The sequence below is a fragment of the Propithecus coquereli genome, unplaced genomic scaffold (genome assembly GCF_000956105.1).
Source record: "Propithecus coquereli isolate 6110/MARCELLA unplaced genomic scaffold, Pcoq_1.0 Scaffold518, whole genome shotgun sequence".
NCBI lineage: Eukaryota > Metazoa > Chordata > Mammalia > Primates > Indriidae > Propithecus > Propithecus coquereli.
The window spans coordinates 777,061-829,720 of record NW_012151041.1 but is presented as its reverse complement, the minus strand read 5'-3'; the positions used below and the strand labels follow the sequence as shown (position 1 = coordinate 829,720).

General features: G+C 47.2%; 1 protein-coding gene across 2 annotated transcripts; it reads left to right on the top strand.

The window, feature by feature from the left end:
• The first annotated feature begins 7,694 nt into the window (after positions 1-7,694).
• On the top strand, positions 7,695-46,162 carry PIGG (phosphatidylinositol glycan anchor biosynthesis, class G). Of its 2 annotated transcripts, XM_012656750.1 has the most exons (13): positions 7,695-7,880; positions 8,753-8,958; positions 14,626-14,835; positions 16,071-16,259; positions 17,314-17,455; positions 24,547-24,759; positions 28,716-28,933; positions 29,253-29,534; positions 31,012-31,466; positions 34,211-34,402; positions 38,211-38,520; positions 42,042-42,205; positions 45,735-46,162. In XM_012656750.1, exons 1-13 carry the CDS (start codon positions 7,727-7,729, stop codon positions 45,949-45,951), a joined length of 2,952 nt encoding a protein of 983 aa, XP_012512204.1. In that variant the 5' UTR covers positions 7,695-7,726; the 3' UTR covers positions 45,952-46,162. The 2 variants fall into 2 exon arrangements, 1 of the variants encoding a protein (XP_012512204.1); XR_001138006.1 differs by lacking the exon at positions 38,211-38,520 and having other exon boundaries at positions 45,735-46,116.
• Positions 46,163-52,660: the final 6,498 nt, after the last annotated feature.

Below are 52,660 nucleotides of genomic sequence, written 5' to 3'. Positions count from 1 at the left end.
GAGGGATTATGTGCCTGGCCCACCGTCACACAGCAGGTAGAGCCTGAACCTCAGAGCCCAGCATGCTGACCACCACACCACTCTGCCAGCCTGCTGCTGGGGATATGCCACCCATCAGGACCCAGGGCAGCTCCTGTACCTCTCTGACCCTCGTCTGTGCCAGAGGAGCCACAGGCCAGGGAGGGAGGCCCAGGTGCCCCCGTGGAATGTCCTCTCGTCCCAGACATGGCTGGGCCAAGCCTGGCCAGTCCCACCTCCAGCTGGTGGTCAGCCCTGCAGGAAGTGAGGTGCAGGCCCCACCTGTGTGGATGCTGCTGCAGTGTGTTTCAGGGCCCTGTCTGGGCCCCCCAGGTCACCCCTAACCCTAAGCCCCCGGATCCCCTTGCTGAAGATAGTCCAAGGTGAGGGACTTGGGCTTTAGCCCATCCACACATCCATAGCCACGAGGCCCTGCCCTGACCTGTGCAAGAGAGGGTCATGTAGCAACCTGGGGCTGGGCCATCACTGCCCGGAGAGGGGCCTGAGGCATCTGGAGGGTGTCCCCTCCTCCCACGCACCCCCTCACCCACACCTGGACCTGCATGGGGATCTGCCCTCGCCTGGACCGGCGCACCCCCAGCGCCCGCTGAACCGCAGCCTGCACATGTGGGGGCCCCTCCAGAGGGCAGAGGCACAGTTGCCAGCGTCCAGCTGCCAAGGAAAACAATGAGAAGCAGGAGCAGGGTTCGCCTCCTCCAGCTCTCCATCCCAGACCTCCCTCAAGGGCCAGGCATGTTCACATAACGCAGGAAGCACCGCATGGGATACCTGCCGGGCCTGCCCAACCCTCACCGAAACATGCCATCATCTCCTTAGGAAAGGCTGGACCACACCCCCTCTTTCCAGCCTTCTAAGTGGGAAGGGGGCTTAGCAGGAAGGGGCTCTGGGCAGCCGTGGGCCCTCCTCCAGCTTCCTCCGATCCCTCCAATTCCTCGGCTCCCAGGCCCATGGCACAGCCAGGAGAGTTGCCCACTGCCCTTTGCAGTGCAGTTTCCAGGAGCCGTGACCCCAAGATGCTGGGCTTGCACAAGTGCAATCAGGCTGTCCTGCTTTTCCCTTGGATTTGGTGGCAAATTCTGGTGCAAGTGGGTGTTCGTGGTAGCAGCCAGGAGCCCATGAGAAACCACGTCCCCTCCCTGAAGTCTGTGGGGTCAGAGGCCACGTAGACAGGTGTTCACTAAGGTTCATTAAGGATAGTTCCTCCATGGGCACAGAAGGGCCCTCGGCCCTGATGCATATGGGCCTTATCCCATCTCCTTTGGCAACAGCTGGCCTCCGGGTGTCCTCCACCCTGATGGGAAGGGTGGACTAGGAGCACAGGGATCCCCTGGAGCAGACGGCACCCTACTGAGGCCTCTGGAGCTCCTGGTTCTGGGTCTCCAGGAAGCACATGGCACGTTTGTGATGGTGAGGGCAGAGCCGTCTGCCAGCTCTGTCCAGCTGGCATCAGGGCCTGGGCACCCACGGTGCAGCCACCACCTGGTCTTGTCCCCACTTTCCAGGATGCTGGCTCCCCCACCCCAAGGGTCAGGAGCCAAGGTCACATCACACGCAGCCATCCTAGGCCCCTCAAGGAGACACACCCACTTCTGGCAAGGCCCCAGGAAGCATCCACCTGCTCATCTGAGCCCTCCCCTCAGTATCAGTGGCAGCAGCATCTGGGGTGGAATCCTCCACTCTCACGGCTTCTTGGTAAAGCAACGCTTCCTGCCCACAGTTCAGGTCGAGCCCCTGGGGCTTCAGGGATACCCCAAGCACATGCTAAGACTGGGTGGTACATCCATGTTCTCCCCATCCAAAGGACTCTCGCTGGTGGATGCCAGCCTGACCTCCCGTCCCTCCTGCCCAGGACTCACAGGGTCTGTCTGAGGTGGGCTTTGCACCAGGAAAATGGCTCCCCTCCAGCCTGAAGCTCTTCCTGCTGAACAGGTGCCAGGCCACAGGGGGTTCTCTGGATGAGATTCCCTAAATGCACCCCGATTGCGGCCCCGGGAGGCCCTGCTCTGCCGTTGGTGCCCTCAGCAAACACCACTAAGCCCACGTGCAGCAGCCATGGCCTGCCCTTCCCAACACTGCTGGGCCACAGCCTGGAGTAGACGCCCCACCCAAGCAGTGAGCATGGCCAAGGAGTGAGCCCCAGGAGACACAGACCATGGGGACAGCAGTCTGCTCCACCAGGAAGGCCACACGGGGTCTGGCTGGAATCAGGCTCAGGGTGGCAGGTGGCTATGGGCTGGCTGGGACAGTGGGGCCAGGCCCCCTAGAGGAGGGCTCGGGTCCCAGCAGGCAAGGATGATGTAACCCCCACCCCCACCAGCTCACCTCGCAGCTGGACAAGGTGCCCTCTCCCCAGCTCCTGGACAGGCCCCCATTTACCGAGCCATACGACCTCAGTTGGTCACTAGGCCACACTGCAGGGAGGGTCGTCATCAATTTTGGGGTGTTCTCCCACCCCAATTTTCAGGATGACAACAAACACCCTCTGCTCACCACTGACAGGTACCAGAAAACAGCAGTGCTCAGGGGTCTCACTGGAGACCACTCCAAAGCGTAGGCAGACGCGAGCACCAGCAATCCCAAGTGGGCAAGACTGGGGACTTGGGGGTCCAGACAAGACCCTCAGGGCAGAGAAGTCCAGTGCTGTGGTTGAGGCTGATGAGTAGCTAGGACCACGGGCCCTCCCCACCACGGGGCTCCCTTCAGGGTCAGACGCCCCTGGGAACTGCAGCCGCCCATGCAGAAGTCAGGACTTGTGTGGACGTGGGCCAGCCCCACTGGGTGGGGAACAGCAGAAGCCCCAACGGCTCTCACTTGGCCGCTATTAGAGCTGGGGATGGTTCTGGAGTGTGGCACAGCCCCATACTGGGTGGGACCAGGTGGACGAGGGGCCTGGAGACCCCTTGCAAGTGGAAGGGCAGGGAACGCAGCCCCTGTGGCATCTCCAGGCAGAGCCAGGCATGGTCAGGACAGAGGAAGCACCTGGTCTATGGCCAATGGCATCTCATTCTGTGTCCAGAGTGACATTGAGGAGGGCTGGGTGGAGGCTCCAGGTGGAAGAGACCAGTGGGTAGCGCCAACTGCATGGGGCTGCCCAGCAGAGCACCTACTGTGCACTTCATCAGCCTCCCACACACCTTCCGCACCCCCGCTGGGCGGCCACAGGGACCAGGGAGACCGGCAGACAAGCCAGTGCTGCCCACCAGCCGACTGAGGCCAGACACCCATTATCTACAATCAATATGCCCTTGGGCCAGGCGTGGTGGCTCACGTCTGTAATCCCAGCACTCTGGGAGGCTGAGGCGGGCCAATTGTTTGAGCTCAGGAGTTCATAACCAGCCTGAGCAAGAGGGAGACCCCGTCTCTACTAAAAATAGAAAGAAATTAGCCGGACAACTAAAAACATATACATGGTGGCACATGCCTGTACTCCCAGCTACTCGGGAGGCTGAGGCAGGAGGATCGCTTGAGCCCAGGAGTTTGAGGTTGCTGTGAGCTAAGCTGATGCCACGGCACTCTAGCCCAGGCAACAGAGTGAGACCATGTCTCAAAAAAAGAATATGCCCTTGACTATTTATTTCTATGCCAACTGTATTTTCTTCATTTCCCTCAGTTTTTAGTAAAGTTCCTCTTAGACATATTAGTCGAGCTCATCAGTGCTATAAGGGGAAAGAGGAGAGTTTGAGTCTTTCTGGGCTGGGGATGGCAGACAGCAGTGGGCAGGGTGGGGATGAGGGCCCACATGACTCCCTCACCCCACACTTCTCTATAGTGAGCACCCAGTTCCTTCCTGACCCTGACAATTGAAGTAAGAGCACCCCAGAAAGGGAGAATTAAAACCAAACCAGGCAGCACAAACCCTAACCCTAACCTTAAACCCAATCCTAACCCTAACCCTAACCCCTAACCCAAACCTAATCTTAACCCTAACCCCTACCCCTAACCCTATCCCTTAACCCTTCCTAACCCTCCCCCAGCCCCAGCCCTAGCCCTAGCCCCTAACTCTAACCCCTAACCCCTAAACCTAACCCTAACACCCTAACCCTAACCCTAACTGACACCCTCTCCTTTTGCTCCCCAGTCCAGGATGCAAACAGGGCCTGGCAAAATGCATCTCTGATGCCCCACTCTCCAGGAGACACTGAGGATCTCAGCAAAAACACTACTTCCCTAAGCTTCCAGGAGACTGTGGGATCCCATTTAGTTTCCCCTCACTGCCACTGTGCCCATCAGTAGAGTTGAGTGACATTAGAAAACTGTTCCCAACTGCCTATGTGACTCCCGCATCCATGAAATGTGGGTATTGCTGTCAGCAGCAGCCCTATATCACCAGCTCCCTATCGCCAATTCTCTCTTTTCAGGGGACTGCAAGGAACCTGGCCAGGCCACACCCACTGCCCTCCAATGAAGGCAGCACCCTTGACAGACTGCCCTCCCTCCTGCAGATGCTGAGAAACCCTGCAACCCCAGCCCCCCACCACTCTACACTGCCAGGATGTGATGGGGACACAGAAGATAGTGGGGACTCCAGCAAGCCAAGTGGAAAGGCTGTCAGACCCCTTGCTGCCAACATGATTCCTAAGAGACAGATTTCTAAGAGACAGAGTTGTTTGTTTGTTTGTTTTTTAATAACGCTGAGAGTCTTGCAAGAGACAGAGTTATTGAGCAAGCAGAAAGCTGCTGCTGCCCAGTCACTTTCCAGGTGATCACAGTGACCTTAACCCATATCAAACCCAATCCTAACCCCAACTAAACCACAAACACTACCCCAACTCCAACCTTTAAACCTAAATCTAACCAGGGGCCAAAAACCTGGAAAAACTTAAAAATTGTAAAAGTAGCTTGTAAAAGCAACCAGAAACAGTAATCTCTGTGAGGAAGTGGCTCTGCTAGAAGAATGCATGAAAAAGAGAATCAAAGGTTGCTGAAAAATCTACTTCTTAACTGGAGGCCAAGGAATTTTAAGTACATATCAGAGAGCCAGATTTCTCTGGAAACATTACACAATAATATGGGGAATTATGAACACGTTTCCAAGGGAAATGGGACCTGATGATGACCCTCGTGTGTACAGAGAAGCCCTTGGCTGAGCTGCCAGGTTAAGGAAGCTTTGAGATTAGAGGTGACAGACGGATTACAAAGGAAGCCAATCAAGGGTGTTAGAGACACACAGCTCTGTGAGCTGAGCCTGCCTCTGTAATCCTAAACCCCAACCTTAGCCTATAGTTAACCATTGGATCATCAATCCTAGCCTTAATCCTAAACCCCTAACCCTAACCTTGACCCTAAAATCCTAACCCTAGCACTGGCCCAAAATCCCAAACCCTAACCCTAAACCAAGCCCTAGCTCCAACTCCAGCCCAACTCCAACCCTAACCCCAAACCCTAACCCTCACCCCCTCCTCTCTTTAACCCCTCCCGTCCTCACCCCTCCCAGCCTCACACTTGCCCTCCCCCACCCAGCCCCTACCCACCAGGCCCAGACCCTCCTCTGAAGTGATGCCTGCACCCCCAATTGTCCCCACAGCCTGCACCCTCATTGAAGCCACACAGGCAGACCTGGCCTTTGGCAGCAGGAGCAGGGACAGCCACGCGGTGGGCACTGGCTGAGGACATCGTCCCCCAAGAAGTGGAGGCACTTTGTGAGCACAGGCAGGGCCAAGAGGCTGGGGGCTCTGGGAGGGACCGTGCCGATAGGAAGGATTCTCTCTCCAGTGGAAATTTTTTTTTTAATATGAAGGAAAAATAAAGACATTGTCAGATAGAAAAAAAAAAAACTGAGAAAATGTGTCACAAGACAACCCACAATATAATATCATTCTACTGGATAGAGAGCCCAGGAGGCTGGCAGCACTGACTGTGTCATGCCTGTGTCCTCCATGCCTTCATTTCCCCACCTGAGAAAGGAGGACAACAGTGTTAGCCTGAGCTGCCAGGTGGTTCTGAGGATGTGAAATAAGTCAAATAAAAGCCTTTTGACTGTGCCCCCCATCTAGCAAGTATCCAGTGAACGCATAAAGAAAAACAGGTGCCGCCTATGGTGATGAGGCAACAGAAATGCCTCCGCAGTGTGCCTGCAGGAAGTGCGACTGTGTAGGTTCACAGCATGGACACAGAGCACTTCAGATACATTACAGGCAGTATGTGAGAGTATTGGGAAGGTGAAGATTGGAGCAGTGTGCCTGCAGGAAGTCCCACCGTGTAGGTTCACAGCGTGGACACAGAGCACTTCAGATACATTACAGGCAGTATGCGAGAGTGTTGGGAGGGTGAAGACTGGAGCGGAGCCATAGGCAGCTTTCAGAGATCTGCCTATGGATTTGGGAATTATATTCCATTATCCACCTAACTCTGTCTGTGTACGGCCATTCTCACCACTGTTCTCTCATCTCTCCTCACCCAGATCATTCACGTAAAGCAACATTGGAAGAAGAAAATATTTGCACCTGACAAGAGGTTAATAACCAGAACATATAAAAAATTTAACAGCAAAAAACAAATAACTTGATTAAAAAATGGGCAAAAGACCTTAATAGACATTTCTTAAATAGTAACATACAAATGACCAAGAGGTATAGGAAAAAATGCTCAACATCCCTCATTATCAGGGAAATGCAAATCCAAAATGATATACCACCTCACCCCAGTTATTAGCAGAATAGATATTATCAAAAATACAAAATAAAACAAGTGTTGGTGAGGATATGGAGAAAAGGGAACACTTACACACTGTTGGTGGGACTGAAAGTCGGTACAGCCGTCATGGAAAACAGTATTGTAGTTCCACAAAAAATTAAAATTAGAACTACCATATCACCATCAATCTCACTACTGTGTATATATCCAAAGGAAAAGAAATCGGTTATGTTAAAGAGATAACTGCACTCCCGTGTTTATTGCAGCACTACTCACAATAGCCAAGATACGGAATCAACCTAAATGTCCAACAATGGGTGAATGGATAAAGAAAATATGATATACATACACAATGTAATATTATTTAGCCATAAAAAGAATGAAATCCTGTCATTTGCAACAACACGGATAAACCTGGAGGACGTCACATTAAGTGAAATAGTCCAGACACAGAAAGAAAAACACTGCATGATCTCACTCACATATGAAATCTAAAGTATCCCAAGGAGGTCTCCTGGAAGAAGAGAGTAGAACAGTGGTCACTAGAGATTGGAGAGGAGGGGAGAGGAGGATGAGGAGGGCTTGGTCAACGGGCGCAATATGTTCTGGGGTTTAGCGCACAGCAGGGTGACTTCGGCTGACAGTAAGGTACCTCACCAAATCGACGAGAGGCTTTTGCAAGTTCTCCCCGCAAAGGCATGACATGCATGAGGTGATGGACACGCTAACTACCCTGATGTGATCATTACCCAACATATATGTACAGAAATATCAAATCGTACTCCATAAATATGTACAATTACAACGTGTCAATTACAAATTAAAAACAACCTGACTCACAGGCGCACGGCTCCGAGGGCGGGGACTCGGGGGTAAGGCGGCCGTAGAGCGCCTGTGAGTCCCGTCCCTTTCGTATTTCCGGCGCGCCTGCGGAAGTGACGCAACGGAGGGAGCCGGCGCTCGTCAGACCTGTGAGTTCTCGCCGGAAGTGGCTGCGACTGGGCCAGGCGCGGAGTGGGTCTGGTTCCTGCATTCCGGCCCGGCGGTGTGCACGATGCGGCTGGGGTCCGGGACCTTCGCTGCCTGTTGCGTGGCGATCGAGGTGCTGGGGGTCGCAGTCTTCCTTCGGGGATTCTTCCCAGCTCCCGTTCGTTCCTCTGCCAGGGCGGAGCACCGAGCAGAGCCCCCAGCGCCCGAACCCTCGGCGGGTACGGACACTTCCCCGGGCGTCTCCGCTCCCAGGGCCCCACTTCCCCCAGAGGACCCTTTTTCTGAACCTCGGTGTTCCCTGGTGGTCTTTTCCATTGTGGTCCCCCTCCTCCCCTTTTTAAACCTCCCTAGCTTTTTTTTCTGTATCCTATAACTTTGTGGCAACCACCACTACTGGCCCCACCTCGACCTTCCTTCCTGATCACCACAAAGTAAGCTCTCCATACATGGTATCCCGCCCCTCTCTAGCTCTACCCGTTCAGTGACTCCTCCTCCTCTTTCCTGAGCAGCCCTTTGGGTCACTCTTTGTTGCGGGCACCCCGTTTGCCCAATAGGACACAACAGATAAGATGCCTGCTGATCCCCTTGCGTTTTCTTCTGTGACATTTCTCCAAGACCTTCCCCGCCCAGTGACTAAGGCCCCTGCATTAAGCCCCTGCTTAGCCCTCACCTACCCAGCAACAAACACCAGGTAAAGGCGCTCCAGTTCTGGACCAGATGCACACAATACCAGCCACTGACCATGTAAACAGTGTTTGTAAACGCTCACTAATCCCTTATCTGCAGCGCAGTGTTTTAGGTCAAGCTCCCTAAATGTCCTACCCATTCCAGTACCCTTATCTAGGGACTCCCCTGTCCCAGTACTCCTCACCATGCTAAGGGCAATTCACTACTTTCGACTAGGGCGCCCTAAGATTACTTGACATTAACACTCCCTCCTCCCAGTACTGCCTGCCAAATACAGGCCTCCTTCTTTTGGGTCCAGATATGGCAGACTATGTGCTGGAGAAGTAGGCAGAAGCTCGATTATGAAGGTGCTTGAACGCTAAGTTTAAACTTCAATTTCCTTTTTTTTCTTTCAAACCCTTAGGATCCAGTTCTAACTGGACCAAGCTTCCACCGCCTCTCTTCAGTAAAGTTGTTATTGTTCTGATAGATGCCTTGAGAGATGATTTTGTGTTTGGGTCAAAGGGTGTGAAATTTATGCCCTACACAACTTATCTTGTGGAAAAAGGAGCATCTCACAGTTTTGTGGCAGAAGCAAAGCCACCTACGGTTACTATGCCTCGTATCAAGGTAGGTTTGCATTAATGTTTTATGAATCATAGTTTGGCTCTTTTTAAGGTTTAGAGGGATTTTCTGTAATCTTTGACTTAGAGTCCCCAGTTTTAACTAAGTGGAAATTTGTTTGATGCTATCAAATTAGCTGGTACAATAGAATGCTAGAGGAGCCTCACAGATAGGGTTGAACTGAGACCCACTATTAGTGCCCCTTGTCAAGTAGTTCATGCTTCATGAGAATTATGGAGGACTTAGAGCTAGATTGCCCAGGCCAGCCTAACACCAGAGATATCCTTCTCGGTAACCTGTTTTCTTCTTTAATCATCAGTGGATCAGTTATAATCCTGGAAGGAGCCCTTAGAGTTATCAAGTTCAGTTTCTTGACTTTATAGATGAGGAAGCAAACTCAGATCAGTTTAAATGACTCATCCCAAATTGTAATATAGCACATAACGATCAAAACAGCTTGACCGTTGGTGCTATATAACCTTCAGGCGGTCAGAGATATCCTACTCGGTAACCTGTTTTCCTCTTTAATCGTCAGTGGGTCAGTTATAATCCTGGAAGGAGCCCTTAGAGTTATCAAGTTCAGTTTCTTGACTTTATAGATGAGGAAACAAACTCAAATCAGTTTAAATGACTCATCCCAAATTGTAATATAGCACATAACGATCAAAACAGCTTGACCGTTGGTGCTATATAACCTTCAGGCGGTCAGCCTAGTGAGCATGGCTTTGGAGTGTGTAGTGCTTTACCCAGGAACCACAGATAAAGAAAAAAGTAAAGCTTTGTTGATTGCCTCAAAAACTGTTTATTGAGCAAGTACTATGTGCTATTACTTTAATCGGTATACAGTTAGGGAAGAATTGTATCTGTGCCCTCATGGAGCTTTTAGTGTTTAGTGAGATACACAGCCATTAAACAAATGAGCATACAAATAAATCTGCAGTTATAAAGCATGGTTAGCACATGAGCAAACAGAACAGGATGTGATGCTCAGTGCTGGGTGGGAGGGTTCGGTTATGATTAGGGGGACGAAAAAGCCTGTCTGAGGAAATTACACTGAAGCTGAGACTGGAAGGATGAATAAAGAGGTGGGGACAGAAAGGAGCAGAGGAGTTTAAAAGTTTGTGGATATATTGCATGTTAAGGTGGCATAAAAGTCCCCGACTGAGCCTTGCATCTATGGTTGATCATGTGACACTTTAGTCTTTGGTCGGAAGGAGCCACTTACTGATTTAAGGCTTGAGGGCAGCATTTGTAAGTGCTCAGCAAATGTTCCCTGGATAAAAAGAGCAGTCTGGGATTGGAACAAGGCCAGTGCCAGATTGTTCACTGGCTTTTTTCTTGAGGCTCTTACTCTCTCTGCCACTTTTGGATGTGAGGTGTCCTTCATTCAGCAACATTTACTGAGCATCTGCTGTGTACCACACAGTGCTCTAGACAAGAAGCCTGTCAAAGGTTGCTGTTCTACTGAAACTAGTCCGGAGAAAGCTGGAAGAAAGGCATCCAGGCTCTGGATCGTCAGGGACTCCGGTTTCTTTATCTGCTGCACAGAAGTCTGGAAGGAGCCCTTTTCTCCTTTATTCTGTTACTAGGGCTCTGGGAAGATTTGAGAAAATGTATGAGTGGGTATGTAGGCTCCGGGTTCTGTTTAGACCAGCACATTGGCAGGGTGGTTCTTAGGGCTGCCTGTCTCCAGCCCATGTGCTTCATTTCACCTTTGCTGGGGAGCCTCACCCCAAAGCAAGTGTTTTGTTTTCAGTCCTCTGCAAATTTTTGCTCCTCGGTCCCCACCAAGGAGGAGTTAGAACAGGAAGTCCATAGCTGGAGTTAGGGCTACACAGCTCTGGATTTCTTGGGATTGGGTAGTGTTGGCTGAGGAACTTTCCCCTGCCCTGCCTCCAATCAGAGAAGGGGCTTAGTTAATCTCCTGGCGTGGATACCATTGGCACCAAATGCTGATCCCGATGTCTTAAGACTGAGTCCCCAGTGTGCTTTCACTTGCTAAGATCCTGCAGCAGCTTTGTTTTAGAAGTGTATAATTTTTGAATGCCGCCTTTTTTTTTCTTTTTAAGTGAAAGTGAGTTTTATTTGGAAAGTATAGAAATGTACTCCACAGACAGGGTAGAGGCTAGTTCTCCCTGCAGAGGAGAACCGGCCTGAATGCCTTCCTTTTCTTCCAGGACTTTGTAGTCATAATAATAGCTAGCATTTATTGACAGCCTCGAGCCCTCCGTTAGATTTCCTAGGACAGCGAGCTGCAACCCATTTGCGCCTGCATGCTTCCTGGAGTGAGAGGCTACCGTAGTCCCTGCCCTTTTTACAAATATCAGTGGGATCCCAAGCTAGTGTGAGGAGGAGGGAAGTGCCTTGTAAAAGCCACAAAGGAAAGAATTAACAGATTCAACTACATGAAAACAGAAATCTTTTATATGGCTAAGACATTACAAACAAAGTCAACTAACGATAAACTTAAAAAATTATTCGCAGTGTCCATGACAACAAGATGTTAAGTCTGTGCTATGTAAAGAGGTTCAAATCAAGGACAGACAATCCGATGGAAACTGGGCCAAGTATATAAAGAAATCCACAAAGGAAGAAAGTAAAATGGCCAGTAAACTGTGAAAAAATTCTTAACTTTACTATAATAGTAATCAGAACAGGGCAACTAAAGATTGCTAATATCTACTCCTCACAGCAAGGAGGCAAAAAGGTTCTCCTAATACTGTGGATGTGAATGTAAGTCGACTGAGCGCGTGTCACCACTGCCATCACCGCAGTCCAGGCTGCTGTGGTCTCTAGCCTGAACTCTAGAAGTCCCCAGGACCCCAGTCCCATCCAGACACAAAGCAGAGCATGCCACTCTATTTACAGCCCTTTGGTGGCTTATCCTCTGCCTGGCTTGAACACTGAACACCTTGACCCTGGCCCCAAGGCTCTGTGTGGTCTCGCTCCTGCTGACCCCTGCATCCTCAGTGGAGCCACTTTTCTTCTGCCGGTGCCTTTCACCCGTGAAGATCACACACAGCTCAGCTCCTCGGGTTCGCTGCTCCTTTCTGCCCGGGCCCTCTGCAGTTGCAGTGTTTTCCCCTGGAAAACCCAACCTCACCTCCAACACTTTTCAAACTTCAGGTCTCAGCTCAAATGGCACTTCCACGGAAGTTTTTAAAAATAAATGTCCACGGCCAGGCGTGGTGGCTCACGCCTGTAATCCTAGCACTCCGGGAGGCTGAGGCAGGAGGATCGTTTGAACTCAGGAGTTCAAGACCAGCTTGAGCAAGAGTAAGACCCTGTCTCTACTAAAAATAGAAAGAAATTAGCTGGACAACTAAAAATACATAGAAAAAATTAACCAGGCATGGTGGCACATGCCTGTAGTCCCAGCTACTTGGGAGGCTGAGGCAGGAGGATCGCTTGAGCCCAGGAGTTTGAGGTTGCTGTGAGCTAGCATGACTCCACGGCACTCTAGTCCTGGCAACAGAGTGAGACTCTGTATCAAAAAAAAAATGAAAAAACTGTCCATTAAAATGGTCTTGGTTAAATATGTTATTGTATATCTACATGCCGGAATACTTGTAGCTATTTAAAGAAAGATAAAGTAGTTGTATGTTTCCTGGAGAAAGAGATTTGTGATGTATTATTAATGGAAAAACAAAAGCAGGTTGCAGAATAGTTTGTATAGTTTGCTGCCATTTTGGTAAAAATGTGTAGCTTTGTATATTTGTATTTGTATATATACAGAAAAGAGTCTTAAAGGGTACTTACTAAAAGTAACTGGTTGCCTTTTAGGAGTAGAATTTTGGGCTGACGGAGGGTCATATTTAAAAAAAGTAACTTTACTGGGATATAATTTCCTACAGTAAAGTGCACATATTTTTGTGTTACTGTGACGAGGTTTAACAAATGTGCATGTCCCTGCAGCCCCCGCCTCAGCTCTGATTCCGATCCCCCACCCTAGTGATGGTGGTGGTTGTTGCTGTTACTTTGTTTGTGTGGTGACTTGCCTAAACTAATTCTGCAGAGTCTCCCCCAGAGTGCACAGCAACTGATGTCTCTGCTTAGGGTTTTGTTTGTTTATTTTTTGGTTTTGTAATTCTCGCTGGTCTTCCTGAGGGCTGCCCCTGGCTCAGCACAGCTTAGTGGTCAGCCAGTGCCTGGTCAGAGGTTGAGCTTAAGCACATCGTGCCGTAGGGAGTCCACCCTCTGTTGGGGGATCTATGTGAGTTGGGACACATGTGAAAAGACTCAAAGACTGTTCAGTTTTCAACCCTTCCCTGACTCGCTTTTTATTTCAGCAAGGCCTCCTGCTCAGCCAGAAGGAGTGGGTAACTGAGGCCCCCTCTGGTCTCCTCAGTGTGTCTTCCAGATTCCGGGATTGTGTGGTAGCTTACAAAAGCCTACTCTAGCTGCCTCAGTCCTCAGATCTGACCCTTTTTAAGTTTCAGCCTGGTTTCGTGATTGCTGCGGCCAGCATGGAAGACTCGGGCAGTGGGATGTCAGCGTTCCCTGTTGTGTTCTCACAGCCTCCCTGGGCGCGGGGCTTTTACCTAGAGTCCATGACAGGTCGGGCCCTCCGTGCTGCTGTGTCATGGAGCTGGGGGCGGGGGGGTGATGATGGTAGCTGCCCTGTGTGAAAACACCACAGGTACTTGCTGTTCTTACCGAGATTTAGTAGTTTTTTTGAATAAGCACTTCTCAATTGTATAATTTTGGTGATTTTCCAAAGTTCTGAAATGGTTGATTTTGACAGTTTCAAATGGTTTTGTTGTTGCTCTTGCGGGAGAGGATTTGCTGAGCTCCTCACTCTGGCATTTCAGAAGTCTGGTCATTTCATATTTGTATTCATTTGCTATTAATGAAGTTTTGGCAAAATCACTACACCTATTGGCGTTATCCAGATTCCTGTTGATTTTCATCACAGAGGCCCCTGATGCCAGCATGTGGGTGGTTGTATAACTTCAAGTCACAGAGATCCATTGCCCATCACTGTGGCCTCTGAGGTCCTATGCTCAACTCTATGTCAGAAAGTATGAGGACATGTCACCCTCCTCTGAAAATACATTGCAGCATTGAGGGTTGTGGCTAAAGGGATGGTCCCACTAACTTCCCTGGCCCAGTTTACTCTGCAAATTCCGGAGGTGCACACTTAGGAACTGCTTTCCTCCTGATTTTTCACTCAGAGGTGGGCATTGCAATTGCTAGATGGTTAGAGTTTAGAGTTTGTTAGAGTTAATGGAGTTTGCTTGTCACATGGAGCAGGTCTGAATCTTAAGGAGGTACCTGACAGAGTGTTTGAATGTGCAGGTTCGTGTTTTCACGCATACCATGTTCTGCCATGTGCTTCAGTCCTGTTATTACTCTGTAGCTTTGGCTGCTGCTGTTGTCTGGGTGTCCCTAGTCACCTCCTTTATCTTCTCAGCAGCCGAAAGGATTGTTCTGAGCCACAAATGTTCTCTAATATGGTTACGTCTTTATTACTGAGTTTGCCATTTTTGCCCAGAATCTGTGTAGCTTTTCCTTCTTTACCGTAATTGCTGTCCTAGTATTAACTCAGCTTCCAGTCCTGGGGATGCCCTAGTTTCATGCCCACCTGCTTCACCAGTAACATGATCTTCCATGCCCGCCTCATGCTGTGCTTTCGGACGCCATGGTCTAACCCTTGAATGTTTCCCACTGCAGGCATTGATGACAGGGAGCCTCCCTGGCTTCATTGACATCGTCAGGAACCTCAACTCTCCTGCGCTACTCGAAGACAATGTGATCAGACAGGCAAAAGCAGCTGGGAAAAGAATATTCTTTTATGGAGATGAAACATGGATTAAATTATTCCCAAAGCATTTTGTAGAATATGATGGAACAACCTCATTTTTTGTGTCAGATTACACAGAGGTCAGTTTTTAAAATAAGAGAAATCTGTCATACTAGATAGAACCTGGCACCACCATTACTTAGTGAGAGGCAATATTATTTTGTATGCAGCTTTTATTAATTTATCAGGAGTAGAATGGAGAGATTATAAAAATGATCTGTTCACATAATTGTTTCCAACCCAGAGATTGAAACCCTGTGTGCAAAGTTTTATGCAGCCCAAAGCATGGAACAGCTGAGCATCCTTTGAGGGGTACAGAGGATCAGGAAAGGTTGAGCTGAGTTTGATGGGTGAGTGGAGACTTCCCAAGTGGACAGGACAGGTGGCAGAGCTGCAGGACTCCACAGCCTGCAGCTGTGAAGCTGTTTGGTTCTGCAGATGGAGCATCGTTCTGCTCTGAGAACAGGTGGTCAGCTGGGCAGAGCCTGGTGCTAAGGGGCTTTGGCCCTGCTTTTCCAACGAGAGAATGAGATTAGACCCACACTTAAAGAGTTGACCCGGGAGCAGAGGCAGGAGCACACCCGCGTGTCTGCGCTTGGCATCCAGTCAGACAGCCTCGCCCCTTCATTTGCTGGGCCTGGCGGAGCATGTGCAGTCCAGCTTATGCTGACAGTCTGTGCCACAGTGGTTCTAGGTTGACCTCTGCAGACACAGCAGTTACTTGTCAGTGCTGTCTGAGTTCCCCATGCTGTATGTGGCATTACTCGGAAACACTACCCTTTGTTGTAGGTGTTTCAGTGGGAGGAAGGTGGGCTAGCTAAGGGATCCGGGCTTGACCAGGCCAGTCTCTCCATGATGTGTGCCTTGAGTGCCGCGTCCCTTTCCCTGCAAGAGCAGCTGCACCGTCCTGCTTACTTTAACTCTGGGTACCGTCCTGTCTTTAGTTAACTGCCCTTTGCCCTCAGTTACTTCATGACAACTTGGGGTCTGTTTAACTTGCTCATTTGCTCAGCTTTAGTTAAGACTAGCAGTGATCCCACAGGAAAAGTTTTGTCAGAACAACTCATTTAAATTGTCAGTGTAATATGTTTGATCCATAGCCTAGGGTCACAAAAACAGTATTAGTAAAAGTTTAATGCTAATGTTTATTTACTTATTTATTTTTAATGACAGCTTTTTTTTATCTTTCAACTCCCACAAGTCCTATTACCTAAAATAAACCCCCAGATTTTAAAATGACTTTTCCTTTTCCTTGGGAAGTCAAGATCAAGGGAAAGTTAGGTGAGCTGCTTATGTGTACCTTTTCCCCTTAAAGGTGGATAATAATGTCACGAGGCATTTGGACAAAGTATTAAAAAGAGGAGATTGGGACATGTTAATCCTCCACTACCTGGGGCTGGACCACATCGGCCACGTTTCCGGGCCCCATAGCCCCCTGATCGGGCGTAAACTCAGCGAGATGGACGGCGTCCTGATGAGGATTCACACCGCGCTGCTGTCGAAGGTGAGGCTCGCTGTAGTGCATCGTGTGACGGAGTTTCACATGGATACTTCCTAGAAAAAATAAAACTGCCCACGTGAACTTAAGTGACCTATGTGAATGTCGTGTCCACTGTCAGTCTGCCAGCCACGGCCCCCATCCACATGCAGCACCGCAGCCTTGCAGAGCAGTGACTCCTGTTGTCTCCACCCATTTCTTTGTTCATTCGAACAATATTTCCTGAATACCTTCTGCATCACTCTGTCTGGGCATTTGGGTGCGACAGTGAGACAGTCAACAGCCATTCGTGGAGCTTACATCCTGGGCAGGAGAGACAAATAAGGCGTGCTAAGTGTGCTAGGAAGTGATTGGTGCCACAGACAAGCAGGGCAGGAGGAGGGACCAGCTCTCCTGTGCTGAGGAGAGGCCATGGTTTTAAATAGCACCTTCAGAGAAGCCTTCCTTGAGGACGCGTGCGGTGTTAGCAGACTTGAGGGGAGGGAGGGAGGGCCAGCACGTGCTGCCCGTGCAGGTGCACTGCAGCCCGACGCACAGCGAGGGTCAGGCAGAGCCTGCTGGCACGTCCCGGAGCAGCAAAGGCCGAGTGGCTGGAGCCTTCACAGGCAGAGGAGCCTCGTAGGCACTCCTCGCACGGGTTAGGGCTCTCTCCACGCGCTTTGTGTTTTATTCTCACAACAGTCCTATGAAATAGATTCTGCTAGTATCTCTGTTGACAGATGTGGAAACTGAGGTGTGAAGAGTAATGTGCCAGGGTCTCACAGCTTGAAAGTGGCAAAGACAGAAACCAAATACAAATCCTCTGCCAGCAGAGGCCAAAGGGCAACTCTGCTGCGTTCTGTGAGCTGTGTGTGATTCTGTGTGTTTCGTTTATGACATTATTTGACTTTGACCTTTTGATCTGGCTATAAGCTGATAGGAAAAAAATATATAATTCACTGAGGAAGAACTATTTCTGCTATTTATAAAGTAAAGCTATACTCTAAAGTTGTTTTCTTAACAAGATCATGTGTTCTCTTCAGTCAGAATACCCTTGAAATATTTTTCCTTTGCCTTATAGGAGAGAGAGACTCTTTTACCCAATTTGCTGGTTCTCTGTGGTGATCATGGCATGTCTGAAACAGGAAGTCACGGGGCTTCTTCCACAGAAGAAGTGAACACACCTCTGGTTTTAATCAGTTCTGTGTTTGAAAGGAAACCTGGTGAGAATTTAGGGATGTTTAACATTTTGAAATTGTGTTATATCTGTCTTGTATAGTCTGGTTTTAGTTTTTAAAAACCATTTTTTAGAAGCTGGACAAGGTTGAAATAATCCTGAGCTATGTGAGAATGAAAATTAACGGGGCAAAAGGCATCAGAATTTGGAGTTTACATCCCTTGCCCTGATCCTTAAAACACAGATATTTTTTGTTAGAATTTCGTAATAGGAATGTTACTGCTTGGATATCTGGAACTGTTAAAAAAAAAAAGTTGCTAGTAGCTTAGAGACATCTGAACCACACATGTGGACTGAGGAAACATGCATACTTAAACTTTTAAGGAAGTTTTCATTATTTAAAACCACATATTGAATAGCAATGTCAATAAGAGTCATGGGATCCAGTCAGCAGGATTGACTGGGGACCCACCTTTCAGTATTGAGACACCCCCCAGATACACACTACCCACTTTGACCCATGCCCTGACTCTGCTGCCAGCTCCTCCCTCCCGGCCACTTGGGTCTGGCTTCTGCCTACACGCTTTACTGAGACACTCGCCGTGGGCTCAGCAGTTATTTTTGAGACGCTGTCAGGCACAGGAGACACTTTCTGGCTCTGTTGTCACTGGCCCGTCAGTCCCATCCAGATCTGCGGGCCCTGTAGACTCAGGGACCTCACTTTTTCTGGTTTTCCTCCCACGTCTGTCACTTTGCCATGTCCATCCTCTCTGCTGGCTTGGCTTCCTCTCCCTGGTCTTTCTTACCGGACTGCCTTCTGTTTCATTCTGCATTCTCTCCTGAGATGGTCTCACCGCTTCTGTGGTTGCAGATGCCATGGATAGGCCCCACACCTGACAGATTATCCCTCTAGCTGTGTCCACTCCTCTCACCTCCAGACCTGTCTACCCAACTGCCCGCCTGACACCTCCACTTGTATCTCTTGCAGGTAGAGCAAGTGTGACAACATGACATCCAAACTTTTTCACCCCCAAATCTGCTCTCCCTTATTTCCATGACAGCAAATGTTACCACCATTCATATGGTTCCCCCTTACTGTCTTTCTCCCTTGCTCCTCGCATTTCATGACATCACCAGTCTCCCCACACGTAAAGCTGAACTTAGGATACAGTGAAAAATCCTGGGCGAGGCTTCCTGCCTACCTTGCTGCTTTGTCTTGAGCCATACTCCCCGTTACACTGCCTCCTGGCCTTTGCCCTTCTGCCCTCCTGCAAGTCTTCCAGGCCTGCACGCTCTTCCTCACCTGCCAGTGCCCCTGTCCTCACCCCGGCAGCCTCTTGCAGGTCTCAACTCACTAACATCACTCACTCACCCACAAGACTAAATCACATCCCTCTGTCAGACTCTTCCATAGCATCGTGTGCTCTCTGTCAGCATCCTTAGCACAGTTTGCCACTGCAAACTTACTTGTGGGATTTATTCATTTGTGTAATTCATGTAATATCTGCCTCTGCATTATGGTTTAAGCCAGATGAGGGCAGGGTCATGTCTGTTTCGCTGATTACAATGTCTAGAGCCTGAAACATTGCCTGGCACATGACAGATGCCAGCAGATATTTGCCAAATGAATGGCTCTTCCACGTAAGTGAGGATCGGCTGGGGAAGCATCTCCACCTGTTCCTTCTGTCTTTTTATGGAGCTTCCTCCTCTTGAGTGTCTGACCTCCTAAGATGTTATTGGCTCTTATAATCTGAGCCTTTCCCAGGTGCCAGGCTGGAAGCCTGCCTTGTGAGTGTGCACACAACCGTGAGCCACAACACCCAGATTTCTGCACCTGCATTTCACCACACCTTGTGACCAGAACAATGTTGATGTGTGGCTCACCCCCATGAGTGAGAGCGCCATGCAAGAAACACCCTTTCTTCCATCCATCCATCCATTCATTCAGCAGAGGTGTCTTGAGCACCTGTGATAGGCCAGGCACTGTGCTGGGCCCCGCAGACTCACACAACAGTAAGACACAGCTTTTGCCCTTGAGGAGCTTATAGTCTAGAGAAGAAAAGAGATGATTAAGCTGACATTTTTTATTATAGGACTATTAGGGCTATTGTTTATCGAAAGTGCTAATGTTTCATCTCTAAACTGGGTATTTAATAGATCAGAGGCAGGAAGGACGAGGCAGCCGAGAGTGCCTGCAAGTGCTGCCCAAACAGCCAGCCTCAGCCCTGATAGCTGGTTCTGTTTGTTTTTGAAGAACAGCCATATTGTTTATTCTCATCATGTCCAGACTGTACTCTGGTATATTCACAGAGGTGGGCAGCCATCGTCACAGTCAATTTTCGGACATTTTCATCAACTCAGCGAGAAACCCCATGCTTGTTGGCAGTCACCTTCCACTACTCCCACCCCCAGGCAATCACTAATCTGCTTCTTGTGCCTCTTCTGGATGTTTCACATAAATGGAACCATTTCATCTTATGTGTATGGCGTTTTTCACTTAGGAGAGTGTCTTTCCTGTTCATAGTTGTAGCATGTTTCAGGACTTCATTCTTTGTTGCCAAATGGCACTTCAGTGTTTGGATTTACCTCCTTTATTTACTGTTCCTCAGTTGATGGACATTTGGGTGGTTTCCACTTTTTGGCTATTACAAATAATACTGCTGCGAATATTTATGTACGACTTTCCGTGTGGGTCTGCGTGTTTATATGATGTCACTTTCTTACTTGACTCCAGCTGTGCCCCACCCACTTCTCTGTGCTATTATTGTCTAATAGATTATGTTGCTATATGTGGTAGACCCACAGCATAATTTTATAGTTTTAGATAATTATACAGTTTTATATAGTTGCTTTTAAAATCAATTAAAAAAAGAAAGAAGAAATATGCTTTTATACTGTTTTTTATAATTACGTGATTAGCTTTACTGATGCTCCTTGCTTCCTTATAGATCCAGATTACTATCCGGAGTCCCTTGCTTTCAGCCTGAAGAACTTCCTTTAGTATTTCTTACAAGGCAGGTTTGCTAGCAATGAATTGTCTATTTTTTTCAATCTGGGGATATCTTTATTTCATCTCTTTTGAAAAATAGTTTTACTGAGTATTCTTGATAGGCTTTTTCTTTCAACTTTTGAATATGTAATCCCACTGCCTTCTGGCCACCAGGCTTTCTGATGAAAAGTCAACTGTTAATCTAATTGGGTTTGCCATTTCTTTGTCTTCTAGCATTTTTACTGTAATGTGTCAGTGTATTTTGTGTTTATTGAATTTAGAGTTTATTGAGCTTCTTGGATGTGTAGACTAATGTTTTTCATTAAATTTGGGAAATTTCCTCTGTTCTTTAGATTGCATAATTTCTATTGATCTGTCTTTAAATTTGCTGATTCTTTCTTCAGCCACTTCAAATCTGCTATTAAGCCCCTTTAGTGAATTTTTCATTTTGGTTCTTACATTTTTCAACTCCAGAATTTCCATTTGATTCTTTTTTTTAATAATTTCTAAACCTTTATGGGTATTTTCTATTTGATGAGAAATTGCCATCACACCCTTCTTTATTTCTTTAAGTGTAGTTTCCTTTAGTTCTTTGAACATATTTATGATGGCTACTTTGAATTCTTTCTGGCTTCTGGCCCCTCTCACAGAAAGGTTCTCTTAACTGTTTTTTTCCTGTATTTGAGTTGCACTTTCCTATTTCTTTTACATTATTTTTATCTTAAAAATGTATGCAAATTTATTTTAATAAAAATAAATGTTAAGGTGTTTATTATTCTGAAAAATAAACAGTTTTGGACTATATACTGTGTGATTTCATAGACCACCAGCACGTTACTGCCCCTTCCCAGGGTCCTCATCTCCATGTGAGAAGCATAGGTCTGGGTCACTCCAGGGTCAAGGGGTCTGGGAAGGAGAGCGTGCCTGTTCCTGGACTTCCACGAAGGCCAAAGCGGGTGTATTTTATCATCTGCCTCTCACTACTAGAATGTCTTACCATGTTTGTTGTTCTATCCCCCAAGCCTAGAATAGTGCCTGGCACCTAGTGAGTGCTTCATCAGTATTTGCTGATTGAATGTTTAAAATATTGCTTAGGTGGGAACGTGATAGGGCTAGTGGAAGTAGAGACTGCTGCCAGACTGTGAGAGTGGTTTCCTGAAATGCTGAAATGTCTTCAATGGCTTCCATTGCCTGTGAGATACAACTCACTCTATCATGTGGCCTACATTGTGTTTGTATCATAAGATTACATTTATCAAAATAGTTTGTGCTGCCAAGAACTGGTCAGACAAATTAAAAGAGCAAAAATCAAGAGGCCAAAAATAGACTCCAGTGTATACTGGGATAAACAGCATTAACTCCTTAATATCATCAAATAGTGTTCAAATTTCCAGTGTTTGTTTCTCTTTCTCTTTAGTTGTTTCAGTTTATTTGAATTAGGGTACAAATAAGATCCATGCACTGTGATTTTTTTGTGTGTGTCTCTTAGGCTCTGTTGATCTATAGGTCCTCAACCCCAACCTTTTTTATTTTTCCACAGTTTATTTCTGGACGAAACCTGGTTATTTGTTCTGTGGAGTCTCCCACAGTCTGGATTTTGCCAGTTGCTCTCTGCACTGTGTGCTAAGATGTCTTCTGTCCATCCCATAAATCTCTTCTGACCCACAGGCTAGAGCAGATTCACATTTCACTGGTTTAATTTGTTTTGGCTTGGTCTGGTGTGGTCTGGGCAGCGCTACTTCTAGCAGGAAGGACATACCGCCTGGCTCTCTGCTTTACTGTTATGTTAGTAACCACTGATGGTCAACAAGTTAATTCAGTAGAGGTTGTAAATTGTGATGTTTTAATTCTATAACTCTTTTTTGTTAATTAGCCAGTGTTTTAGTCTATTTGTCTATAACCAAATACCACAGACCAGGTAATTTATGAAGAACAGAAATGTATTTCTCACAGTTATGGAGACTGGGAAATCCAAGACTAAGGCACTGGCCTCAGGGGAAGGCTGCTCTCTGCTTCCAAGATGGCTCCTTGAACGCTACTGTGTCCTCTGGAGGGCGGAACCCTATGTACTTCCATGGCAGAAACTGGAAGAGCAAAAAGGTCAAACTCTTTTGTGACAAATTAACCTATTCGTGAAGGCTCTGCCCACATGACCTAAACACCTCCCCGAAGGCCCTGCCTCCCAACACTGTTGCACTGGGAAGCAAGTTTCCAGCACGTGAGTTTTGGGGGATGCATCCAGACCCCACCGCAGCCCGAATAATTCTATAAAGAAACTCTTCCTCCATCTACTTTTTGGTTCCTCACTGGTATCATTTATATAAAAGAGATAGGATAAATGGATTATTCTTCTCACTTAATTACCTGATTCAAATCAGTGAATGAGTTTGCTAGCATCCTTCAACTGTGATCAATTAAGTTTGTTCTTTTTTTGGTAACATTGTTAACTCGTGGCCTTAGGCATATTTGATTTGTTTCAATTCACTGTAGATACTATTCTTTTTAATATTGAAATTGTCCTGTCTTTGGCCAGTAGGAGCATCTTCAGATTAGCTCCTGATTCCTTTTGGTAAAACTTGGTGGTCTTCGATAGTTTTACTGCTCTGTGGTCTGTAACGTGTTCCAGGTTGTCATGCACATTGCCTTCTCGAGTCTTGCCGTCAGCTACTTCTCCAAGATGCCCTGGTTCCTTTTAGTGGTGTTTGAAGTGGTATTTGAAGACTACTGTCTCAGAGCTAGAGGCACTCACTGATACTAGGTTAGTCATTATTCTAGAGAGAGTAAAGAGATTTTTTTTAGATAAAATAATCTTGAGTTTATATGGATACTTCCAATTCACCTTCAAAACTCTAAAATTAACTTCTTAGATCTTACATCTCTACTTTCTTCTTCCTAAGCTTGGAATCCTGGTTGTCAGCACCCCCAGATATGATAGAATTAGATCATCGTGTAGTGACTTGTTCGCTTTGTCCTGAGTAGACATGCAGCAGGCTCAGAGTAGTAGTGCCAGCACCGCCACTACGGGTGTGAGTGCCAAAAGCAGTTTAAGGTGGATTTGGTTTTGTGTTTTGTTTTGTTTTTTCAGCTCAAAGCACTTAATGTAAGAAAATACTAGAAGAGAGAAGCACTGGAAGAAAACAAATAATAGCATTGGAGTGGAAAATTCTTTCTAAGCATAACCCAGCAGCCATCATTAAAGGGTTGGTCAAGAGATGATTTATAAATTTGGCAAAATAAGAGAAAAAATTCTATACTACCAAAAGTTACCGCAAAGTAAAACTTCCACAGACTCACACTTGAGTATCTGAGAAACTCACACTGAGTACCCTCACCACCTGTCTTTGGTGGCCCCTTGGCACCCCTGCAGACCCGCCTTATAGCTTCTGGGGTGTGGGGGTGTTTACTGTCTTTACGGATGGCAGAAACTCGGACTCTGTTGAGTTTCTTGTCCAAGGTCCTGTTGGATGGTGGCAGAGTGATGGCCTAAGCCCAGCGTGCTGCTATCACAGCCATTCTCCTTGCAAGGAGTTAGTAGGATGGCCAACCCCTGTTGGGGCTTGAAGAGCTTTAGTGGACAGGCAGGTGTCTTGCTTGTCCACGTAGATTACAGCACCTGCCCAGATGAGCCCAGCCTTGTTCTGCTCCCCCCAGCAGAGTGCTGCTACTGCTCAGGAGCCATGAGAGGTTCAGGTCCTTCCATGAGGGTTGTCTGTGCACGCAGAGAGCAGAGCGTGGAACTTTCCGAATCCAAAGGGGCAGGACCTCAAAGATCCCACCCTCACTTTTGTTCAGGGGTTGATTGTTTACTTTGCCAAAGTGACCCTACCTTGGTGTCTGCTGGACTATCTGCTCCCTCTGTGCCCATCCCCAGCACCATAGCTCACACTGTATTGAATTTCTTGCACTGGGCTCTCCCTGTAGGAAAGGCATTGTAAGCTACTATAGGAAAGGCATTATCCTCAACTTAGAATGGGCATTTAGTAGATTTATTGACACAAAAAGCAATGAGATGCTTTCTGTCTGAATCTACATTGAATGATTTGAAGAGATAGATAATTTGACTTACGTTGTAGAAGGTCAAATTGAAGAATGACTATCATCTTATACTTTCTGGAAACCTGTTACTGAAAATGTTTTCTTTTTTCCAGGTGATATGCGGCATCCAAAGCGAGTTCAGCAGACGGATCTGGCTGCAACACTAGCAATAGGGCTTGGTCTGCCGATTCCAAAAGACAGTGTAGGGAGTCTTATATTCCCAGTTGTAGAAGGAAAACCAATGAGAGATCAGTTGAGATTTTTACATTTAAATACAGTACAGCTTAGCAAATTGTTGCAAGAAAATGTACCGTCATATGAAAAAGGTAAATCAATCCATAGTTGTTGACTTCTATCAGAACCATATGTTTCCATTGAGCCGGTGTTTTTCTGATGTTTCTGTGGTGTGCAGTTTGTCACAGGAATACTTCGTAGTCAACATTCTTTGATTATGCAAGTGTGTTATTGTTTTCTTAGAACTTTAATTGTCACCTTTAGCAACACCCATAGATGCAGTTATTTAAGTGAAATTCTTTCATAAATTTATTTATTCTACAAATATTTACCAAACTCTTGTTATGAAGGAGGGACTGCTAAAAGCACCTGAGATAAAGCATTCAGCAGTGCAAGCACTCTGCCCTGATGGAACCTTCCAGAGGAAGGAGAGAAAAAGTACAGCGATAGATGCCAAATGGTGACGAATCTCTTAGGAGCAGAATAAATGGGGAAGGTATGGGGCGTGCAGGTGGGTGGGAGCCATCGGGGCAGGCCTGGCCTTTGAACAGATGTCTAGGAGGGAGTCTTGCAGCTGCGTAGTGCAGACAGGGTCCTGCCATGGGACGTGCCTGCAAATTCAAGGAATGACCGGGGCCAGAGCAGCCAAGGGAGGGCAGAAGGATAAGACATCCGAGATGTGAGGACCTTTCAAGCGTTGGAGGGGCTTTTGCCTTTGTCCTGAGTTAAGGGGGAAGCTGCTACCAGACTTCATGCAGGGCCTGAAATCTTCAGCTTGCCTTTTCCAGGGCGCTCTCGGGTACCTTCATGGAGGGTTCAGCCTTGTGCTGTAGGAGGAGAGCAGTGAGGAGGCGGCTGCCATACTTTGGGCAGAGGTGAGGGTGGTGAGGGCTCAGGTGATGGCGGAGTCCCGGAGAAGTGGTTGCATTCTGGATACATTTCGAAGGTCGTGCAGACAGGATTTACTGGTGCACTGGTATATAAGGTACAAGCAGATCAGAGGTGTGAAGAATAGCTCCAGGGTTTTCAGCTGAAAGGAAAGAACTATTTCCTAGGGGGGCAAGATGGTAGGAGGACCAAGTTTGTGAGGCAGGGTGCTTGTGGGGCGAGGGTTTGGTGTCCAGGAAGGAGGGAGTGAGCAGCTATGCCAAGTGCTGCTAAAATAAGATGAAGAATTGAGTACTGACTGTTGGACGTGGCAGGGTTGTATTGTTGGTGACTTTGTCAGGAGCAGCACATGCAGCTGTTGGGGCAAGGCCTGGCTGGCTGGTGCAGGTGAGGGGCTGCAGACAACAGATGCAGCAGTTCCGATGGCAGTAGGAAATGGACTGGGTCTGAGGTGGATGTGGGGCCAAGAGAGGGCATTTTGTTTTTATTTTTAGGCTGGGAGATAGTTGGGGTGTTTATGTGCCCGTAGAAATGATCCGGGAGAGGAGAGTGCACCTGCCTGGGACATTTCAGATGATTTACTCTGACACATCCAGTTTCATCAAAATAACATGATTGACACTGGGATTCCTTTGAGAGTCTGGAGGCGGTGGGCTTCTATTTTGAGGCAGCATTTAATGTGATGTTGGCAGGTTTTCCTACTTGAAGTAGTGAACAGAGTGAACACCGTGAGTTTGTGTGGCGATATAAACTGACCTCCTTGAGTCATGTGTGGAAGCCTGAGTCGCCTGCCAGCTGAGGAATGGTTGGAAACCAGGTGCAGTAAGTGGAGGAGAATTTACCAAGCGCCAGCTCTCGGTCCTCAGATGGGCCAGGCAGGGCACTTCATTGAAGGTGAGGCCTGGCTACAACGCACCTTGCTGTCTAGACCAGGCACAGGTGTTACTTTTATTTTTGTTTTTTTCAAAAATAGTATTAGCTTTGTAGCTGTTGCATATTTGTTGTTTCATTAATGTGTCCTTTTTTCTATACTAACAAGCAATAAAGACACCAACAAAATCAAAAAAATGTTGGAGGGGTTGTTTGCCTCTTTCAGAAACAGCAGGGTAGAGAGAAACCGAGAACTGATGCATGTGGAAGGAAATGAACATAGGACTGTTCCTTGGCCGAGAAAAGAGTTCACGGGGTCTTACATCCCAGGAAGCCTGGTGTCAATGATCACGTTTCCCAAGACAAACTTGGGTATGTGTTCTGACGCTGAAATGTAGTTTTGAAGCCACAACAAGGCCTGCAAAGCCCTCTGTGGTACCTAGCTGACAGCTCACCCATCTGGCTGTCTTTCAGTCTAGTGGGACCAGCTTCTTACCTCAGAACCTTTGCACACGCTGTTTCTACTGACTGGGTGCTCTTTCCCAGTTTTCCACCTTGTTAATTCCGGGGCATCCTTTACATTTCAGCTTAAATATCAGGACCATTCTTGCCCCCCACCCCCACTCCCAGTCTAAAATCTCTTCCTCCCCACTACCAAAAATCTCTCGTTACGCTCTACTTTTCCTTCATGTGATGTAATCACACTTGTAATTACACATGTGCATGCGTGTTAACCCTGCAGGATCCAAGCAGGCAGGAACTGTGCCTGTTGGCTCACTGTTGTATTTCTTGCCCCTTGCACGGCCCCAGGCATGTAGTCAGTGTTCAGTAAATATTTGGATGCATGTACAGATGTCCCTCGTGTCTCTGTGACTCCTCGATAGAGAGGCAGTGGAGTGTAGACTGAGGTGCCCCGCTATGTCTCTGTAGCTCCTGGGTCGTGGGGTATGGACAGAGGTGCCCCCCACTCCTGGGTGGTGGGTATAGCAGTTAAGGGTGCCAGCCCTGGAGCCAGACTGCCTGAGTTCCAGTTCCATCTCCAGCTTTTACTAAGGAGCTCTGTGACCTGGGCAGGTGATTTGCCCTCTGTGTCTCAGTTCCCACCTCTGGAGAACAGGTGTGGTACTCATCCTTGCCTCATAGGATCATTCAGGGGATGAAAGGAGTTAGCTGCTCAGAGAGGTGCCAGGCACTGGCACTCAGTATAGGTCATTAGTGCTGGCTGCAGTGAGGGGTCCGCAGGCCTTAGGCTTCATGCTCCGGAACTTATGCCACGGGGCCCTGGAACCCAGCAGCCAGGGCACCTGCAACAGCTGCTGTGTCACTGTGGTGATGGGGGAAGGCCTGAGGGCATGCTCACAGTGTGCTTGGTGCAGGGTCCTGTTGGACGGTGCAAGGCTGATAGGCGTAGCTGAGGCTACCCTTGGAGTGGCTCTGCTGGAGCCAGATGCTCATGTTAAATTCCGGGGAGTCTTGGAAAGGAAGTTCTTGCTTTGCACACTGGTCTAGTCAGAAGCGAGTGTGGTCCAGACAAAGACTCAAGACCAGCCAGCCCTGGAAAGGAAGCGCATCAGCCTCGACCTTGAGCAGCACGCCATGTCATCTAAAGGGGGAGTCAGGAGCAGCAAAGGCTGGGCTCATGCAGAAGCAGGGCGTCCACATTAGCGACACAGCTCGCCAGTGTGAGCAGGGAGGGGCTTGCAAACTGCTGTCCTTTTCTGAAGAGAACTTGCAAGGAGGAGAACCCAGGTTGAAGGGTGGGTGGCGTTAGTGCAAGGGAAGAGGGGCCCGGACTGGAAAATGGGCCTGGCAGAGAAGGGGTCTGGCCCCTGCCGGCCCAGTCCTCACAGTGCTGCAAGGATTAGAGAGGTTCTGTAAAACCATGGGCTGTTAACGTGGTGCATTTCAGCACTGTTTTTATATTGCGCAGTGAAGAAAAGAGTGGAAAGAAACACAGAGAGAAGGGTTAGGAGGAGTAAGACCAGGTGAGGGAGGCAGAGGAAGACCAGGCAGAGCAGTGGACAGACACTTGTGTCCTTTCATGCGCCAAGGCCCAAGGGCCCTGCAGTGCTGGGGCTGACAGACCAGCACCCTCAGCTTTTATGGTTTTACTGCAGGTGCTCCTGCCCCCTCTCCCCACGGAGAAGTTCATCTTCATTAGGTGTCAGTCCCAAAAATTGAAGACTTTACCATATGCCATGAATAACTGCATACTTTGAAACTATATACATGTATGTATGTCCATGATGTATGTGTGTGTGTGCGTGTAACCTTTCTGTCTTCTTGATAGATCCTGGATTTGAGCAGTTTAAAGTGTCAGAGAAGTTGCATGGGAACTGGATCAAACTGTACTTGGAGGAAAATAATTCAGAAGTCCTTTTCAACCTGGGGACCAAGGTTCTCAGGCAGTACCTGGATGCTTTGAAGACCCTCAGTCTGTCCCTGAGCACACAAGTGGCCCAGTACGACATCTACTCGATGATGGTGGGGACTGCTGTGGTTCTGGAGGTACAGATGCTCACATAGAGTCACGGATCAGGTGTTAAATTGATTTGATAACTCAGCCAAAATATTATAGTTTACAATATATATATTGGTGTTAGTAAAAATGGAAAATACTAATTTTCTTGTCTTTTTCATTGTGTGTCCTGATTTATGACAATGCACAAAGTATTGTCAAGTATTAAGTGGCTTCACAGGCTGCAGGTGATAAAAAATCAAGCCAGCATGGCAGTTAATTAGAAATAACCTTTTATTGGGCTTTCTATAATAAGTGGGTTTCTTCAAGCCCAGCAGTCTGCAGACGCTGCCGTTGTCTCTGTCCCAGGTTCTCACCCTGCTTCTACTCAGCATCCCGCAGGCGCTGCACAGAAAGGCTGAGCTGGACGTTCCGCTGTCTTCTCCGGTGATTTCCCTGCTCTTTTATTTGATGTTCCTGGTTCTGTCAGCCATTCACGTCATTGTATGCACCTCTGCCAAGAGCTCGTGCTACTTCTGTGGCCTCCCGTGGCTGGCGGCGTGTGGAGTGATGGCGTTGATCTCTGCCCTGCTCTGTGCGATCGTGTCTGTTCTGACCAAGATGTTCATCCGTGGAAGTCTCCCGAGTAAGGTACGGCTGCTTCCTGGGAGTACGACATTGTCTTTCTGCACGGGCTGCTGTTGCTATTTCAGCCGGTCTTTCATTTCTCAGATGCTAGTTGAACACCTGGTGTGTGCCGAGCACAGTGGGGCAGGGCACGGCGGGGGAGTACTCTGAGTAGCCTTGCCAGGCCTCTGGGTGTCCTGACACACGTGTCCAGAGCTGTGTTGGGAAGTCACATGCCTTAATTCTTGGTTAGCAAAACAGTGTTCCTGCACTGCAACAAAGGTGTTTGTAAAGAGCTGCCTGCCACAGAGGAATGGGCACCCCACTGATGGGGGTGCACGAATCAGACCATCTCTCCACAGAGGTGTCTGAGCTGCAGCGGAGGGAAGAAGAAACAGTCAGCTGGTTGGACACTAGGGAGGATTAAAAGGAGGCTTGGTCTTCCTAACTCATCCTGTTGTTTTAGGAATCTACTTTTTCTCCTAAGTCCAGATTTCTTTTCAAGGCTGGCATTTTCCATTGGAATTCTTAGTCTTTGGCCTCTGCACCTCCATCCGTTAGCTGGGTGTTGGTGGCTGGGCAGTGGGGGAGGAGTAGATGGCCTCAGTCAGGTCCACAGTGCTGGAGCCCAGGACCAACGGGCCCAGTGCAGTGACTGCAGGCCTTACTTGCCCCCCTCCCCCATGCCTATGTAGCCCTCGTCCCCTGCCCTTGTCACAGAGCCATCAGAGGCCCTTTGCTATGTGTCTATCTTGTCAGGCCATAGGTTTCCCTAGAGCTGGGATTACCTTTGCCCACACTGGCATCCCTGGGGCCTAGGTAGGGTCACAATATCTCCCTCTCTGTTGTACCCAGCTGTACAATAAATAGTTATCAAAAAGAATAAGTGACAGTAATTGAGTCCTCATCTTTAATTTTGAATGTTTTAAGTTAGCATATTTAAAGGATAGTACTGTGATGCCAACTTTGTTATTTCAACAGGATTAACCATTTCAGTGGAAACTTTCAGGATTGCTAGAAAATTCATGGAGAAATTATATGCCTCGTTTGGTAGAATGTATCATTGGGGTTCTTTGGTTTCAAGCAGCAGGAACTGGCCGTGGCCAGCTGAAGACCTGGGCTCTGCAGAGGCACAGAGGAGGGAACATGGAGGGCCTGCAGAAGCCACTGGGCGAGCTCTTTGGGCTCCATCACCGCGCAGAGGGGTCTAAATATTTTCAGGCTCTTTTTTGCTCATCTTGGGATTTGCAGTCAAGTGTGAGGACAGCTGACTGACCATGCTGTGTCCACGTCCCCCTGGCTGGGGTGAGCGCATTTTGACTCCCCCCAGTTGTGTCCTGGGAGGAGGGGCTGTCCCACTGAAGAGGAAAGGGCCTGGCAGAGCTGGGGAGCAGGTCCTGGGCTTGCGGAATAGCAGGTGTCTGTTGCAGGGGATGATTTATTGTGCAGGCAGTAAGGTGTGTGTAATTATCTCTTACAGAATACATTTACCTTTTTACAGAATCCAGCTCCTCCCAACTCAGGGTGGTCAGAGTTAGACCTTCTGATGGTGTTTGGGACAGTGGGCCACGTCGTGAGTTTGGGTGCCAGCAGCTTTGTGGAGGAGGAACACCAGACCTGGTATTTCCTTGTGAACACCCTGTGTCTAGCTCTGAGTCAAGAAATCTACAGAAGCTACTTTCTGAGAGATGACGGTGAGCCTCAGTGTTGCTTCCGTGTGGAACAAGGGTTTGCTGGTGCCACGCCAGCGTTGCAGGACAGGACCGGCTATGACACGCGGGAGCAGGACAGAGTGCACGTGAGCTCCTCTCTCTCAGAAGTGCTCAGAGGCCATGAGAAGTGGATGGTGCTGGCCAGTCCGTGGCTGATACTGGCCTGCTGCCGGCTGCTGCGCTCACTGAACCAGACGGGCGTGCAGTGGGCCCACCGGCCTGACCTCGGCCACTGGCTCACCAGGTGAGAGCACCCGCCTGTGGCCGCAGGCTGGACCTTCCACAGCTGGCTGATCACAGGCTAGGCTCTTCTGTTTCTAAATTTAGGTTTATTTTACATATTAAGAGGATAATATTTGAGATCTGAAAAAATAGGAAAGTATACCAAAACCCACAAATCAATGTTGAAAGGTGAATTTATTTTGAAGCTAGCCTAATAGGTGTGTTTTATTAGTACTGAATCACTGTAATTGTTCATGATTGAAAGCCTGTGAGTTTTAAAATGACCATAGTAGTAAAGATACACTTTTGGGGTCCAGCTCACTGGTGACTTGTTCCGGACTGCCGCTGCCCATCCTCTGGGCCATGGCCCTGTGCACTGTGCCCTTACTTGTCACACCCTTGCTGACAGTCCCCATGAGGTAGCTGTGGAGTGGGACTAGGCCAGCCAGGCACAGCGGGACAGGGCCTATGTGGGCAGCTCTGCCCTTCACCCACCCTGTTCTCGCCCCATCCCTGAAAGGGGCAGAGCCAAGTGGGGGAATCTTTGGCCACCTCCTGAGCCTGTCACCAGTGGCTAGAAAACCTAATAGAAGGAGGGAGGATTTGAAGTAAGGAGTGAAGTAAATAGTAGAAACTTGAAACTTGAAAAAATCAAGATTTGACTATATTGAAAATTGTAACTGTCTAGCAATGAAGACTTAGGAAACTAAAGTGAAAGAGCAGCAAAATGAAATAATGCTCACAGCGAGAGTGACATACAGGGAGCTGACTGCTGTAAACAATGTCCATCAAAACTACCAGCAGAAAAGAGGGAAGTGCTCACTCCTGGTGATTAGGGCACTGCACGTTGAGTGACAAGGTGTTGCTTTGTACCTATTAGGATAGGGAAATAAAAATAAATGATAAAACCCAGTCTTAGTGAGTGTGTGAGGGCTGCTAGGGCCATATTACTGGTATAGTTCTTTTGGAAGATACTTGGAAATTCACATCGAAAACTATGAAATTATGGATTCCTCTGACCAAGTAATTCTTGTAGGAAATTTCTCCTAAGTATTAGCTAAATTAGCCAAGCCTTTGTAAGCCCGTTCATCACAGGTCAGCATCTTTCAGGCGCCTGCCTGCTGTGTGCTGGCAACTTTCAGTTGCACAGCAACCCTGGGGAGAGGACGTAGTTGTACCCACTTATCGGTGAGGAGGCTGAGAGGGAGTGGAGCTAGGGGGAAGCCACGTGGGACGTGCTGGCCTCAAGGCCAGAGCCTGCGCGCCTAGAGCGGCTAGATGCATTATGGACCTCTGGGTCCCGGAACAGCACAGTGACACCTCATTTCTTATTTCTCTGGAAAACTGAAGCGCAGGGAGAGAATCAGCTGGCTGTCACGCCCAGATGCACTGAGCATGCGCGTGGCATGTCCCTCGGGCGTGCAGTGCTGCCTGTTGCTTGCTCCAGACCTTCCCGCATCGTCAGTCTCCCTGTGAGATTATTCCCACCAATTTGTAAAGAGACCTCTGTTTTGTACCTCCCAGCAACCTTCCACGCCTTAAAAGGTGTCTAAACCTGCTTCACTATTGCTTTTTTTCCCAATTGTGATATAACAGTAGCCCCCCATCCCTGGTTCTGCTTACCCAAGATCAACCATGGTCTGCAAATATTGTAGTATTTTGAAAGAAAGAGAAAGACCACATTCATATAACTTTTATTACAGTATATTGTTACATTTTATTGTTAGTTATTGTTAATCTTGTGCCTAATTTATAAATTTAACTTTACATATATATATAGGAAAAAACAGTATATGTATATATATATAGAGAGAGAGAGAGAGAGAAAGAGAGAGAGAGAGGATTTGGTACTTTCTGCAGTTTCAGGCATCTACTAGGGGTCTTAGAACATATCTGCTGCAGTTAAGGGGGGACTACTGCATAACAATCCAGAACGGTGTGTAGAAATACATACGATTTAAAGAGCAATAATAAACAAACGCCAGGTACCCCCTCCCAGGTAAGGCCCAGGCCCTGATGTGGCTCTGGTCTGCCCCTCCCTTCTCAGAGCCCCAGCCCGACACGGACAATGTCTTTCCTCAGCATTTTCTGAAGAAGTTTTTCCATTTGTATGTATACCTTGGCAGAATATTTACTTGTGCTTTTAACAGCTATTAACTTTCTGGGCTTTGACTTGTGTCACTCAGTAAAACAGAAGGGACACTAGCCTTCCCAATGTTCCCACTTGGGCTGAGTAGCAGGCTGGTGGCAGGACCAGGCAGCGGCTGCACCACAGGGACAGGGGCAGGACCTCAGGCTCTATCCTCAGGTGAGCTGTCAACTGCCACACCATCTCCTCACCCAGGAGCAGGGGACAGCAGACTGCACGAGGCTGAGCGGCTCTACTGAGTTGATCCATGTTACCGAGTAAATGGGAGAGGGCTAGAGCCAGGAGGCGAGCTGGGTGTACACAGGCAAATATGAGGCTGCCCCGGAAGAGGGTGTCAGGGGACAAGAGGACTGTTTTATGTGTCGCTGCCTGGCCTTTGATCATCCGGAGCTAAGGGTGGGGCCCTGGTGAGTGAAAAATGAAGAGTTCAGGTTGCCAGTCTATTACTTGTTACTTTTTAAGAACCTTTCTGTGAGTTTCAATAACCAACAGTTTTATTTTATTTTTACTTTTCAGGAAAATCTGTTATTTTTAATATAGTTCTTGGAAAACCACTTGGTATAGATTGATAGCATCGCTATTTGGTAGTAACTTTGGCATTTTCTATCTTATTTCAGCTCTGATCACAAAGCGGAGCTCTCGGTCTTGGCTGCCCTCTCCCTCCTTGTGACTTTCATGTTGGTTCAGAGGGGCTGCTCCCCCGTGTCCAAGGCGGCCTTGGCGCTGGGGCTGCTAGGCGTCTATTGCTACAGGGCGGCCATTGGGAATGTGCTGTTCCCGTGGCAGCAGGACAACAGAGACATTTCAAAGTAAGTGAAGTAAGTGCACGGGCAGACATGGTGGTGTGCTTGTAGATCTATTTTAATATTTGATGTTCTAAAAAAAAGCCATACTGGCTGGGCGCAGTGGTTCACGCCTGTAATCCTAGCACTCTGGGAGGCCGAGGTGGGCGGATTGTTTGAGCTCAGGAGTTCGAGACCAGCCTGAGCAAGAGCGAGACCCCGTCTCTACTAAAAATAGAAACAAATTAATTGGACAACTAAAAATATATAGAAAAAATTAACCGGGCATGGTGGTGCATGCCTGTAGTCCCAGCTACTCAGGAGGCTAAGGCAGGAGGATCACTTGAGCCCAGGAGTTTGAGGTTGCTGTGAGCTAGGCTGACGCCACGGCACTCTAGCCCAGGCAAAAGAGTGAGACTCTGTCTCAAAAAAAAAAAAAAAAAAGCCATGCCAATCTCTAGAGCACTGGGGTTTGGTGTTTGTGAGTTGGCAGCTACTAGAGCCTAAGAAAACGTCAATTAATGGCTTTGTTAGGGCCTTTTTTTTAAGGAGACAGACAACTTGGAAGTCATGTCATTGAAATTTATTTTTTCAACTAAAAATAAAACCTCCAGGGTGTAAGATAGACATACAGATGAGTACAGATTGATGTCCAAGTTAATGGCAACATATAGTTGCAGGGTTCAGTTTTGCTCAGTCAGGGGGTTACTGCAGTAATACACGTGACAACAGTAGGTGCTTCCTAGCAGTTGGGAAATGAGGCACGCTAGGGAATTCAACTGTCCCCATGGTTTTCAGCGAGCTCCTGTAAGGGGCCAGGAGCTCACGCCAGCTGAGCATGTGAGTGCTGACTGGGAGGGCTCAGTCATGAATACCATGTTTTGCATGTCACAGTGGCTGCTTTTCTGTTTTTAATGGTGCTGTGGTGAAACAGACTCCCTCCCTGTCCCAAGGGGTGGGATGAGCAGAGGCCGTTCTGGAGGGAAGTTTGGAAGATGCGGCTAACCCTCTGGCACGGCCTCCCTCTGTCAAGTTTATCTCAAGAAAACAAGCAGAGGGGTAGCCTGGGAATGGGATGCAAGCATGCTCGCCAAAGAGTCATTTATGGTCACAAAGAGTAAAGACAAGGTGGTTATCCAGCAGATAGTAAGGTGATCCTCCCAGTTGTATTGAAGTTTTATAAGGAATCTTGTAGCTGTTGGGGGTATGTTTTCACAGAGCTTAGAACAACGCTGGGGAGCAATAGGCTGTAAAACTGCAGTGTGACCCCCACTTGCCAAGTGTGTGCGTGTTTTCTTTCATGTTTATGTGAAACACTGAATACATAACATGACTGTGGTTATATTTAGGATCTGGGATAATAGCTGGATTGTGACCTTAATTTGTACTCATTTTTGTACCTTACAGATGTCTAGAATTAGTAAGTGTGGCTTTTCTTATCAGAGGAAAGGTCAAGGTGAGAGCTGAGGGCTGTGGCCAGGCTATGTGGGTGGCTCTGGGGAGCGCACCTTGAAACACCAAATGACTGATATGGGGCTGGCGCGGGCTTGAGGTGACGCCAGGGGGCCTGGCTGAGGTAATGGCCATGTAGCAGGTCTTCACCTGAGGCAGGGAGGCCGGGTGGGGAGAGAATGGTGAGTTGCACGTGTGGGGGGTGTTCTGTGGAGATGTAGGCTGTTAACTTCAGAGTCTGAGACTTTGGGCAGATGTCAAGACTGGATGTTACATTTAGAGGTGTTTGTTTAAATCTCAAAATGTAGCATGTAAATAAATTTCTCATTTCCTGTCAGATCTATGTACCTGATTTCAGCATCACTCATTTCAAGACTTCGTCCATCTTACCTTACCTGCTTACTGCAGCGTGTACTTTGCTGGTGTCCAGAAAATAGCCAGTGTGCCTTTCTTTCAACATGCCCTGCTTGGTTCACATTCTTCCCGTACCATGTTTCCATTTCTAGTATCCCCTCAGTCCTGATTCTGAATACGTCCTGGTTCCAGACCCACCCTGATGCTAGAGCCATCTTGGTTCTAGATCACGGTAACAGCTGCTGTTCTCCTGTTAGCTCCCAGGTGCTGCCATCCGTTGGCATTATAAATCCTTTGCATTCAACTCCTAACTCTTCTCCACTCAGAAGCCCGGGCCTGGCGGGAGTGGCCGGTCGAGTTGCAGTGATCCTGGGTGTGCAGGACGGGTGCTGGCCGGTCAGGGCGAGGAGGAGGGCCCACTGAGGGCATCTGATGCTGCTCTCGCTCCTGTTCACCTTCTAGCCCACCCTGGCGTCCTCTCTTGTTACAGAGGCCAGTCCCTTTTCTGCTTTGAAGCTTTTCCAGTGGTTCCAACCTTTGCTGACTCTTCCCTTCTTTGAGCCCACATGGGCCTTTCATTCCCTCTCAAATTCGCACACAGCTTGGCCTGTGGGGCTTGCCGGGTACCTGACCCCAGCTCATCAGCCGGGCGTGGCCTATCATGGCAGGCCACACTGCCAGGCACAGGGTGCACCGTGCTCAGACTGAATTAAACTGATCACAGTTTTGTTGTTTTTAAATATATAAACCTTTCTGAGAAAATCTGATGGAAAAATTCAGTTTTTTTTTTTAAAAGTTATATTGTTATGGTGATATTTCATTTTAAAATTGATTTACTTATTTTAAATTATCAGCTTTTCTAGTATATATAAAATATTTCATTTACAAAATTTATTTAAAATACTATGTTTTAGGAATATATATGTTTTATAAGATGAAATTCTTTGGCGTAGTATCATGGATTGTATCCTGACCCTAAAGGAAGTGCTAAAATCCTTAATTCATAATAGTACTTAATATTTACTAAGCATGTACTGTGCACCACTTTATGTGCATTCTCTTGTTTAATGCTACACCTTATGGGGTGTAGATACCATTTTCTCTTCATTTCACAAATAGCAAAGCTGAGCGTCAGAAGTCTTGCTTAACCTGCTCCCAACGCCAGAGCTAGTCAGCAGCAGGCCTGGGCTGAACAAAGCCCCGCCTTTCCCCAGGGCCTGCAGTCTGAACCACCGCACCATTGCACATGTGTGTGCAGATAAATGTGCAAGTACTTTTCTAAGGCTGCTTGATTGTGAACACGCTCACTTGTACGATTCGCATTCCTGAGCTCATGGAGGTTTTTTCTTCTTTTTTCTTTTTTTTTTTTTTTGTTGTGACAGAGTCTCGCTTTGTCACTCTGGCTAGAGTGCTGTGGTATCAGCCTAGCTCACAGCAACCTCAAACTCCTGGGCTCAAGCGATCCTCCTGCCTCACCCTCCCAAGTAGTTGAGACTACAGGCATGTGCCACCATGCCTGGCTGATTTTTTTCTATTTTTAGTAGAGATGGGGTCTCGCTCTTGCTCTGGCTGGTCTCAAACTCCTGACCTCAAGCAATCCTCCTGCCTCAGCTCATGGAAGTTTCTGACAGAATTAGTTCTTATACTAGTGCAATGGTTTTTCAAATTAACTGTGCAAAGCAGGTGGATTTTTCTGGCGTGCTACAGGGCATGGCTTAGGTCTTGCCAGCATGTGATCCTTGAGCCAAATAAGCAAGATTTCCCGGAAGCCGACTGCATCAGAAAAGGGCCCACTGTGACACACCTGTTGGCTGAGGTAGAGTGCTCCTCTGGCTGATGTGCAGAGGCAGACATGCGCACTTCCATGATATTACCTGGGGGGCAGGGAGGGTGCCGCGGCTCATTTAGCCAGCCACACTGGCACATTTAGGCTTTACCTAAATAGACATGTGTACTTTTTGTGGGAAAATATGTATTTGAATTTTTCTAGCTGGTGCTAATGAATCTAACTTGTTTTGCTTTTTTTTAGGGGTATTATTGAAGCTCGTTTTGTTTATATCTTTGTCCTTGGCATTCTGTTCACGGGCACCAAAGACTTACTTAAATCTCAAGTCATTGCTGCAGACTTCAAAATCAAGACTGTAGGTTTATGGGAGATATATAGTGGATTAGTTCTTCTGGCAGCCTTGCTCTTTAGACCACACAATCTTCCGGTCTTAGCATTTAGTCTCTTGATTCAGACTGTCATGACTAAATTCATCTGGAAGCCCCTGAGACACGATGCAGCTGAGATTACTGTAATGCATTATTGGTTCGGTCAAGCATTCTTCTATTTCCAGGTAGGTTTTCCTTATTACCATGGGTAGAAGACTATTAACTTTTTATATGTTGTCTATTTTTTAGTTTTTCTTTGAGAAAATTTTACCACAAGTTGGAAAGTTATGTTTATTCAGTGAAAGAACTGTCAGTATGGCACAGTGAATTATGCTGAAATCTTACGTGTATTTTATAAGATAAAGTACAGTTAGTCGCTTAAGACAGACATCCTAAGTGCTGGATGGATTGTTGGTCTGCTGGGTCGGGCCTGGATTCGTTTATTATGAGCAGTTAGGGAAACATGTCATGTGTTTCTCTTGCTTTCTTCGGTGAATATAATACTTGTGCTCTCTCATGCCCTTTGCCCCTGGTATCAGGACTGTCCGCACTGGGGTCCATTTGGTGTCTCCACTTGGTTAGTAGTCCCTGGGGCCTCGTGGGTCATCAGGTCTTCTCCCTGGTGTTTGAAGACTCGTCACAGACAAGCTCAAGCTCACCTTGGTTATGCACAGGTGTAGATAAATAGCACCTGGACAGGTAGACAGGCCTTGAAGGTATCCAGTTCCATCCATCCTCCCAGTGTCCCCAGGAGGATGGGTGCAGCCATAGTTGCCCTCCCGGCTCTGGCTCCCTGGCTGAACGATTTTGCTCCAGCTACTGAACACCTTGGGTTCACTCTCTTGTCTTGACAGTGAGGGTCTGTATTTCCTCTGTGCGTGCCAGCTTCTTCCCCTCCTCCATCCAGCCCCGGGGGCGTGTCTGGTTCTGTGTACTGACAGGTTGGCCTCTTCCCTGTCCTGTCCTCCTCTCCTGATCTCCTGGTGCTCCCGGCCTTATCAACAGAGCAGCCCACAGTTGTAGGCTTTTCTCTGTCCCTCTGACACTGAAGCCCAAAGGTGACAGGGGTGAAGTTACAGAATTACAGAAATCTGTAAGTCCTCAAGCACTGTGGCGTAGACCATGGCTGACACGCTGATTCTCAGCCCCGTCTTGGTGTCGCCCTGGCCCTTCTAACTCACTCAACCCTCCGTCTCCTTGTAACAGCTGCAACTCCCCCTGTGGGATCCTACATCTGTGTGGGGAGCACGGGCGTGGGGCCACGAGAGTGGGTGTTCTTGCCAACAGTGCAGGTGGCCGCAGGCCTGGGTGCTGGTTCCCAGCACTTCTAAGCCAGGTGGCCTCTGCCAGGTTCTGCTGTGCCTTAATTTCCTTGTTTATAAAAAGGAAATGATAAATAGTTCCAGGCTGTTGTGAGGATCAGGAGCCCGACTGAGCCTGGGCTGTGCCACAACGTGGTTGTGATTCTGGGCGACGAAACAGCCTCTGGAGTCCACTCTGCTCCTCTGCAAGGCGTGGCCACGACTCCACGGTGGTCATGAGACACTGCGGCGGTGGCTGGGCGACGTGTCCAAGGGCCACTAGTGTTCATGCAGCAGCTACCTTCCTAGTGCCAGGGACTGCTCAGCAGGCAGAGTCAGCAGAGCCAGGCCTTGCAGCGGTGGGCCACAGCCTGTCATGGTGTGAGCGGCAGAGCAGGCCCCGCTGCCACCCACTCCTGCCCTCCCTATAGCTCCAGCCCCCAGCTCTCATCTTTCTGCCTCTCCAGGGCCCATTTCTTTAGGTTGAGTCTCTTTCCCTTCACTGTTTGGTTTCTTGGGAGAAGAGCCTTTGGGTTTCTGCCCTGTCCCTGCCTCCTGCCATCAGCCTGGCAGTTTTTAACGGCAGGGGGCAGGAGCATGGGTGCCTGCACTCATCTGTGCGCCCTCCGCTTGTACTCAGTCCCTGGGTCTCTGTGCCTCAGTTTCCATCCTATACGGCAATAATAACACACGATGTCTGGACTATTGGTACCAGCAAAGCCTCAGAACACACAGCATGTGCTATTGGCTGCTGAAACAACACCATGGTCAGCACTCAGTGCATGGCCAAACCTGCTGGGGTCACCAGAGACCTCCCAGGTATCAGACCCACTCTAACCTCGCCACATTGCCCTTGAGGTAGCGCGTGGGACTCTGTCCTCCCTCCCCTCTTCCCTCCTGCCACAGCTGCCACATTTCCTGCTGCTCCTCAGTCTCCCTGGGGAAGGGCTCCAGACAGAGGAATTACGTGCTCCCAGACACACCTTCCAGGAGAGCCCAGGTGGCCATGAGTCACATGGATTGATGGGGAGGCATGGAATGGAGGTTAAACTGAAGGGATGGGGCCTGGGGCAAGACAGCGAGGGTGGGAGTAAATGCACATCTCCGAGACGTGGCAGACGTCGCCATGGTGGCCCCCTGGGCCCACAGGTGTCTTTGTGGAACAAAGCCACAGCTGAAGGGAGTGGGGTTTGACCATTGAGTTTGCTGAGCTGATGAGTACCAGCCAGAGTTGTTTCATGGGCCCGCAGACAACCGGTTCCAGAGAGGGGCATGGCCAGGCTTGATAGAGACACGAGCTGTCAGGTCGTAAATGCCTTGGGTATCTGAGGAAAAGTCGGCATAATAGATGACAGAGCATCAGAATCAATACAGATTGAAGGTGGAGAGGTAGAATCTTAGGAGATCCTTTTCTTGTTGTTTTTTTGAGACAAGATCTTACTCTGTTGCCCAGGCTGGAGTGCAGTGGCGTCATCATAGCTCACTGCAGCCTCAGACTCCTGGACTCAAGCCATCCTTCCACCTCAGCCTCCCAAGTAGCTAGGGCTGCAGGCATGCACTACCATGCCTGACTAATTTGTTCTATTTTTTATAGAGACAAAATCTTGGTATGTTGCCCAGGCTGGCCTCAAACTTCTGGCCTCAAGTGATCATCCCACTTTGGCCTCCCAAAATGCTAGGATTACAGGCATGAGCCACTGTGCCCAGACGGAGATCCTTTTCTTGGATCTAAAATCCTGCCAGTCACATGCAGGGTGAGCTGTGTGGCATTGGCCCTTGTGTCCCATGGCAATTTACTCACCAGGGCTGGGCCATACTGACCAGAATCTTGGCAACAGTCAGATGCAGTCAGTCCTCAGGTCCCACATGCAAGCTACATGTGAGTTATCTGTCTGCACCGGGGGCTGTGCTCCCCCAGCATGCGGCCTGCCTCCACAAGTAACTCACAACACATGCACCATGTCACTGTCAAACAGGGCCCAGCTGTGCGGCCACCCTTTAGTCTTTGGCCCAGCATTGCCCCATCGGCCGGTCCAGGCAGCTGTGCTCCCCAGGAACATGTGCACCACCCTCTGACAGCAGGTCCTTGCAGGGAGGTCCATGTGTTTGTCCTGTGAAAAGTCCATGGATCTGGATGAAGGGGTGAAATTTGCCATAGCCCATCAGCAGGTTTATATGTGCATAGTTCCTTACAAGGGACCACACATTTCTTCACAGGCCATCTCACCTGCTCCTGGAATGATGCAGGCAGGTGCAGGGTCAGCTTGTGCAAGGCCAGTCTGTGGCCTGAGGAGCAGCCAGGTGGCCAGCTCTGACAAGTGTGTGTGCGTGCAGGAGAGGGCACCTGGGCCTTGCGCACATTTCACACTGACGTCACCCGTGTCCGCTCTGCTCTTGTGTTCCAGGGCAACTCCAACAACATCGCCACCGTGGACATCTCAGCAGGCTTCGTGGGCTTAGACACCTACATGGAAATCCCAGCCATGTTCCTGACAGCGTTTGGCACGTACGCAGGGCCCGTGCTGTGGGCCAGCCACTTAGTGCATTTCCTGAGCTCAGAAACAAGCAGGTGAAGCGTCTCCTGCGTCTTGCAGCACAAATGTGGTGGCAGGTTGCCCGATTCTAAGCCTTATCCAGATACGGCTGTCTGAGCTGCACGGGCTCTTCATCAGTCTCTTTTCCTTCAACAGGAAGGAGCCCTCCACAGCTCGACGGCCCGACGCGTGTCGGAGGGGTGTGTGCAGGGCCAGGTTCAGGGGCAATGTGGGGCCTTACTGGTTCCCCCAGTTCATACCAGCACGTGGTTTCTGGAGGCACAGAAGAAGAATTTCTTCCCCCAGCCCCCCCAGTTTTTCTGCTTGGTAGTGGCCAGGTTTGCAGAGGAGGGGGTGGTTCTTCCTCTTTGGGGACCTGAAGGCAAAAGACACTGTTCTTGGCCTCCAGAAACCCTGCCGGACAGTGGAGGACCCTGGAGAGGGCTGCTGGTCGGGGCCGTACACATTCCGTGTCATCTGCGAGCAGCAGGGGGCACATCCCGTTCACTCAAGAGGCTGACGAGTTGAGTTGGAGAGGCGAGGGTGGTGCAGGGAGAAGTTCGGGGACACATGAATGCTGTCCCCTGTCACTGAGAGGTCCCTTCAGGCCATGTCTGCCTCGCCTGCCAGGCTGCCCTGCCCAATTTGGCCTTAGTCCTCGTTCCCTCCAGTCAGCCTGGAGTCTCCTCCAACACCCACATCACTGGTGGCCTTGCCTCCTCTAGGGCTTTGTGCAAATGTGCCCCTCAGGGACACCCCAGACCATGCAGAAAAATGCTTGTTTTCTCCACAGCATACCCACCTCTGGCATTCACAGCTTCCTTATCATTTGTATATCATGTGCCCTAGAAAGGAGGCTTCAAGAAGTGGGGACTTTGCCAGCTCTGTTTGCCACAGGAACCTCAGGGCCTGGGCCTGGCCTGGCAGAGTCAGGTGCTGAGCGGGTGCTGAGAGATTTCCTCATCCCCTCATTGCAACAAAATCCTTAACTGGGAGAACGTTAGTCCCCTCTCTTTCCTCCTCCTCCTCCACTTCCCACTTACTGTCACCTTGTAGTATTCAGAGAGCACTTGGATTATGGATCTGAATAGAAAAATGCTTTCAGGTAATCATTAGCCCACATACCAGTAACTTACACTCAAAGATGGGATGGAGTTGTAAAGTGCTTTTATAATACAATATTATTGTTAAAGGCAAGGGTTGACTCTTTGTTTTATTTTGACATGGCATGTCCTGAAATAAATATTGATTCAATATGAAAAAAAAAAAAGGAAGCTCAATCCTGTGCCTCTCAGGCTGGCCTGGGCGTGTTCCTGTGCCCCTGGGCCCGGGAAGTTATGTGACTTCTCTGTGCCTGGTTTTCCCCTCTGTAAAATGGCAATTCTTCGGGGTTAAATGAGGGGTCCCTTGGAAGTGCTCAAAGCTGCCTGGAGGTGCGAGGGGGTCTCCCTTATGCTCTGCCCCCGTCCCCGCCAGCAGCGCCAGTGCCTCTCCTATATGCTCACGTCACGTACCGATGGCCTGCCTCCTCCCCAGAAAGCAGGCGTCTGTCTGATGCTGGGCCAGCCTCTTGCACACTCTGGGTGGTTGTGGCCGGGTCAGTCATGTCCTCACACATGTCCTGCTGTGACCGGAGGCCCCCAGTCCTCCTGGGAGCCCAGGGAGCCTCCTGTGGCCTCTCATGTCTCCACAGTCCCAGGCTTGGATGTGAAGTTGGAGGATCCCTTTCCTGCCATCGTGAATGGTGTACCTCTTGCTGTGATGGCTGTTGGCCGCACATGCCAATCCCGGCCATGTTCAGGCTTCTCCTGATTAAGGCTCAGTGACACCACAGAGCGCTCCCCATGTCCTCCCCTCTGCCAGTAGTTTCTGTGGCCTCTGCTCTGCCCTCTGGCTTCTGCTACACAGTCTCCTGCACGGGGTTGTCTTCTCACCATGCCCAGGTGGGTTGGAGGGGGTCAGCTCCAGCTGTCACCAGAGACAGCCGCTAGGAAGATGAAGGGCTGGGCACTCAGGACAGCCCTGTCCTTTGCCCCTGAATGGCTGTGGTGCCCTTCGCAGGACGGCGAGCACTGAAACAGGAGCAGGAAACATTTACGGGACATTTTAAGTGGCACCTGGTGGAGATGCCAGGGTGACAGCACTAAGGAGCCCCTTTACAGAACACATGTGTACAGGTGCACACGCTGCTGCTCTGCCTTTGAGCATTTGCCACCCCTGCAAGGAGCACCTCGCCGCTCACATCCTGTGTCCAGGCCCACAGCACAAACAATCCCGAGCCAAAGGAACTGTCTGCTCCGGTGGAGGTGCTCACGCCCCTCCCCAGCCTGAACCAGAGGCACCCTGCTTTATGTCAGTCATCCCCAGCCGTGTTCTCGTACCCCTAGTGCCCATGCGAGTGCAGGTAGTCAGCAAAGGCAGCCCGTGGGTGACGGAGACCATGCCTTTGGGAGACCAGGCGGCAGGGATGCGGGACGTGGGCTGATCACAGGGGAGAGACCACAGACTAGCTAAAAACTCGTCACAGTGTTCCAGGTGAGGCGACAAAGCTGGCACTTGGATTAGGGTACTGGAAAACCTCACCGCCGAGGATTCTCGGGGTGCCCACGGACCCTTGCAGACATGACTTGTGACTCATTAGGGGTTGTGGGTGAGGCGTGAAGATGCTCAAATAATGGAACTTGTAATTTTGAAATAAGCGCAGACTCACAGGAGTTGCTGTAAGGAATAGGTTAGATGTTTGTAACAATTGTCTTAATGGTTTGAAAACAAAGGGAGGACATTAATGTGCTTTGAGGGGTGGTTATTATTTCTAGAATGCTGTTCTTCACTGTTAATTTGCTTAGCAGACACTTTTGAGCCAGTGTCCTCAGACCAGACCAGAGTGACAAGATATTCCACTAGACAGCAGAAAGAAAAGCTCAGAACTGATATTTGTATCACATTCTATTCATTGGTTATATTTTATAATATATGTAATATAATAGTACATGGATAAATAACTATGCAAAATTTAGGGGTGCATTTTTCCACAATATTTTATGGACTGTAGTGGCCCCAAAGGGCAGGGAAGCCACCGCCCGCACCCAGACAGACCACGTCCAGATCTCTGTGGGGAAGGCGTGCTAGAGAGACGTGGTGTCTGGCGAACACCCTGGATCCTTGTAGGTGCAATGAGGTTCTGAGAGCATTTCTGGAGAGCTCAGGGTGCGTATGGAACATCAGGGCTCTCACCCTTCACTCTTCTGTTGCCTCTGCTTTATTTTTCTTCAGAGCATTTATTTTTTCCTGACATGTTAGGTATTTATCTGGTTTTTCCTGTCTCCTTTGCTAAAATGTGTGCTTCTTGGGAGTAGGGACTAGTCTCTCCCTTCTCCAGGACACCTGGAGGAATGCCGAGCCTAGTATCACAGTGACCGGTGGGTGTGCGGAAGAGAGAGCGCGGCACCTTCTAGTCCAGGAGCAGGAATTGCTGTAGTCCTTCTCCAAGTGAAAGCATTGGTTACACTTGTGTCCTCGGCTTACGTGACACATGCTAATGCACGTTTTCTTTTCTATTAACAGTGGTTCAGCACTGAGTCACGCTTGCTTCTGCTATGCGCTGATTGGTTCTATTCCAGTTTCCACATATATCATTTTGGTGACATCCCTGCGTTACCACTTGTTTATATGGAGTGTCTTTTCTCCGAAGCTTCTCTATGAGGGGGTGCACCTGCTCATCACAGCTGCTGTCTGTGCGTTCTTCACCACCATGGATCAGACCAGCCTCACAAAGTCTTAGACTAAGCTGGACACTGGGAAAATTACAGGTTTTTAAAGTCTGCTGTTTACTTCATGGATCTGAATATTGTAAAATCTGTTTAAATGCAAGATCGTCCTAAAAATGTAGACATGAATTCTATGAAGTTGAAGAATAGTTTTAATTTCTTTGACCACCGTGCCTGAATTTAGATTAAATAGTAAGTAGTTTAATAAAAGGCCACTTTAAAATACTTACAGTTTGTATCGTATTTCCGTTATTGACAATCACTCTAGAAACTTCTGAACTTTTAATTTCCTCTGGATAAATTATGATATGACCCAAATACATGTGTTTAAACTGAAGAATAAAAAGGTTTCCAGCCTTTTTGTTGGCATGTGTAAATTTTAGAGAGCCCTGGAGCTCTGAGAAGAGGTGCATCTGCTGCCAGGATTTACCTCACAGCTCAGAGCTCTCAAAATCCTAAAAACCCCTGAGGGCCCCAGGGAGCTTTGCTTTATTATGTGGGTTACATGTATCAGTGTTTATGGCACTGGTATAAAATGAAAACTAGGATAAAAAAATAATCTATGGCATATGAATATAACATTTTACAGAAAAATAACCATATTTTCCAAAACAAGAATCTTTAGTGAGAAGAACGACATTGTTTTACATTTTTGTAAGTCTCTGTAATGCCTGGCTTGGTTCTCTGTTCCATCTGTTGCGATACGTGTTTGGTTGAAGTATACGAAGAAAATCCAGCCTCATACAGAAAAGTAGTTGCAGAAAGGAGAAGTATTTTAATGTCCTTATTCTGATCATTGTGGATGTACCTTTTTGATACCAGCACCAAAATTTGACAAATGGTGTTTTTTTTAAAGGTTAGTTGGACAACAGAAAAAGAAACGAGTGCTGTAAAAACTGGTGAGATCCTACTGAGGTCTGTAACTGACCTAACAGAATTGTACCCATCTCATTTTCCTGCTTTTAACAATGTAGTGTGGCTGCGTAAGACATTGTCACGGGGGGAAGATGGGGGAAGGGTACATGAAACTCTGTGCTATTTTTGCGACTTCTTATGAGTCTTAAACTATTTCAAAATAAAATTTATTTTAAAAAAGATAAGTTACAGTGTGGAATCTAAAACCTTATTAATGACCTTTCTTGTCCCTGTTGCTTTAAAACTCATTGATGTTGCACTCAGAATGGATCTTTTACCCAGATGTGATTCTGTAACATCTGCAAATAACAGTTCGCTGAGTTATATAGATTTCCGAATGTTGACGTAATTCGTTATTCAATACCAAAGTCCCTTGTTATATCACCCCCACTCTCATCACATCAGGAAAGTCTTTAAAGATTGAGACGCTCACTTTGGCAGATATTTTCCAAAACTTTAATTTACGTGTGAAATCACAAATTTTGTGATTGGTAGCACGTAGTGTGTTTTTTTTTTTCCTTGAACTGTTTGTCTTCAAGGAAATGTCTGCCAGATACCCAAATCCAAATAACCAGTTTGTCATTCTCCCTGTAAAAATGGTGCTCCGTGTCCAAGGGGCTCGTCCTTGAGACACTTGCAGTTCTGGGTGCTGCTCTACGCGCACTTCCCGCTTCAAACAGGCCGTTGAAAAGACACATTCACAGGTCAAGATTTAATTAAGTCACTGCCACTGTTTCGGCAAGGCCGTCCTTGAGGGAAACTGGCATTTTCTTTCTACTGTGTGTGGCGGTGACCACCAGGGCCCGCAGCGCCCTGCCCGATCCTCTCTCAGGCACCAGCAGTTAACCCGCCGTGGCCTTGCCTTTAAAACTCTTGGGATTCGGAAAAATAACGTAATCTAGAAGGAATTAGGCAATTGAACTCAAACATTTAAAATCTCGCCATCCAGAAGCAACAGCAACATTTAGTGAATACAATTCACAATATCCGGATGGAAGAGGGAGGGAGAGGGTCAGGTGCTTGGCTGGACTCACACCTGAAGATCGTGCCATATGTCACTATTTTGAATCTGAAGTAGTTATGTGATTTTTCTGAATATAACAGAAAAATTAAAACCGAAAGAAAATGCTGAATTTTGAATAAATTTTTTATTATAAGAAATATTCATAAGACATTCTTATGAAATTAAAACAGATTATTTCTAAAACATTTGAGATTGGAATAATGTTGATTTTTGAAAGTTAGCTACTCTCTCCTAGTTAGTCCCTATCTAATGGCTCCCTGCTATAAACGATAATAAACTTACCACACATTCTTCCTTCCCCCACTTACCGAATTTTCTGTAGAATTGTGATTTGTAACCTGTATATTTTGTTCTATAAATTACATAACTGGTCGGTTTTAATTCTGTAATGACTCATTGCTCACCCCCAGTCCTTTCCACCTGCTAAATTCTTGATTTTCTTTTCCTCAATTTGCAGGGTGGATTTTATTGTCTAGTAATTTTTTCAAAAAGGAATCAAGGGTGTTTAATTCCTAAATATTTGCATCTATGTAAAAGTCTGGTGTCTTTATGCCTCGTGTAGAATTTTTATGCTGTAGTTTCTTCCCTCAAGACGTGATAGAAATTGCTGTGCGTTGGTGTTACGTGAGGTTGTGCGTTATCTAAAACCAAACTGATTTCCTCCCCTTGTGCATAACTTGCTTGTGTTGGTTCTTTCTTTTTTTCTTTTCCTTCCCTCTTGCCTTCCCTTCCCTCTTTTTTTCCTTCCTTTTTTCTGTTTTTATGCCTTTGTCTTTCTCAATGTTACCTTTCCTTTTCATTAGCTCTTATGTAATTAGTGATTTTCCTTCCATTCCAAAAGTTTTCTAGGAGAATGTTACTGTACAAATATTTAATATTTAATTTATAAATACTCGATTTTTTATCACTTTCTGAAATTGTTTTTTTTTCCTAATTACAGGACACTTCCCACTTAATGTCAGTAATTAATTCTGAAAACCTGCTGTTTCATGCTAAAATTCTAGCTGGGGATCTATTTTCTATTACTTCAAGTGGAAAACTATGATAATGCGTTACACATCACACCCAAGCCCCCAACCAGTTTTATAAAATGTAATTGAACAGTGCAATGCCCACATGTAAGTAACATACTATTATGTTAGGTGCAAAATGCTTAAAACATCACTTCCTGGTCACCAAATAATTAATATGGCTGTAAACAACCTTTGCCCTGTGTCCACCAACACAGCCTCTGGGCACCCCCTGTGTCCGCCCCTTCCACTACGTCTACAGAGATGCAGATGTGCTGGCAATTACATTTGGAATGCAGCAAGAGATTTTCCCCACACGTTGTTAGTTTAAAATTGATATTTATTGCGTTTTAGGGACACAAATTTCTATATAAAGAAAGGCTGGAAAATGTTTTGAGAGGTACATATAGCCTATGAACTTGGATATTAAAAGTAGGAGGCATTATACTAGGAAAGCATTAACCAAGAGACATTCTTTGAGGGCATGCCTATATTTATTCTTATTTTAAAAAGTTGTATCTTGGAAATTTCCAAGTACATACAAAGTGAACAGAATAATGAGCGCTGGACACCCTTACCCAATTCCAGCAGCTGACACTCAGATGTTCTTATACATCTTAACCCCCCGCCCTCCCAGGCAGTTAGTTCTTATACAGTGTTTAGATTTTGAAGGATAATATACAGACACTGAAAAGTAAAGAACAGACCCAATTTGACAAATGGAAACATCTGTGTATCCCACACCTCTTTTAAGATGTAGAATGTTTCCCTCTTCCAGAAAAGTCCGTCATGGTCTTTCCCAGAGATGACTACTATTTTATTAATAATTACATTCCGAATGCCCCTCAACTTACAATGGGGTTATGTTCCAATACCCATCATAGGTTGAAAATATTTTAAGTTGAAAATGCATTTCATACACCTAACCTACCAAATGTTACGGCTTAGCCTAGCCCACCTTAAACATGCTGAGAACACAGACTAGCCTATAGTCGGGCAAAATTAATTAACACAAAGCCTACTTCATAATAAAGTGTTGAATATCTTATGTAATTTATTGAGTACTGTACTGAAAGTGAAAAACAGAATGGTATCATGGGTACTCGAAGTATGTTTTCTACTGAATGCACGTTGCTTTCACACCATTGTAAAGTCAAAAATTTTTAAGTTGAACCATCATAAGTCAGGCACCATTTGTGGTTTTGCCTATTCTAGAAATTCAATGAAGTGAATTCCTACAGAATGGGTGTACTCTTCTGTTTCTAGCTTCTTTCACTCAGAATAGCATCTGTGGGTTCATCCATGTTAAATGTGTCAGATTCTGTTACTTTTGATAGCTGGGTAGGATTCCATTGTATGACCGTAGCACAATTTGTTTATCCATTCTCTTATTGATGGGCATTTGGATTTTTTTCCAGGTTTTGGCTATTGGGAAAAAGCTGCTATGAATTTCCATGTATACATCTCGTGGACATACGTTTTCATATCTCCTGGGTGGATACCTGGGACTGGGATTGCAAGGTCATACAGTAAATGTACTTAGATTCTAAAAATTGCCAGACATCTTCCCAGAGCAGTTGACTCTTTTGTATTCACTAGCAGTGTGGGAGTTCTTATTGCTGCACATCATAGCCAACATTTTGTATCTTTTTAATTTTATTCATTCTAACGGGTCTACAGTGATATCTCATGGTTTTTGTTATTTGCATTTTCCTAATGACTAATGATGTTGAAGCTTTGCTGTGTGCTTATTGTCCACTTGTGTGTCTTTTATGGTGATGTGTCTGTTTGAGGTTTTCTGACCATCTTTTAAACTGGCTTGCTTTTTCCTCACTGAATTGTAAGAGTACTTCATACATTCAGGATACACGTTCTTTATCACGGGTTTTCTGTGACTATTCTCTCCCAATCTGTCATTTATTCATTTTTTAAATGGTGTGTTTTGATGAGCAAAAGTTTCTTATTTAGATGAAATCTAATTTATCAATTATTTCTTTTATGGTCATTGCTTTCTGTGCCTAAGAAATCTTCATCTGTTCAGGTCATAAAGATGTGTTTCTTTCTGAAGTTTGTACAGTTTTCTTTAGCTTTGTATTTCGGCTTATGATCCATCTCCAGTTAGTTTGGTATATGATGTGATACAGGAGCTGAGCTCTCTCCCCTTCTTTTTTTCCTCCCCCACCCCCAACACAGATCCCATGTATGTCAGCATTATTTATTGAAAATGCTTTTCTTTCCTTTGTGAATTACTTTGGCTTTTTGGTCAAAAATCAGTTGATGGAGTAAGTGTGGGTCTATTTCTGGACTCGAGTGTGTTTCTTGGATCTTTCTGTCCATCATCATGCCAGGACCAGACTGTTGCTATTACTAGCTTTATATTAGGTCTTGAAGTTAGATAATAAAGTCCTCTAGCTTTATTCTTCTTTTTCAAGATTGATGAATAGGGACAGTTTCAGTCCTTCCTTTTCAATCTTTATGCCTTTTATTTTTCTTGCTTTCTCATACTGAGTAAAATCTCTAGTACAATATTGAGTAGAAGTAATGAAAATGGACATTTTTGCATTGCTCCCACATCTTGAGGCAAAAATGTTCAGTATCTCATCATTAAGTATGATCTTAGGCCAGGCGTGGTGGCTCACGCCTGTAATCCTAGCACTCTGGGAGGCCGAGGCAGGCGGATCGTTTGAGCTCAGGAGTTCGAGACCAGCCTGAGCAAGAGTGCGACCCCGTCTCTACTAAAAAAATAGAAAGAAATTGGCTAGACAACTAAAAATATATAGAAAAAATTAGCCGGGCATGGTGGCACATGCCTGTAGTCCCAGCTGCTCGGGAGGCTGAGGCAGGAGGATCGCTTGAGCCCAGGAGTTTGAGGTTGCTGTGAGCTAGGCTGACGCCACGGCACTCTAGCCCGGGCAAGAGAGTGAGATTCTGTCTCAAAAAAAAAAAAAAAAGGTATGATCTTAGCTTTTGCACAGGTACTGTTTATTGTAATAAGCAAACTCCCTTCTATTTCTAGCTTGCTGAGAGTTTTGATTTGTTTTTTTGTTGTTTTTTTTTTATCAAGAGTTTTATCAAGAGTCAGTATTAGATTTTGTCAAGTTGTTTTGTCAAGTGTCTATTAAGTTGATTATATTGTCAACCTAAATAACAAAGAGAGGCTCTTTAAAAGAAAATGATATTTATGTGAGAACAGGCCATCGCAATGGAAATACACGTGCCGCAGTAAACTATGAGCATATTCAGGGAGGTAAAGGAAGACAAAGGGTTTAAAGGGAAAGTGAGGAGGATCACATAGTTGTTTTGAGGTAATTATCCTTGGCTACAAGGATCAGTAACAAGGGTGATGCCAGTTTGAGGTTGGACAGGCAGGTGCTGGGCAGATGTCCTCCTGGAGTTACTTTTTGTGTAAGACTGCGATGGCCTTTGGGCAATGCTGTGGCTTTTGTAGAGTCCTTTGTAATGGTTTTTGTTATCAGGAATTTATGCATGAGAACCCTCCCTTGGTGGCCTTCCCTGGCTTTACTTCAGGGCTTTTAAAAGTTTTTCTTTTTTTTAACACTAGTGACTCCATTTCAATTCTGATGACTTTTACATTATGATATTTCTCCTTTATTCTGTTAATATGGTAGAATGTTTGGTTTTTAAAATATTTTAAAGTGATCTTGAATCCCTAGAATAAACCCTACATGATTGTGGTATATTATCTTTTTAATATATTGATGGATTTGATTCACTAATATTTACTTAAGAATTTTTGCATGCTCATGAGGGCCA

What these genes read in the sequence shown, in the direction of transcription:
- PIGG (XM_012656750.1), top strand. Translation starts at nt 7,727, where the DNA reads ATGCGGCTGGGGTCCGGGACCTTCGCTGCCTGTTGCGTGGCGATCGAG. An exon ending in TGTACCGTCATATGAAAAAG is followed by an intron (nt 24,760 to 28,715) that starts GTAAATCAATCC and finishes TCTTCTTGATAG; the next exon opens with ATCCTGGATTTGAGCAGTTT. An exon ending in GACAACAGAGACATTTCAAA is followed by an intron (nt 34,403 to 38,210) that starts GTAAGTGAAGTA and finishes GCTTTTTTTTAG; the next exon opens with GGGTATTATTGAAGCTCGTT.